We start from the raw sequence: 71,149 nt of genomic DNA, 5'->3' as shown, positions 1-71,149 counted from the left end.
CCTTTCCTAAAGGGGGCAAAGCATTTACATCCCCCGATCAGGCACCCTTGTCCTTCTTGGAATCTGAACTTGGTTCTCTCAGCTCTGTATACGGCGCCCTTTCAGCCTCTGAAAATGGCTACAATAAAGGATCTCACATTAAAGGTGATTTTCCTTATCATTATCACATCTGCTCGCAGGGTATCGGAGCTCTAGGCTCTATCCTGTAGGGAGCCGTTTCTGAGAATTATGGATTCTGGTGTGTCCTTGCGGATGGTTCTTTCCTTTCTTCCGAAGGTGTTATCTGCTTTTCACGGGAATCAGTCAGTGGAGCTTCCATTGTTTCCCGTTTTGGACCGGTCAGACCCTATGTCTAAAGACTTACGGAAGCTGGATGTTCGGGCATTGTTGCATTATCTGGAAGTTACTAACGCATTTCGTGTGACTGACCATCTTTTTGTGCTGTGGGCTGGTCTGAAATGAGGAAATATGGCATCTAAAGCTACGATTTCGCGCTGGTTGAAAGAGGCTACAGGCTCGGCATATTTGCTGCGTGGTAAGCCTGTACCATTTGGTCTTTGGGCTCATTCTACCTGTTCGCAGGCGGCTTCTTGGGCGGAGTGTCAAATGGTCTCACCGCAGGAGGATCTGCAGGGCGGCGACTTGGAGGTCTTTGCATACCTTTGCCAGACACTACAGACTGGAAGTTCAGGCACCGGGTGAAGGAGGCTTTGGAGAAGCAGTGCTTAGAGCTGGCCTCTCCAGATCCCATCCCAGGTAAGAAAGCCCTGCTACATCCCAGGAGTCTGGACTGATCCAGTATGTACAGGGAAAGGAAAATTTTTTCTTCTGAAAGGTTTTGATAAGGGGTTTTTTTTCCTGAATTTGTTCTGATGCACAAGGCCTTTCTGGCCAAGAAAGCATTGGGGGGGGGGCATGTTGACTCACGGCTTCCACCCCTGGGGGGTCCAAAGCATGAACAAAGTCTAATCCTCCTAAGAGAAAGCACGTCGAGGAAGTTAGGCCTGGTTTTGGCTGCTGGTGATCCACAGGTGATACGGATGATTCGGAGGATGTGCAGGAGGCCCTTGGCAAGGATGCACTGCAGGATATGCCAGACTTGATCTAGGATCCACAGGAATTGCCTGTGGCGGAAGGCGATGATCCCAAGATAGTTCGCCTTTTTTGCAGTGAGGAGCTTTGGCCACTGATTCCACAGGTTCTCCAGGAGCTTGAAATCAAGGTGCCACAAGAGGAATCAGACTTGGAGAGCGCAGATCCGGTTTTGGATGGCCTGAGAGGGCCCGCCAAGGCATTTACCTTTCACAAGTCTGTGAAGAAGCTGATTCAGGGAGTGGGATACGCCTGCTTTTGATCTGCGAGGCAGACACCAAGAAAGCTACTATTTTGGTAGTGGGTTCCGCCATGTTGAGGATTGTGCAGGATCGAAAATTGGAGCTCCATCTCAAGCAGATTTTTTAGGTTTCCGCTCTGGCCATCAGGGCTGCAATGTGCAGCAGTCTGGTGCAGAGAGTGTGTTTCAGGTGGGTCCAGGAGTTTTAAGAGTCACATCCTGCAGGAGCAACGGAAGCACAGCAGGCGGATCAGCTGGAAGCAGCTTTGGCATATGGAGCCGATGTCTTTTATGATTTAGTCAGGATCACTTCACAGATTATGTCATCAGCAGTGTCCTCTAGGTTTCTGCTAAGGTTGTGGAATTGGTCAGCTGATGTTTGGTCCAAGTCGCAGCTTCAGGCACTTCCTTTTAAAGGAAAGTTGTTGTTTGGAGAAGATAACACTGGTAAACAAAGTTTTTGTTTCCTTCAGGCTTTTTGGTGTTCCAAATAGATTTTTTGATGCTGATCACAGATATTACTTTGAAATTTGTACATCACGTAAGGTTTTTGAGAAACTGCCAATTTTGTGTTACAATAATTGTGAAATTTTAAACAATCTTGGGTATATATATTTTCTTGCTGGACAGTAGTTTTTATGATTTTTAAATTAATGTCGTATTTTTGACGGCCATAAGCAACGTAACATGTAACAGAGACTAAATTTTTTAAAAATACACCAATAAACTCTGCCTGATCATGCCAGAACTTGCTCGGGCAAGCCCCAGCTTGGCTGCAAGATTCCAACTTGTTTCCATGACGACGCATAAAATAAGGTGTTTTTGTTGGCCCACAAATCAGAGCTGTGATGGACAGCCACTTTGATGGTCTTCTGCAAGGTACAGAATGTGTTGCGTGGACAGCCTTCAAGAATGTCGTTTGTAACTTTCTAGGCAACTATAAGGCAGCAGACTATGTCGAACAGGTTGAAAATCTGCTTCATTCATACAAATTGATGAAGTGCAACATGTCATTGAAGATACATTTTCTTCATTCCCACTTGGACTTCTTCCCAGACAATCCTGGCGCTGTGAGTGACAAACATGGTGAAAGGTTTCATCAAGACATTGTTAAAATGGAGAAATGGTATCAAGGCAAGTGGAACTTCTCCATGCTGGGTGACTATTGTTGGACTCTCATCCGCGAAGCGTCGGACAGTGATTACAAACGAAAATCTGCGACAAAACATTTTTAGTTTTGTTTTCTGGTGCCAGCATTGCCATTATAGCTTATGCCACTACAGACATGTAACAATGCTTAATGTATATCGTACTTTTCTGGCAAATGGTACATGATACAGGCATAATAAATGCATATTTTTGTTCAGCTTGTTAAAATCTACTTGTTTCACCAAAGGTTGTGAAGGAAACAAAATGTTCCCAGAAATTTGTTTACCAGTGTAATGAAGCATCTGTGTGAATCCAAGATGCACAAGTTGCTGGAGAACAAGTCTAAGGGTAGAAAGGTGGTGCCAGCGCGGGCTAGGTTCTGAGACAGAAGGTTCCATCAGTCCAAAGGTTCTGGGAGTCCGCAGTGGCAGTATTCTGCCAGGGCTTCGACCTGGGGGGGCAGTCCTTTCGAGGGGACCAAAGGCCCACCCGGGACAATTCTAGTACTGGTTCAGGAAGCGCAAAGCCTTCACAATAATGCGAGGCTGGTCCACTCTTCGGTTCCAGTTGTCGGAGGGCATTATCACTTTTTTTTCGAGGAGTGAGTTAAGATTACCACAGACCAACATGGTAAAAGATGGCTACGCTTTAGATTTTGCTTGTTCCATCAGGGATGCCTTTGTTTCCCCTTGCGGTTCACTTGCAAAGCAGTTGGCGGTCCAAGAATCGGTGGATCACTTGAAGCTTTTGGGGACTGTAGTGCCAGTTCCCATAGGGGAAAAGAACGGGGAGGTATTCCATCTATTTCATGATACCAAAGGAAGGGTCCCTCAGGCCCATTCTGGATTTTAAAAAAGTAAGTTCGGCCCTCAGAGTTACGCAGTTTCTCATGGAGACAGTCATCACCGCGGTGCGCGCAGGAGAATACTTGGCATCTCTAGATCTGACAGAGGTTTATTTGCACATAGCCATCAGGCAGGACCATCAAAGGTTTCTGCGGTTCATGATTCTCGGGGAACATCTTCAGTTTCAAGCCTTTCCCTTTGGGCTAGTAACAGAGCCATGTACATTCACCAAGGTGCTGGTGGTGGTGGCGGCGGCATTAAGAAGGGAAGGAATGCTAGTGCATCCATATCTGGATGATTGGCTCATCAGGGAAAAGTCAGAAGATCTCTGTCAGCGGTCTGTGTGGAAGGTGCTGGACAGTTGCAGTTGCTAGGCTAAGTGGTGAATGTTCTAAAGAGCCAGCTCGTTCCCTCTCAGTCCCTGGAGTATTTAGGGGCGCAATTCGACATGAGGGAGGGGAGAGTATTCCTCATCGAGGACAGGATGCAAAAGCTTCAGGGACAGAATCGTCGCCTGCTGGGGCTTTCGACACCCAGGGTTTGGGACTATTTGCAGGTCCTAGGTTCCATGGCTTCAACCTTGGAATTGGTACCTTGGGCATTTGCACATATGCAACCTCTCCAGAGAGTTCGTCTCTCCTGATGGAATCCTTTGTCAAGAGAATTTCATATTCCTCTTCTGCTAGAAGGGGAAGGCAGGAGCAGTCTTCCCTGGTGGCTACTTCGGACCAATCTGGAGCAGGAAGTGCCACTGGAAGTTCCGGAATGGGTGGTGGTCACTACTGATACCAGTCTTTCAGGCCGAGGAGCTGTGTGCCAGGATCAGGTAGCGCAGGGCTGGTGGTCGAAGAAAAAGGCTTCTTGGTTAGAGACAAGAGCAGTACGATTTTGCATTACATGCCTTTCTTCCAAGATTACGAGGTCATTCGATGAGAGTTCTGACAGACAATGCGATGACAGTAGCTTTTCTCAACCGCCAGGAGTGGAGCAGTGGCTCAGGAGGCACAAGACTTGATCCTCTGGACAGAACAGCATTTGGAGAGGATAGCACATTGCCAGGGTGGACAATGTACAGGCAGACTTCCTGAGTCATAAGGCATTGGACCCAGAAGACTGGGAGCTGTTGGAGACAGCGATGTCTCTAATTTGCAAGGGGGGGGGTTCCATCTCATAGGGACCTAATGACAACCAGAAGAAACGCGAAAGCACCGCAGTTCTTAGGCCGAAGAATGGAGCACAGGTCTGAAGGTATCGAAGCTGAGGTCCTGTTTTGGCCTCTCAACGTGCGGTTGTATGTCTTTCCTTCTTGACCTCTGTTGGGCAAGGTGATAACGGTGGATAGAAATGCATCCGGGTGACGAGATTCTAGTGCCTCCGAAGTGGCTGCGCCGTCCTTGGTTCGTGGATCTCGACAAAATGGCCATAGACATGCCCCTGAGGTTCAGCCATCTAGAGAATCATCTTCATCAGGGCCCCATATTTTTGTAACAAGCATCACTTCTATCTCGCAGCCTGGCTTTTGAGATGACGGGGATATCCCGAAGCAGTTATTAGTACCTTGCTGCAGGCCAGGCGGACTTCCATGTCTCTTATCTTATGTGCGAGTCTGGAAGGTCTTGTACGAGTCGAGAATTGCAGTCATTGCAAGCTACAGTGTTGCAAATTTTGACCTTCCTGCAACTAAGGAAGGTTTGGTAGCAGGTTTGGCTTTTAATTCTCTAAGGGTGCAGATAGTGGCCCTCAGCTGTCTCCATGGTAAAGTACAAAGTTACTCCCTGTCCACGCAGCCAGATGTTGTACGTTTTTCTTCGTGGGCAAAGAACTTGAGACCATGGGTGAGGAAGCCATGTACGTTTTGGAATCTGAATTTGGTGCTTACACCATTATGTGCGACTCCACACCGTTATGTGCGAGTCCTTCAAAGTCGCTCTCTGAGGAGAGCGACTTTGAAGGACTCAATGCTTAAGGTAGTTTTTCTGATGACCATTTGTTCAGAGAGAAGGATTTCAGAGCTACAGGCGTTATGCCTTTGGGATCCGTTTTTGCAGATTTCGGAGGCAGGGGTGTCATTGCAAATGGTGCCCTCCTTTCTGCCAAAGGGTATCAGGGTTCCACGTTAATCAGACTCTGAAACCACTGGCCTTTCTGCATCTGAATTCCTCAGCCCCTCATGCAAGGGAACTGAGGCTTTTGGATGTCCAGCAGACATTATAATATGTGAAGGTCACTAATGAATTTTGCATGCCTGATTACCTTTTCATTCTCTGGAATGGCCCAAGGCAGGGGCGTCAAGCTTCCAAAGCTATGATTGTGCATTGGCTCAAGCAGGCAATCGGTTCAGCATACATTTCTAGGGGTCGGTCGGTTTGAGAGCTCATTTGACACGTTTGCAGACAATCTCTTGGGCTGAGGCCCAGCAGGTGTCACTGCAGGAGATCTGCAGGGCAGCAACTTGGAAGTTGCTGTGCACTTTCGCAGACACTATCAGTTGGAAGTCAAGGCTCCGCCGTGGCTGGTTTTGGTAAGAGTGTTTTGTGAGCAGGACTCCAGGTCCCAGCCAGTTTATTGGGCTTAGTTACATCCCAGGAGTCTGGACTGATCTGGGTACGTATGGGAAAGGAAAATTTGGTTCTTATTTGCTAATTTTCGTTCCTGTAGTACCAAAGATCAGTCCAGACACCCGCCCCTGGTGTGAGGGGGAAGAGAGTCTGTTTGTTTGTTTCATAATTGTCAGAGTTATTGCAGAGTTGTTAGCAGATCTCGCTACTGTTTTCACTGTACTCAAGTTTTTCATTGCATGTTACAGCATCGCCACCCTCCTGTTTGTGGTTATTTGGGTGAGCTGTTAAAATTGTTTGGTTTTGGCATCTTGGCTTGGATACAGTTCTAGACTGAGGGACTGCAGGTGCCGCACTGTTATATAGTAGTTTCAACAAAACTTTGTCTCCATCTGCTGGCAGGGGTCCAAACCCAGGAGACTGGACTGATCTGTAGTAAGATAGGAATGACAATTATTTAAGAACCAATTTTTCTTTTTGTCTTGTCCATCCTGCTGCTTTCACTAGATGTCAGTTAAGTGATGTGGATCAGATCTTCAGAGTGGACAAACTGGCCCAAGTGTGTAAAGTGGACTCTGTGTGTGCTTTAAGCACTTCATGGGGACAGGGGCTATTATAAGTAGTGCCCTGCATGGGATGGGGAGGCTGCAGAGGCAGTCTCACTCATTACACATCTGTGCTGAAGAGTCATGGTGCATGGTTACAGTGTTTTGAAAGGAGCCCTAGCCAAAGCCTTAACCGCAGTGGCTGTTATTTAAAAAAAAAAAAAAAAAAAACCTTGGGTTAGTTGTGAATGAAGGCTTAGGCTATCCTAACTGTTTCCAATTGAGCAGAGAAAAAAAAAAGAAACTTATCTGGCCTCTGGTTTGGTGTAGCGAACCCCTTGGAATTCTGCAGCACAAAACAATCTTAAAGCTACATTACCAATTCAGGTTATTTCTCCGATGTGTTGGGGCTGTTTCTAGGCCCTCTGCTCCTAGCTGCCTTTTGATTCCTTAATGGAACCCTTTCACAGAAGCTCAGGAATCTGACACATAGGTGTGTTGGTGGGGAGGGTAATGGGGGTGTCAGAAAGTCACTTAAGGAAAGTGAATTTTTGCCCCAGGCCATCCAAACATTTCTGTGGCAATAGATATAAGTCCATTGGAGATGTAATCCTACATTTTGTGTCTTAATTCTGTGCTGCTATAGATTCTGAAATTGCCTGACGAGTTTCTGAAACTTTTTTTTTTTAAGGGTGATATTTTTTTAAGCTTTTTATGCAGATTAGCTGGCTTTAAAAAGGCTTGAAATGTGTTCCCCCCACACCCTTCCTCCAGGAAGCCACCCCCCATCAGAGCACATGAAAGGGTAGGCACTGTTTCACAACAGCCATGCTTCTTCCTGGGGGGGTAGTTTGGAGTGCACACATGCTGATTTCATTTTGAAAGGGAAACCCCATGGGATGTGTTCTTTCTGAAAATGAGCTTGCAGGAAGGAGGAGCAGAGCTGCAAGATGGCCCAGGGGCCTGTACATCACCTCCTGAATGTCGTTGGAGGGTAGTTCGAGACTGAATGAATCGGCTGAGAAATTCTTTGGCTAGTCCCTCCCTCTCTAAGCATTTTGCTTATTCCTAGAACAGGTGCACGGTTTTCCAGGCAGAGTTACACTGTGCAGAGTGATATTTCTCTGTTTTATTATTTTGATTTATATTCCACCTTTCAGGCCCTGGCCTCCCAAGAGGTTGGAGAATTAAAACTCTAAAAAGGAGGTGGTTAGCACTAAAAGGGCTTAGTGGTTTTGGCAGTTATAAAACATTGTTGTAAACAAGAAATTAAGTAGTTGTGGGTACTTTTAAACAGGGAAGGCTTGGACCTAGGTACTTCAAAGTTACAAATCAAAACTTAAAACCAAGTATGGAAAACAGGATCTGGTCATTCCATGGGCAGCTGGATGGCAGAATGGGATGGGCACTGAGCGGTTAGGCATATGTTTATTGAGGGTATGCGTACACCAAATCTATAGAAGCTTTGTAATTCTGCAGTTGGGTTTGGCCAGGGGCCTGGAGATGAATACTGAAGCTGAGGCAGCTGGGAACTGGGGAATGATGGGAGTGCTCAGGCAAAAAGTCCCAGGAATGCAGGTTTCTTTGGCTTGATTAACAGAATTAAAACTTTTAATGTTTTTCCACTTCTGCCATCCTAGGTAAAAACAAAAATCCCCAAAATAATTGCACAAAAGCCATGCAGATTCCATACGATGATATTTGTTCTTAATATTCTATAAAGCTGTCTCTTCTACCATCTTCCTGAGAAGTCTTGTGCCTAAGTAAGTGTCCTCCCTGCCCCTTCCTCTACCGCCCATTGACTAAAGAAGGTACAAACAGGCCTTACAGTATGAAAATAAAAAGTCTTGGACGTAACTGGATTAGGAAGAGCCACCCAATCAAAAACAAGGTACAGAGAAGGGCTACCAAAATGATAAGGGGAATGGAACAGCTCCCCTATGAGGAAAGACTAAAGAGGTTAGGACTTTTCAGCTTGGAGAAGAGACGAGTGAGGGGGGGGGGGGGGGTATGATAGAGATGTTTAAAATCATGAGAGGTCTAGAACGGGTCGATGTGAATCGGTTATTTACTCTTTCGGATAGTAGAAAGACTAGGGGGCACTCCATGAAGTTAGCATGGGGCACATTTAAAACTAATCGGAGAAAGTTCTTTTTTACTCAGCGCACAAACTCTGGAATTTGTTGCCAGAGGATGTGGTTAGTGCAGTTAATATAGCTGTGTTTAAAAAAGGATTGGATAAGTTCTTGGAGGAGAAGTCCATTACCTGCTATTAATTAAGATGACTTAGAAAATAGCAACTGCTATTACTAGCAATGTTAATATGGAATAGACTTAGTTTTTGGGTACTTGCCAGGTACTTGAGGCCTGGATTGGCCACCGCTGGGAACAGGATGCTGGGCTTGATGGACCCTTGGTCTGACCCAGTATGGCCCCATTTTCTTATGTTCTTAACCTAAGTACAGAGCTTCCTCCAATATGGAAAATCCATCTTGATGCCATCAGAAGATCAGCAAAACTCCCAGCACTGCATGGTTTGCCTGGATATAACTACAGATTAGTGGATATAACTACAGCAGGAGAGAAGTGGCAAGTGGCCACACAGTCAAGAGGTTAAAGTGACTGGTGTCATTTTATGCCAAGGCTGCTGCTGTTTACCCTGGAAGAAAGTTGGCAACAGGCTGTGGACGTTGGATGGAGCTTTAATGGGAAGCCACAGTTTGCTTCATGGCACTGAAGAACTATAAATGCAATAAAAACAATGCAGAAGTGGGAGCCATGAGCCCATCAGAGGACAGCGGTAAAAGAATGCTTTTCACACAGATTTACTTCGGGGGAAGAGGACGCGTCGAGGCCGGAGCCCGTTCCGGGTCCCTCGGAAGTGCCCGGGAATCCTGGGAAGGGAATCTGAGGCTCTGTGAAATGTTATTGCCACTGGGCTGCTTACTTTGGATTTAACTTGGATACACAGCTACAGTAATCTCATCTCTGCCACAATTGTGGTATTCTACATGTGGCAGGGGCTTACATTAAAGAATTTGATAGATGGGGAGAAATGCACTAACATCTCATAATACACACCTTGGAGTATGTTCTTACTTATAAGATTAAAGCAACCTTGATTTGCTTAAAATGTTTTATTTTTACTATTCAAATGTTTCAGTGAGACTGCAGCAGACTGGGATGGTATCGGTCATTAATTAAGTTTCTTTCCCCATTAGTGCTTCAACCCTTCACTATATATCAAAGGACCTCATGATGCCATTTGTCAAATATCTACCCAGTTTTATCAAATAGTTAAATAAACCTTGAATGTCTTTTGCAAGGCCAACCTGACAATAGGAGCCAAGAAATACAAGTTAAACACATGCAGGTACTATGTGAAAAATATATTTCACAAACATTTTTTGGTCTTTCCTCTATTTCTCTACAGAGTGAATAAGATAAATAGTAAATGTTTCTCACTCCTCTTTCATGTCTCATTTACCAGAAGGAAAAGTTCTAAGGTTATAATCATGGTGGATAAATAAGTGGAAATTCTCCAAAGTCCAAAAGAATCAACGCTGCTATGATCCATCTCAGTCATGCAAATGGATTGTGTGGAATAAGTGAGCTAAATAAACTCCCCACCCCCATTCTTCTGTCTTTCCTTTTCTTACAACTTCACCTTCCTTCTGCTTGTTGTGGAAGTTGCGTTCAAGGTTCTTAGTGTGGATGTCATCTGGGCTTGGGCACAGGTCAATACTGAGGGACTGCAGGTGGCACTCTGGTTATGTAGCAGTGTCGGTAAAACTTTCTCTGTCTCCATCTGCTGGCAGGGAGGCAAAACCCAGGAATCTGAACTAATCTGTGGGATTACAGGAATGAAAAGTACAGGTAAGAAGCAATTTTCCTGTAAACCACATTGTTCCCAGTTCGCCCAAGTAATGGATAGGACTTCCTAAACCCTCCCCCCCCCCCACCCCTATTTAAATAGCCTTTCTTTTCCCCGACCCTTAAAACCTTGCCGACATGCCTTGCTGCTATGGATGGCGTGTAAAGTTTCGTGGTACGGGATCCCGGCACACGCTTGTGCATGTACGTTTTTACGCGATGGTTTCATTCATAAATCCAGGAATGTTCGTTCCCTGCCCCTTTTTTGGACTTTTTAATTTCTGCGCTTACCAGGAGATACATGCATGCTCTGGTGGCTTTTAAGATCTGCTCGGTGCGTGCCAGCACGACGGCTTTTAAAATCAGTTATGGCACGTGTTGGGCTCTTAAAATTCGCCTGATTTTGCTTATATTACTTGCAATAATAGTAATATTTTGCATGTTATTTTATTTTGCCTGCTCCAGCCTCTCCTCCCCCAACCCTGGGCAGACCTTTCATTGTATGGACGTGTTGCACATGCCCATTCTAAGTCACGCCGCTGAGAAGTGGAGTTATTTATGTGGCCGCCTCCTATATGTGTGAGGTTTACATACGTAAATGTATACATTTTGTCACCAGAGTCCTGGAGGGAGGAGAGCTGATCCTTTTCCCTCTAGGCTCAGTAATCGGGCTTAGGTTGCAGACTCCTACCTGGGGAGATCATCAAGAATGGGGAAAGGAAATTGCAGCAGGGGAAAATGATTCTTTCTTTGAATGATGTGAGAAGCCTTTTCCCTTCCCTTTTGGTGAGGGGCTGGTGCCTGCAGTGATCTCAGGTGTATGTTGGGCCCTACAGCCAATGTAGGACTGGAGCAGGAGAGGAAGAGGCATGCATGTTCCACTTTGCATTGCTGGAGTTTGTGGTATCTGCTAAGCACAGAAAGGAAGTGTTTTTGTTTTCTTAGTTGTAAGACATTCGCTTTTTTTGGCCCGCTTTTGCAATACGTTTCCCATGCAGAACTATTGTGTTTACTTGTAAGTAATTTGAACTCTTTCCAAAGGTGGGTGGGCCCTGTGATCTGAAAGGACTCATGAAAACCCTTTCTATTTGTAAGGACAAGGTTTAGAAGACATAAAACTTTTATGAACAGCTGGATTGGTGAAGATGAAGGAGCAGACTCAGAGGGAACAGGTCTAAGATTCCCCTTTCTTCCTCTTCCCCACAGAGAGGGGAGATGTTAAAGATCCCGGGACCCTTGGCAGTGCACCAGCAGCTGCGCACCTCAAGCCTTCACTCTTTATAGACAAGATAGGCACCACTTATAATGATGTCAGACACCTGCTTTGGGACCAAATCGGAGATCCACTAACCATGGGAACACTGTCTTGCACATTCCCTGCCCTTTTTCTCTAAACATAAGGTTAGTCCAAAACCATTTGCGGTACATGCGAAAATGAAGATGCAGATACGATCAAAGGTGAAGAACGTGCTGCCACAGCTGGTTGAAAAGCAGCTACAATCAGATGGGAGTAAAAATGCATCCACAGGTATGGAAAACAGAATGCAGCACGAGATGTAAAGACAGTGATCCTGGGCGGATGCAGCTGGAGGTGCTTGGAGGGAATGCAGCGAGGATGCAGCCAGATGTGTTTAACGGTGGCAAACAGCAAAGCGTGCCCCTGGGGTAGACCACGGCGAGGAGACAATCTAGGACTGGGCATGAACAACACCTACTAACCAGAGTGCATGTTAGCTCTGGCCTGCATACTAATGAAGTAGTGCGAGCACAGCTATTAGCAATCAATTACACTAAATCACCAGCCATAAAGGCAATTAAGTTTCCAAAAAGTAATTATGTATGTTTCAGTCCAGTAAGCTTTTTTATTTTAATTGTAATTAACTAGCAAAGAGGTTTTGGTGACCCGCTGTGCTTGGCCTCCAGTATCTGAGGCATCATCTGTGCTAAGAAGACAGACCATGGCCATCTGAATTATCCTGGTCTCCTGGAATATCCCAAAGAAATTCTATTGGACATGTGGGGAAAAGGACTGACCAACAGCACACATCTGTGGTACTGCACTCCACCAAGAAACTACAGTGCAGGCTCGGCCGGAGAACCGCAGAGGAAGCAGTTACCGTTTTCCCCACAAAGTATTGTGATTTAAAGCAGCACTAAGAATCCAAGTAGCCATCAGAACAAAAAAAAAAAGTCAGGTTAGTGCTTGTCTTGTTAGCTTTGTTTCCTGCAGAGAACTTGGCATTTTAAGTTCAACACGTCAGTCCGTCTATGCCCTCTAGAACGGTTTGAACTGTTCACCAAGTTCATTCAAATTTCTGCCAGATAGCAGAGCACCCACTGCCACACCCGTTCTGCCCACGTCATATGGCATCTGTGAACCCTGACACTTAGAATCCCTTTCTCCCCCCCCCCCCGTACGTACCCAGATCAGTCCAGACTCCTGGGTTTTGTACTCCTGCCAGCAGATGGAGACAGAGAAAGCTTTACTGACACTGCTATATAACATAGCGTGCCACCTGCAGTCCCTCGGTATTTTCTGTCTCCAGCAGACGGTGCAACACCTGCCGTCTGAGTAAAAAAAAAAAAAAAAAAGATTTGGAGAAATTTTGAAAGCAGCCTCCCAGGGAGTGGTGAAGTCCTGGTGGGGCTATCTTCCCTGCTAAAGGCGGACGAGCAGGGGGGGTGGTGACCCTTCTTTAGCTCGCTCCTGTTACGTATGCCTGACTTCTGGTGGTCCAGATCCCTCAGCTCTCACGAGGCAGCGCTGTGACTCGCTGGTGGTGATCCTGTCCAACTCCATCAAGGACGCAGGGAAGTATTTTATTTATTTATTTTATTTATTTATTTATTTATTTATTGTTTTTGTTATACCGAGTTTCATGACTGGCATCACATCAACCCGGTTTACAATTAACAATGTGTGAAAAGCATAAGGTAACGTGATAACAATATTCCCAATAGAACTGTGAACTTTAAATACAGAGAATCAATTGAAGGGTGTGAGAAAGTTACAATAAAACAATAAAACAGGGAAAAATAACTTGGAGCTGGAAGAGGGGAATGCAATATTTACATTTCAGCCAATTAGTGTAGTAGTATAGCAGAGTGAATAAATAAGCCTATGTGAATAAATGAGACGGTACATAAATATGAAACGGTAAAATAAGTAACCAAGAGAAAAAATATTTCTTTTGCTTCCCTTAGTTTACTGGTAAAGTTTTCTTAAAAAAAAAAAAGTGAAACATTTTGTTTCCTACGGCTGTGTTGCTGCTTAGTTCGGAGAGGACAGTGACTAAGGGGATGCAGTGCAACAGCCAAGTTTTCCCAGCGTCTGTTTTTCGTCGGTGCTGTGAGGGGCTGGTTTCAGGCACTAGGCATGCGTTCTTGGTCACGCCGCATGCTTCTCTTGGCCTGGCTTGCGGGGAGTCACGTCCGCGCCTCAATTGTTCCAGCCTATGTGCCGGGTGGGGGAAGGCGCGTCGGCAGGGCCCTCCCGTCGCGTTTGGTTGCATCTTCAGCACGGGACACCAGAGTTTCCTCCGGGGCCTGTCTCCAGCCAGGGGGCAGGGGACGGGACACGTAGCCATTTTGGATGCTGCCACGCAGGCGGCTGTGCAGTCTCCCGCAGTTTTGGGGGAGCCCGGGCCTTCTCCACGTCTTCGTCTTGGGTGGGTCTGGAAAGTCTGCCAGTACTAGTGTATGCGGCGAGATGTGCGGCATTACAAACCACAGTGGTGCACATTTTGACAAATCCTGTAGGAGGATTTGGTAAAAGGTTTGGCCTTTAATTCTGAGGGTACAGGAAGCGGCAGTCGGTTGTCTTTGTGGTAAAGTGCAAGGTTAATACCCTGTCCACGCATCTGGATGTTGTACATTTTCTTCGTGGGGGGCGAAGGACTTCCGACCGCCCGTGAGGAAGCTGTGTATGTCTTGGAATCTGAATGTGGCGCTGACCTCTTTATGTGCGGCTCCTTTTGAACCTCTAAGGCGAGCGACTCTGAAGGACTTAACGCTTAAGGTGCTTCTTTTTTTTTCTGGTGGCCATTTGTTCAGCAAGGAGGGTTTCGGAACTTCAGGCTTTATCCTGCCGGGATCCATTTTTTGCAGATTTTGGAGGCAGGGGTGGTGTTATGCACAGTTCTGCCTAAAGTAGCCTTGGCCTTCCATGTTAATCAGACGGTAGAACTTCCGGCCTCTCTCAGCCCCTTATGCAAAGGAAGCTGAGACTTGTGGACAGCCGCCGGGCACTGTTACAATAGCTGAAGGTCACTAATGATTTCCGTACATCGGATCACCTTTTCGTTCTATGGAATGGCCCAAGGAAGGGGCATCAAGCTTCCAAAGCTATGATTGCATACATTTCTAGGGGTCGGGCGGCGCCTGAAGGTTTGAGGGCTCACCCGACGTGTTCGCAGGCAGCCTCTTGGGCTGAGGCCCAGCAGATGTCGCTGCAGGAAGTATTGCTGCACAATTTCTCCAGACGCTATCGGTTGGATGTCGGGGCTCTGACTTTGGCTGGTTTTGGTGAGAGTTCTGCGAAAGGGACTCTCCGGGTCCCACCCAGTTTAGTGGGTTTAGGTACATCCCAGGAATCTGGACTGATCTGGGTACGTACAGGGAAAGGAAGATTGGTTCTTACCTGCTGATCTTTGTTCCAGTAGTACCACAGATCAGTTCAGACAACCGCCTGTGGTAGAAGGGGGGAGTCGTCTGCTCGTGTTCATGGTTTATGTCTGTGTTACTCAACATTGTTAGCAAGTCACTGAGCTGTTTTTGTTTTTTTACTTTCCTCTGGTTCTTCTTTAGCGTGGTATAGTGTCACCACCCTCTTCTCGTGGGAATTAGGGAGGGCTGTTAAAATTGTTTGTTTTAGTTTTTGGCATCTTGGCTTGGATACAGTTCCATACTGAGGAACTACAAGCAGCACTGTAGGTTATAGGCAGTTTCAATAAAACTTTATCTGTCTCCATCTGCTGGCAGACGTACAAAGCTCAGGAGTCTGGACCGAGCTGTAGAACTATAGGAACGAAAATTATCAGTTAAGAACCAATTTTCCTTTCTTTATTCCTTAGGGAAATGGGCCAGTTCAGTTCAGCCGTAGGGGTGGGGATGCTGGATTAAGTAGATGATCTTATCTAGCCAGGAGGATACGGGGTCAGTTTTTCCATTAGTCAACTAGGCAGTCACCTGGCGTGCCAACATTTTGGGGCGTCAAAATCCTGCCAGCGTCAAGGGGTGCTGTGTCATATCGAAATACGGTCCAAGAAGAGAGCACGTTGCTGGAGTGACTGCCACCAGGAGGAGGGAGCACTGTGCTGGAGCTGCTGCCAATGGATAGATGGGGAAGGGGGGGGGGGGGGGGTGTAGGACTGAAGGTTTGCTTCACGTGCCAATTACTCTTGCTCCAGCCCTGGGAGGATAAAGAACCAATAAGGAAGCAAACAAATATCCTACAAGCAGTCAAGCTTCAATGGCTGCCAGCTGGGCTGCATCCTTTGCAATGTAGACCGGATGGGCCTCTGTCCCCTGCTGCCACCCTGTACGATGTTATTTCGAATAAGCTCAAGCTCAGAGTACACTGTGATGTCACTAAGAAATTTTGAAAGTTGCTCTGCCATTGGTTAGTAGCCAACACTTATGTACATTTCTGCACCAAAGAAGGAAGTGAGGCCTCAAGCAATAAGAATGTTCACATATCTTTTATTTCATTTTCAGGTTTTAATTCAGCTCTTCAGAGAAATGTATGTTAAAGAGATGTTTGGGCTTAAAAAAAAATTTTTTTTTTTTTTTGTTAAAGCACCGCCTGCTCAGGAGTTCCCACCACCAATTAGAAATAAGGTGCTGCTGTGCTGATTATCATCCTCAAAAATCTCCAATGCAGCTCGAAACCAAGATTGTCCCAGATGGAGTGGAGTCAGGGGGTGATCCTACAAGCATTACTTTGATGCATCTCACACACAACTACAGCCGAATGTGGGCTGACAGCAGAAAAGTTCTGACACATTTCAGAGAAGTTGGAAGGATGCTGTTTATTTACAGTTCTTCACTTATCCACAATTCACACTTCTCATATAGACATTAAAAAAAAAAGAAACACATTCAGAACACTTTCTGGAACAAATCCCCCCTCCCCCAAAATCAATAACTACCAATACTTCCTTTTAAAAAGGAGATTACAAAGGCACACACAAAGAAATCAGAACCAAGGAGCCGGAGGGGAAGTGCGTAACTCCAGGAACGGGGGTGAGAAGACGAGTATCGGGGCTGGCCAGCACTTTGGCATCTTTTCTCTTTAAAAAGCTTGATGAAATACGTTTCAAGGCGACTCCGTGGCGCCTGGACTGGTCCTATGGCATGCAGAGCAGGGTGATTCCCAATCCTTGCCCAAGGTGACATGGAGTGACCGAAATCTTGCATGAGTTGTGTTCTGTTTGACTCCTTGGTCCTGGGGGTCAGGGTTTTCAGACTGGGAAATGTCCCAGAAGCGTAACGTTCAACCTTTCCCATTCTGGGAGTCTCACAAAGAGTTACATTCAAATGCTCTCCTCCTGTTGAAATTGTAGGTTATTTATTTTCTGTGCTATAGGAAAGTCACAATGGCACCTGAGTTATCACTGGACTAGAAGTAAGGACAGGAGATTGGGACCCACAGGCACCGATGAGTTATGTCAAACCTCAGGGAGACCCTTGAACTCCAATGGGCACAGCCCATAATTGCACGTGGACCACTGCAAGTTGCAAATACTTGGCACTAAAAATGTTAATAGTTTAAAAGCCGTGAATTAAAAATAAATGAAATGACAGAGGAAGTGTGGTCCCGCTATGACAGCAGGTCCCAACCGGGCCCTGAAAGCCCGCCGAGCCAGTCCCTTTCAGAACATCCTCGAGGGCCAGGCTGGGACCCAGTGCTTGAGGAAACGGACGAGCCCTTCCGTCCACTCCCAGGCATGGGAGAAGGGGGCAGAGGGGCCTGCTCTCCTGCCCCTCACTGGAACAAGGAGGAGAACAGAGACAGGGTCACTCTTATGATCAGAATGCAGACCTCGGGATGGAAGTGCCCTGCAAGGTCAAAATAAAATCTAAAAAAAAAAAAAAAGAGCCAGTGCAGATTTCTGGATCAATAATATACACTGAAGAGAGATGTCCAGAAATAATCACAGCTCTGAGGGAGTCACCCTGTCGGGTAAAAGTCATGGTGAGATTCCCCCCCCACCACACCACCCCCACTCCTCTGTCAGGGCAACCGCTCATAGGAGTCCGAAATTTACAAAGGAAAAAGTTCCTGACCTCGAATGTCCTAGTGCAGGATGAACCAGGGAGACCAAATCTTTGCCCTAGAAAGAGGAACACACCTTATAAATATAAAACAAAAGATCACCTACAAACAGAAGAGCTTCTAGGGTAACCACAAATATCCCACAATATACAGAGAATGCCTTTAAGGAGTGTGGCTATGGAGAAGGGATTCGCAGTGGCCCGGTTCCTTCCGAGTCCAGGAGGGGGTCGGCGCCCCCTGCCACCTCTCGACAGCGCCGAGGCTGGACGAGGTTCACAGCTTTGTCCTGTTAGGAGCTGGTCAGGGCGAACAGGGTGACAGACATATGTACAAGAGCACACAGAAGCACACGTTACACAGTCCATACTCACGCTGTGAAATCTGATTCAAGAAAGATTCTGTCTTAAAAAAAAACCTTCACAGCAGCGCGCGTCATCTCCAGCTCACTGCTGGGCCAACACCTTCCTCCCTTTTTACAGTCAGATCGCAGTATCTAGTTCCTCTATTCTGGTTTACTGACTGCTGCAAAAAAAGGTTTCTGCGGCCTTCAACGTGACACTGGAGGATCCTGTAGCAAGGGAACCCCCAGCACTGCCTGAAGGTAACTGTGCTGAATGACCGAGGTCTGCTTTTAACCAAACTACTGACTGCATTTCACTCTTGCACACACCCTCCACCAATGCATGGCACACAGGCATCATCAGCCGTGCAAATGCACACAGCATACATGTACAAACCGATGTTTTCACATCCCCGTGCACACATGCACTTCTGGCTCCTGGTCCCCTCTGCACATCCCTGCCAGTCTACCACAGCCTCCTGCGTGTACACTACTGACAGCGCCAGTAGAATTAAGTGCCTTGAAAAATGTGTTCTTCCTGCTGCTTTCAGGTTTCTATCCTAAGCAGGAAGAGTCTGATGCTCGTCATCGCACACCGGGACTAGATCCAGTAGTGAGCCGAGTGAGGAGGGGGCTCACTGGTCAGGAAGGCCACGGGATGGCTGACAGCCAGAGCATTTCACTGCAACTTCTGAAGTTAGCGTCCGCCTGCGTGGCTGAAGATTGCTAGAGGGTCCCCCATCCCTTCCGCCTGAGGATGGGCTCCCAGCACAGAAGGGAATACTGATGATACGGCCCATGCTGACAGGCACACGCCAATTTAAGACAAAAGCATCTGTGAACTTCTTTTTTTTTTTTTAGCTTTGTACAGCAAGAGTGGTTCTGAGCAAGTGCCTGCCACAGCAGCTTGTCTGCCACACGTTCCATGCCCTGTGGAGGGCACTTATCGCCGGTAATGGTTAGGCGCATCAGCGAACATGTATTTCAGTCTGTAAGCCTCGGCCAGGAGAAGCCCAATCTCTTCATTGCCCCAGTGTATTGTGGGTAGATTCTGTAACAACATCAGGAGGCCCTGCAGAGCAGAAAATGGAGCAATTACTCTTTCTGAGAAAGGGCACACACTGCATACAAACCGGAGCACGCCAGAGTACACGATTCAGGTGGGGGCGAGGAGAGAACACGCCTGCACGACACGTGTGCAAACAGCAGCTGATGTGTGTATAGACCAGGTGCGCACACAGCACATGGAAAGAAACCAGCGAGGGGTCATATGCAAAGTGCTACCAGACATGGGAGAAATACATACAGCAAATCCGTGCGCTCAAATACACGGAGCAGGAACATGCACCCAGTAATCATGGATGCAGATGCTGTGCTTAAAGCACACGCACAAATTATGTACACACACAGGCAGAATACAGCAACGCACACAGAGCCACGTGGACGAGGACACAGCAGACAGCATACACACCTGCATTTACTCCAGCGTGCAGGCTGAGATTCCCCACAATGATAAAAACTAAAGAATTCCCCTCCACAGCATCTCCCCCGGAAGAGGCTGAGCTGAGGGAAGTACCTGAAAGTCCTCTTCATCCAGAATCTCCTTCCGCCACTTAATGAGGAAGGCAGCGCAGACGTACAGGTGGAAGTGCGAGAAGCCCTCGGACTCAGCCTGCAACAGGAAGAGGCCGATCAGACGCTAACCCAAAGCACCCGGATTGGCAGCGGCATTAACAAAGCCCGAGCATGAGTGCGCGTCTGAAGTGAATACAGGAAGGCCGCGTGCGGGAAGGGAGCTTGGCCACTACCAGAGCATCTCCAGAAGTCGATCCTTCCATGGGAATGTTCTTCAGCGGTGCATCCGTCTTTGGGTGGAGTTTTCGATTTCTCACTTGTGTGTGTCAAACCTGAGCCCCCCGCCCTCCGTACCTGGTAGGTGTCCCATAGCCGGATAGTGCAGCGCAAGGGAAGTTCCCTCATCAGTAGGTTGTTCATCCAACGGAAGGCGAACTGCAGGTATTCTACCTCGTACCTCCGAAAGTGGTTATGCACCTGATCTAAAACAGAACAAACTCTCCTTAGACGTCTGAATGCAGGTGTATGAGGAAGGGCTGCACATACACACCTGGATGGGAACAGTGGAATAACCACAGGGACCCCCCTCAGTATTTTTACTCCTTGAGTTCCACCCCCCCTGCTATTTGTTCCCTAGCCCGGATACGCACCATCTATTCGGCTCACTAGCTCCTCCAGTGCTTTGACCTTCTTCTGGATCCCAGGTTGTGCAAATGTGTAATTATCCTGGACAAGGAAAGAGACACACAGGATTAATTTGAGAGAGCAGGTTCAGCTGCCACCAGATGTGCATGTACCCAGGATGAACCTGGGATCGATGCCACCAGAAAGCATATAAGCACTGTATGTTTAATGTCATTCCTGGTGCAATGCCATCAACTGCAGTTGATCTGTTATTATTTGTGCTTATCTCAGGCTTTCTTGATTTCTGTTATCATTGTTGTCTCTACCATATTCCCTGGGAGTCCAATCCATATATCCACCACTCTTTCAGTGAATTAGCTCTTCCCTGATAATTTCCTTTTCTTGAGTCAGACAAACCAGACCAGTCCAGTCCAGATGAGTGGATTATGCTTACCGACCAGCAGATGGAGACAGAGATCAACAGGTTCACTCACAACACCCATTATATGCTGACCTCAGCTTGCCAGTATTACCTGTAACAAGCTAACTGTGGACAACGTCTATTCAAACCAATCAGCATTATCTTTTCATTTAACAATTATTTAATCACATTTTCTTTTTGTAACCTACTAAAGGATTTTCTGAAGAACAAGTAAGCAAAAGAAATAGAGAGATGCACAAACTGGAAAGCACTCCAGTATGTTTATCTACTTAGACGCAGGAAAAACAAATGTCCACTCCCTTAATGATCACCAAAGATTGCGATGGATGAGCTAACATAATTTTGGCAGCACAGGTAGGGTCCCGGATTGGTCTGACTGGACTAAAGGAAAGGAAATCATCAAGTAACTCATTTCATCTCTCTCTTCATCCAATCCAAATCCTTTCCTAATACGCTGGAGGTGAGGACAACCTTTTCCGTGACACTGACATCCAAGTGATAATGCCTACAAAAAACAGTGCGGTAGGACCAAGCTGCTGCCTTACTAATCCCACAAAGGTGATAGCAACTCAGTTCTGCCCAAGAAGAAGCTTGAACTGTCACGGAAAGATCCCTCACCTTCTTAGATTAGGGACTATCATAAACCACCTTGGCTCCCACGACAATCTTTTCAATCCAACATGCTCCTGAAGCTACAGAAGCCATTTCACCTTTTCTCACACAATTATTCAGAACTAAATCAATGAAACAGATCTCCCAAAGGCATTAGAGACCTTAAGAAACATCAGAGGGACTCCCCATGCATGCAAGGCGTGTAGCAGCCCATATTCAGCCAAGTCTGCATGATTGCTCTTTGGAAGAGCTCTCCAAACTCCACAATCTATCGGGCTGAACAAAAGCCACTAAAAAAATACATTTGCCAACAAGGTAGCAATATCGAAAGGTCCCAAGATGGAACAGGAACCTCAGCAAAAGGCGAATTTATTATTTTTTTTTACAAAGTGGCATGCGAAAACAAGAGACTTCAATATACATCCCCTGAAGGAAAGACGCTGCGACCTGCACCGTTAAGAATAAGCAGCAAACGTCCCATAACAAATCCAGAATCCTCGGCATCAAGCTTAAATAGAAGTACCTGGCTCTCCTGTTTTAGAATATCCTCTCTTACCAAACGGGCAGAAATGTAGGACAAAATCGATGCGAGCCTCTGAGCAGGCCCGGAGCCAATAAACACAGCACCTTGGGGGAGAGAAGACACAGGACCGTCCCTGTTTCAAATGCCTGCTTACCAAGGACACTGTGGCCAAGCCGGAGCCACCAGAAACCCCCCCAAGCCTGGATGCCCCCTAACACGGATTATGGAAGAATCGGCCAGGACTGAATCAGGCATTGCTTGCTGGAGAAACATTCCCTCTCTCCCGGCTGAAAGTTTGCCGTACCTTCGTCTTCTTGAAGTCTGCAGTAGGGCCAATACCCCATGTGACCATCAATTTAAATGAAGGCGGCTTGAGACAGGCACCGTCCCCCTGGATCGACCACAATGCGACAGTCAGCCTGCCTGAACACTGCCCACACCTGCCATGTGCGATGCGGATAAAGCCTGCAAATGCCTTTTTGTCTCAGTGAGAAGCAATACAGCTGCGTCGATACCCGAGGACTACTGTCACTTCCCTGACAATTTATATATATACTATTGCCATGGTGTATATATATATTATCCTGACTGTCTGAACCATCAGCTGAACTTCCTCAGGCTCCTGCTGTCCCGGACCCAGAGCGCTCCCCAGACTGATAGACTGGCATATGCCATCTCTGTCAGGCAGACCGGGGTGCTCAGACCCACTCCCAGCTCCAAGGTTTGCAAAATTCAATCACCACTACCAGCTTATCCTGACAGATTCATGTCCCGGTAATCCTACAGAACAGCCCTGAGATTAGGAGCCATATTTGGAGAGCAAATATCTGAAATGGTGCCCTTACATGGTCTTGCCCAGGGTATCAGATCCAACGCCGCTGCCACTGTGCCGAAAAGGTGAAGATAAAACCATATTGTTGGACTGCTTGTGGAGAGAGAAATTTCACAGGATCTCTGGATAGGTATCTGTCTCAGATAAGAAGCAAGTCGCATGCACTAACAAAATTACTTAGCTAGGGCCACGCAAGCCATGGAGGGGGCATCCAGGAGATGAAGAGAAGAGTAACGAAGGCATTGGACAACCTTTGCTGAGCCATGACAGCAGCCCAGGGGAGCAGTGACATGGCCACATTGAGTTCCCTGATGTCAGGGTCTGCAGGGACTGAACCCATGACCGTGGACCTTCCAGGCTCTGAACCTGCCGCCAGGCCGCTGGAAAGAAAACGGATTCACCCCCAGAAAAGTGAACTAGGCTCTGCCCTGCTGACTTTAAAGGTGCCCCTCTGTGTCTTGCACCCATCCGAAGCAGATTTCATGCTTGCCCGCAGGTGGCAAGGCTGCTGCTAATTGGTCTGCAGGCTCCGTTTCACTATTTTATTTTGCTGGCGGGGCAGAAGGGAATAAACATCACAGCCCTGGGGAATATCTATATATCTATCTATATAGATATATATATATCTATATAGATATATCTATCTATATAGATATATATATAGATATATCTATATATATATATAGATATATATAGATATATATAGATATATATATAGATATATATATAGATATATATAGATATATATATATAGATATATATAGATATATATATATAGATATATATATAGATATATATATAGATATATATATAGATATATATATAGATATATATATATATATATAGATATATATATATAGATATATAGATACATATATAGATATATAGATATATATATAGATATAGATACATATATAGATATATATATATATATATATATAGATATCTATATAGATATATATAGATATATCTATATATATATAGATATATAGATATATAGATATATATAGATATATCTATATAGATATATCTATATATATATATCTATATATATATCTATATATAGATATCTATATATATATCTATATATAGATATCTATATATATATATATAATATATCTATATATATATATATAGATATCTATATATATAGATATAGATATCTATATATATATATATAGATATAGATATCTATCTATATATCTATATCTATATCTATATCTATATCTATATCTATATATCTTTATATATATATCTATATATATATATATATATAGATCTATATAGATATATAGATATATAGATCTATATATATATCTATATATATATATATATCTATATATATATATATATCTATATATATATAGATATATATATCTATATATATAGATATATATATATAGATATATATCTATATATATCTATAGATCTATATATCTATATATCTATAGATATATATATCTATATATATCTATAGATATATATATCTATATATATCTATAGATATATATATCTATATATATCTATAGATATATATATCTATATATATATATATATATATATATATATATATAGATATATATATATTTTATTTATTTTTAAACAAACTTTAAGGCACATACAGAAAGGGCTCCCCTGCTTCCTTTTTTTTTTTTTTTTTTATAAGGAAACAAGGGGAGAGCTAGATGGGAAAGAAGTGAGGAAGGGAAGGGGGAAGCGAGTCGTGGAAGGCTGGTGTCCCCCTGGCCCGGAGCCTGCTCATCTCAGGAGCTGCCAGGATACAAATGTTTCTGATCAGACCTTAGCCCTCAGCACAGGATGCTCGCCTGCCGTCTGCTGGAGGGAGAAGACTGGCAGGCTGAGGGCAGCATAGAGGGGCGTTGACCTCTGTCTCTTACCAGCTGACTGGTGAGCGTAACCTACCCGTCTGGACTGGTGGAAGAGGAAGAAACATTTTCTGATACTGCTCCTGAATCTACTTCCCTGGCGCTTCAGACCCCCACCCTCTTGAGTGTTTATACCTTTGAATGGAGTGGTTAGAGCAGCAGGGTGCGAACTGACCCTCATTGTGACCTTGGGCAAGTCTCGTCCCCTCCACTGTCTCAGAGAGAAACTTAGGGCCCTGTTTAATAAACGTTTTCCCCATCGGCACAAGGGAGAAAACCTTTAATAAATTCACCCCTTAGATTGTGAGAGGGGAATACCCACAGTACCTGAATGCAATCTGCTTTGGAGTGGCTGACCAGGCACAAAAGGCAAAATATAAATCAAAGGAAATGTCTCACCCACAACCAGCACGCTTCTCCCCTCTTCTGGGCAGGACATCAGTCTCTCATCGTATACGGCTTTTGGCACAGACCCCACAGCAATTTGGTCACCTCTAGCTTGCCTGTATCTTTGCAGTGCCGCAGCCCCTGAACTGGACACCATATTCCAGGCGGCCTGCACGCACCCGGGGTTAACCTTAGCCAGCTGCCCACAGTAGGTACCTGGATTCCGTCCAGTAGTTTGCTCATACACCAAAAGCTGTCAGCTTCGATGCTTCGCAGGACATCTGCACTCAAGCTCTGCACGGCAAAGTTCTCAACGTCCTCGTCTGCAAGAAAGGAAAGGAGGCCTCAGGCCAGGTCCACAGACAGAAAGGAAGGAAGGAGACGCCAGGACAGGCCGAGAGTGTGCCAGGCAACAGGATGGCGTCTCGGTCTGGCCCTGGAGCAATGGCAAGGATTTCTGGCCACCCAGGTCACCTCGTTAACTGTTCCTGAAACAATTTCAGCGCTTACCCTTCCTTAATAAACAGAGCAGCTTGTGCTACCTATTCCTCTGAAGATTTCCCTTGATTGCGATGGGGGGGGGGGGGGGAGGGGCAGCTTGCACCAAGTCTCCCGAGGTCCAGATGCTGGACCGAGAACGGATTTCAGAAATGCTTCAGAAGGCATGAATTCACGTGAGACCAAAGACAAATATGTAGTCTGTATACTCTTGAGGTGCGGTCAGCACACAATGGCAACGCCTACCGGCTGGATTTATGGCCCAAGGCTGCAGGGTTCCAAAGGAGCCCTGGTACGTGACCCCCACCCCCTGACCCAAGGACCATCACCGCAATGGCTAATATAAGCTGGGAGACAATATAAAAAAAAAAAAAAACCAAAGAGAAGAAAAATCCCCAGGCTCGTAGCAGCACATTCCAGCCCTGGTCTGACCGAGCTGGAAGCCTGACGGAGCAGGTACAAAATGCCAGCCCCCCCCCCAAAAAAGAAAAAGAACGGAGTTAGGCATCAGACGGGGAGTCTTCCCTAGCTCACTGCCCCTGTGCTGACTGGAAAGCCGTCCTCTCATTGTCAGGCTGTCGGGATACCGAGTCCCACTAACCTTGCTCCAGGGCTTGGCTCTGAGTGCAAACGCATCCACCATAACCAGCACAGAAAGAGGAAATGCCGGGAAACAGTCCAGAATGAATTCAGATGGTGGGAAGAGCTTCCAGTGCATACAGCCCTTCCATCCAGGTTACCCCGCATAGACCACCCCCCCCCTCCCCGTTTGTCTGTGCTTTTCATGCACGGGAGATACCGACAGCTGAAGGGATGTGCACTGGGTTTGTGCCAACCCAGACCTCATCTACAAACTGCAGATCAGCTCAGAAAGCCCCCAGAAAAGGTTTCGGTCGCATGAGCTTCTGCTCAGAACCAGCCAGGGCAGGACTGGTCTTCCTCAATATCAGCACAAGGTGCGGCCTTAGGCTACAGAATTCATCTGCCAAATCTATCCTGCTTCCAGCAGTCCTGCGGTCAATATTCAGAGGGCGGGAAAGCTTTATCCAGATATCTGGCAGGACTTCCCCGCGTGGCTCATTTTTCCCCAACCAGCCTTAGGCACCCATCTTTGCTTGGACAGCAGGTGGTATCTGGCACCCCAAAGAGCCGCATGCACACGCTTGGCAGGGAGAAATATTCACATCTGGGTCTTTGTTCAGCGAACTCCAAAAACCTTTCAATCTCCACCTCACCAGAACGCACAGAGAGCACCTTCAGTGTGTCCATGTACAGTTAGGAGGGGGTTGCCAGATTTTTCTACAAGCAAACAGCTCTCGCCAAAAGAGAAGCAAGGAAGTGATATTCTAAAGATGTTCGGCAGGAGTCTGCCGGGATAATAAAGTCGGAGGCTGATATTCGGTGACCCTGCAGCCGTTGACAGGTTTCCTTACCCACGTGTTCGGAGAGGAAGACGACAAAAAAGGGTGTGACCAGGTCATTTATTCCTTGCACGTAGCCACTCGCTGGATGTCGGATTGCCCAGATGAACAGGATTCTTTCAAAGATCTAAAAAAATAAATAAAATAAATAAATTGTTTAAAACACAGGCGAACGAAGGAGTCATGTGTTATCCAACCACAGGATCTGCAGGCGTTGCGCATCAGACGGCCTCCAAATGGACAGAACCACCACCGGGCCTTCAGGTAGAGGGACCCCTCCAGCCTACACACGTCCCAGCTTCAGAGCCACAGCAGAGTCCACTGCAGCTCAAGCCAAGAGATCAAGTCGGAAGCCGGCCTCTGCGGAGCAGTCCGAGTCGCCCCTTTTTACTGTGAGCTTACCCGCACAAGTATACCTAGGGCATCTTGTTACTTGATGCCACACTCATGGAAAACCAAACACAGCTCAAAGCGCTGAACCTTAGAACTTTCCGTGCAGGTGACAGATCGAGAGAGGGTAGGCCGGGGTCAGAAGAGGAATGCATGCTGTCCAGACCCCTGTCGCCAGAATGAAGCAGCGTCTTGCGCTCTAGGATAGTGCCCCCCCCACAACTACCTGGATTAGGGTGCTACGTCCTCTCACCGAGGTCACTCACCTCCTGCACTAAAGGCTGCTGAAAGAGAGGGATGAGGGGATTCGTTCGTGGAATGTCAATGTGTATCTGAAAAATAAATGGCAGATGAGATCACACGCCTGGACTGCAGGCTCTCACAGAAAGACCTCACGCACACGCTCACACACACACACACCCCCCCCCCCCCCACCCCCACACAACCGCTACACATCCTGACCGGATTATATCCTGTGTGGGAGAGAAGAAAAAGGAAAGCAAGAGAGATCAAAAGGGAAAAGAACTGAACCAGAGAGCAGGGAGGGGTCAGAGGCGAGGCAGAGCGGAGCACGGCGGGATTAAGGGGTTCACACTCAGCCGCTGTGTGGCTCAGCTAGCAAGCTGGATAATATCAGAAGTAACTGGACAAGACGTTATTCGGCTAGAACCTGCATGATCCGGCTAAGTGCTTGCGAATATGGACATCACTGTGCACGAGGATGGGGCAGGGACCCAGTAACATGGAGCCTACCTGCCTGTAGGTGTCTTGGTGGTGCTCGTCATTCCTGGAGTCATAATACTGCTCAATGAAGCCAAAGTACTCCTCCCGCTTCCTCTGCAGCGTCAGCTTCCGTCTCTCCATGTTGGCAGGAAGGTAACCCTACAGCCAAAATAAACACACAGCAGCAATCCTCAGTGCAGCCAGGAAGCAAAATCTAATTACTGTGATGGCAACTACTGAGCACACCGTGCATGCAAATGTACAGCTCCTGCCCTGCTGAGCACACGCAATAACACGTGTGTGCATTATTCTGCACACCGATGGAAGGTATCTCTTTCCACGCACCGAGAGAAGTCTCCAGGTAACAGGTCGCACCTCTCTTGGGACACCCGGCCAGCTACACTTCCTCAGCTCGTCTACAAAGGCAAAAGATTTTTCCCTAGATTAGAGACAGAGTTGCTGATCAGTGCTCAGCACGGAAGCTGAGCGAACGCCAGTCACCCACCCCCCCCCCCCCCCCCACCCCTTACCACCGCTCAGGCTCACCCAGGTCTGTATTGTTGCTGGACAGCAACTGTTTGAATTTTTCCAGTCGCGTTTTCTCCCGGACGGTCATCGGGGGCATCCCAGAAGCATTCTGATCAGAAATCCTAGCCACCAGTGGGATGATGGGTCGGAGTGGGAGTGACTGCTGTTTCTGGAGTGGATTCCTTGCCAAGGCGTCATCTAGGAGAAGGTGGAAAGGAGAAAAAGAAGCAGGTCTCAAGAGAAGGAGCGTAGACTGGCCCCAGTCCTCCCGGAAGCCACTTCACTTTGGGATTCTCAGACTGCAGCTGCTTGAATCTTTCAGTCCCGAGCATAAGCTGGACCCAAGAAAACCTCCTCTACCACCATCTTTCTGGAAGGGGTGTGGGAAGAATTCTTTTTCTAAGTTACTGCCCCTGGAAGGGGAAGCTACGTCTGCCACTTGGGCATTGCTCCTCCGAAGACGAACGCGTCGCAGCGTGCCCAGACCTCACTAACCTTTGTACCCAAACCGGCAGGTCAAGGCGCCAGACCGCGTCATCCCTTGTGGGGCTCTCCACCCCCCCCCCCCCCCCCCCGAGTACAACCCCCTGCATGGTGTGGGATCTTGCTGAGGGCAACCCCTGAGCACAGTGCCCCCTAAGCTGAGCGCGTGAGGGAATCGCTCGCACGCTTCCGAACGTTTCTTTGTGCTACGCACAGAAACACGGCGCTAATACCGGTGCTCAAACATTGTCGGTTTAAAGAACGTTGCACGCACCCGGCCGCTCCTTGCAGGGCGCATTGCCCATGAGCAGTAAAATGTGATCAACAGTGGAAAGAAATGCGACTTTGGTGGATGGGCCACAAGAAGACCACCCCCCCCCCCCCCCAAAGGGGGGAGAACAGTTAGGGCTCGCCGTGAACGTCCGAATTTTGGCTTGGGAAGACGGCCCGGGAGTCTGATGAGCGTCTGAGAAATCTGCTGCTATTAAATGACCTCTAAGCACACAAATCACCGGCGGGGGGTCGACTGCCCCCACCGCTGAGCACAGGCAGGGCCGCGTGCTCCCGCCCGGACCCCGATGCTTACTGGATGCTCTGGAGATGTGCACCTCGCTGCTGGACTTGGTGACCTTGCAGTTGCTGGGCACGTCCTCCGAGGCGGACTGAGAGCGCTCTGGCCTCTCTCGCTGCCTGCTGTGGTTTTCAAGCACTTGGGCCGCCGTGGCTCGAGCCACCTTGGAGTTCAGGGCCTGAAAGGGCGCAGGCGAGACGTCCTCCTCCTCCTCCTCGTCGTCGCCAATTTCCCAGGCATCGCTGGTGCTGCGCGCAAATTCGTGGAAGCTGGAGGCTTTCTTCCCCTTCACGGTCAGGGCGTTCGCCTTCGAGCGGTCTTTGATGAAGCTTGCAAAGGAGAAGAAACAGCCCTTAAATTATGAACTTATCCCCCCCGCCCCCCCCACACACACTACTAACCCCCAGAACCTTCTCCAAAAGGGGCATAAAGCTAAGCAGGAGATTTTCAGTAACGTGCACACAGATTGATTGGGCACTCAAGTGCCAAAAGCAAATGCAGAACACAGGTGCTGAAAGTGCCAGAGAGGAGAGAATGTGGATGCCACAGCAAAGCCCACTCACCGCCCCTCCAATCCTCCTCCACACAGAAGGAAAAGGTTCTTCAGCCGCTAGCAGAGCAACATCGGAGGTATCGAAGCATGCAAAGAGTTCAGCTGAACTCGGACAGCACGACAACAATGCTGAAACTCAGTAAAACGGCGCCCACAAAAGTGCCAGTCAAAGTTTTCACTCACTTCTTGGTCAACCGCGGATCCAGAGGAGGGTGCTGGGCTCCGTAGACCGGCTGTATGCTGTGAAAGACACTCAAGTCGTAAGTACTCACTCACTAATGAGAACGTGCATTTACAGAGCACCTTTTATGCAAACAGACGTCTACATGCAGCAGCACCCAACATCATCTCCCATGCATGCAAAATTCACACGCAGTCTACGTGGACATCTTAACAAGCAGAGCTGTTGGGTGAGGCTCCGGGCCGTGTCACTTTAAAAGAAGGGACATGGAGCAGGTGAGCTGGCACTTCCACCAAATGGCAATTATCACAGGCAAGAAGGAACTTTATTCCTGTTATTGTTATCTGGAACTGCGGGCAGGTTCATTAACCATCAGAAAGATCAAGAGATTTGCCCAAGGTCGTACAAGGAGAACACAGCAAAGCTGAGCTTAGACGTCATAAAAAAAAAAAAGAGAGAGAGAGAGAAATCCTATTCACATTTTGTAGAGGTTTATTTCAAAACAAATAATGCACTTGTCTGCATTATTTTATCCACACTGCTTTGATGAGGTTATGATCAGGATCATCAAAAGAAAATTTAATACAATCTAGGAACATAAGACTTTTGAAGTCAAAATGATCAGACACTTTGTAACTAACAAAAAAGGCTCAACAAAGATCCAGTTTCTTATCCCATTACAAGCCATAAAATTAGCCTTTCTGATCACCCTCCGAACCCCCTCGCCCTATCACGGGAAGGCCTTTTAGGATTCACTACTTTATATTTCCTGATAATGTCACTCTTTGCTCATTTGAATTCTGACCTGAAGAAGAGAACATTAGCTCTTGAAAGCTAGTCAATAAAAAGGTATTACCTGATACTTTTTTTGGTTAAACTATTTCTGAAATAAATAAAAAAGCAAAAAGTTCCACAAATGTTAGTGAGACCATCAATTCTGCCCTTGGCATGCAAACTTATTATGACGTGGCAACTCCTATAGGAGGAGAGAGGGCTTCAGGTGCCAGGTAATGAAGACAATGGAAGAGACGATGCCTTCCTAACACGCCATAAAGACCACGTGTGCAATGGAGCAAAGCGGATGGAAGCAAGTATAAATGTAAAAAAATATAATGTGCATCCTCTCTGAACCGGCACACAGGCAGCGAAACGGCTACAAATCACTGTCTGATGCACAAATACAGAGTTTAACGCGTAAACCCCAATTCATCAGCACAAAGCATTCGTGTTTCACGTTGGATCCAGCTATCAGAGAAGGAGCAAAGGCCTTCGGTAAATAAATACATAAATAAAGGGCTTGACTTACTAAGGCTTTTCTTTCATTTGGTGTCTATGGGGTAAATCAGGCCCCGTGTCAGCTGGCATACAGCACGACAGTGGTGCTGCTGGAAAGCACTCTGCTAGCAGACTGTTTCTGTCCAGTCTATGGGACCGATGCAATAAAGTCTGCCCAGCCTAGCGCACATCTTAATGAACGGCTGGACGCGCATCCATAACCCCCCATGCAGTAAGGGGATCAGCGCCTCCAAAATGTGCATCCAAACTCGCGCGAGGCTAACAGCGCTCCTCACAAGTAAATGTAGATGTAGATGAGGCTATTACTTATTTCCCCACAATGCAAAAAATCACTGCATGCCCAAGGCGCACTTCTTAACCCCTCGAATTTTATGCCTGCCCCGAAGCAGGCGTAAAGTCTTGCCGCGCGTCAAGGGTCTACTTTAAAACAAAAAATATCGCGACGATACTAGGTAGGAGAACCACAGAAAAGCAGCATCAGAAATAATAAAAATGGCTTGACAGAAAACCAAATATTTCTGAGCACACAATATACACGCTCCAGGCTGTGTACATTTGCTGCCACGGGATAAAATGGACACTCGTCTTGAGCGTCTGTTTTGTTAACCCACACACAACCAAGTCTCCAGGGCGCCCGAAGCCAAGGACACACTATTTCCCCTAGTGCATCCTTTCTAATGTGGCTATTCATTTGCATACTGCATCTTGCGCCCAGGAGAGGTGGACGGGTATGCGTTAGGGAAACTGATCCCTAGTCTGGGTGCCCGTTTTAGCGCGTTCATATTGCTTCGGCCTGTAAGTGTTTTAAAAAGATTATAAAGCTAAATGTGACATGAGATGTGCAAATCCAACCACATACCACGAAAGTGCTTTATATGTAGTTAGTATAGTGCAACAAGAGGTGTCTTAAGTTAGACTGCCACAGTCCTTTAACCCGATGTAACACAGCTAGAGACATCTCTCACTGTTTCTACTGACCTTTGATAGAAGGAAAAGCAAGTGATCTGAAGGAGCATAAAGTCCATTGTTCAGGCAGTTGGGCTGGTCAAGCCCTCAGGGAAAGCTCAAATTAAATAAAACTTGAAAAAAAAAATCTTTCACAGCCGTTTCACTAATCCTTTTCCAAAAAAAACAAGGTGGCATGCAAAGCAGTGTACAATGATTAGTACAATTGCTTCTCGAGCAATAGAAGGCACACAGAACAAGACACCAAATGCACAGTAGTTAAAGCACTGACTAATCCAGTAGGTTATCGTGAATGCTGTTACTTCTGCCTCTCCTGCTATATTGGTAAAATGAAACAAGTTATGTTCAACAGAGATTCTGAATGGGCATTACAAATATTTATTTTATTTTTATTTTATTTATATTCCACTTTTGAGCACTTCAAAGCGGATTATATTCAGGTACTGTAGTTAAAGTTAAAATCTTAAGAAAATGAGACTACACAGCAGAAAATATTTCCTATTAAAGTTAAATCTGAGATTTGACAGAGGTGTCACTTTCACAACTTGGGACCAGTATCTTCCAGAGAGTAGAGTCTCAGTTGCTGTTGTGAGTCCTCTACCCATTGATTCCATTCCAGATTCTGGAAACTGAGCCTGGCAGCTATGAACACAAGCTTTGGTCCCCTGCTCATTAATCTAAAATTGGGTTCCAGGAGGCTCTAATGTGCCATGGGGCAGCCAGGCCATGCAAGCTCTACCCATGCCCAACGTGGTGCACCAGCTCAGTGGAAGAGGGTTTAATGACAGGAGGGGATCCAAGAGACTTCACTCTGGCCCAGTGAGCCTTGACTGGTCCCAGGACCTATTCCCATGCCCTGTTCGATCTCACACTGGGTCAGACCAAAGAGTCACTTAGGCCTGTGACCTGCCTCAGAGAGAGAGAGAGGGAGAGGCCGAGCATAGGCTTTCCACCTCACCACCAAGTCAACCGCACCGGCTGATCCAGGCCTGGTTTTGCCCTCGCAGCATGCGTGGATTTGTAGTTCTGATGTTCTTAGGGACGTCAACGTGAAAATGGGAACTACAAATCCATGCATGTCAGGGGTCAAACCCCGGCGTGCGATCAGTCACCCTCTTCGGCTGAGCCGGGGTGAGACAGCAACCCTAGCCGCGCATGAGTGTGTGGAAGGTGCGAGCTGCCTACGGACCAGGCCGTAAGAGCTCTCGATCGAGACCCGGCCGGGCCCGGGAGGCGGCTGCTCAGCGCACGGAGAGACGCGCAGCGGCAACTCGTTATCAGCATCCCCCCGGGCCGAGCTCTTCACTCACCTCCCCGGAAGCTTGGCGCTCCTTTTCCAAAACTGCTTGCTGTGCTCCGCGGCCATATCGGGGCGGAGAGGGGGAAGGGGGGGGCGTCCGGGCGGGGGTGCCCAGCGCACCTCCCCGGACGCCAGGGTCAGGAAGGCCGCCGCCTCACTCGGGACACCCGCTCTCAGCTACCGGGGCATCCATCTTGGATGCGGGCACGCAGCGCTCTGCCATTGGTCGAGGAGGCGGACGACACGCGAGCGGCCAATCAGGGGCCCTGACACTGCAGAGTGAAAGCGCGAAGGTGACGCCAGAGGCCTGGCAAGCCGGTGAGGGAGGTGGCTTCTTGTGACAGGTGCTCATGTGATAAAGACACTTTCTCCCGGGAGTTGTGGTGCTGCATCCTGCCCAGAGCCTGCGGCGTCCCCACTCTGTGTGCGATGGGACTGGGTAAGAGAGTGCATCCTTCCCAGGGCTTGTGGAGTGTAAGAGCGTATCCGTGGCTGTGACACAGTAAATGATTGGAATCAGAACTGTGCACGGTGGAGCACTGCTCAGTTGACGTGCGACTTGCTGGTTAGGCACTGGGGACTAAGGGGGTTGCCTGCTTGGCAAAGGCAGACAAGGATTGAACGTTTACGCTATTACAATGCACCTAACCTGCTGGGTTTCCCATTGGGGGGTGAGTTTTGTTATGATAGAGCAACCCATAGGAAGGCATTTGTCTCGTGTGCCTGTTTCGAGAAGTTCCTAAGATTTGCCATACTCTGACTAAAGGTCCATCATGCTTAGTATCCTGTTTCCAGCAGTGGCCAGTTCGGGTTGCAAGTACCTGGCAGGATCCCAGAAGATTCCACGCTGCTTATCCCAGGGATAAACAGTGGATTTCCCTTAATAAGGGATCACCTTAATAATGGTTTATAGACGTTTCCTCTAGGAGCTTGTCCAAACCATATTTTTAAACTCAGATAAACTAACAGCTTTCACCACATCCTCTGGCAGCAAATTCAAGAGCTTAATTATACATTGAGTAAAACTTCATTACATGTCCCCCTAGTGTTTGTACCTGTACTTTTGTGTTTAATTGTTCCATTTTCCCCTCCGGTTAGAGCTCTAATCTCTACCCTTTCCTTTTAGGAAGCATTTCATCTTTCTTTCTTTTTTTTTATCATTTTAGTTGCACTTCTCTGTACCTTTCCTAATTCTGCTATATCTTTTTGAGATATAGTGACCAGAACTGTACACAATAACACCGGCTTATTAGGAGTGAAACTACTACAACCTTATAATTCTCAACCAACACTAAGATCTCAAAATAAAGGACTATTGACTATTCCCACAATACAGAGCACACATCTGATGCAAATAGAGATTGGTTGTTTTTCATAGCAGGTCCAATGCTCTGGAATTCTCTGCCTGAGACGTTATGTATTTTACCAGATAGAGAGTTAAAAACATGGTTATTCAAAATGCATATAATTTAACTTAAAACATCAGAATATACAGAGCCACAAAATCAAGAAAGACAAAAGATAGTAATTGAATCATGAAGAATAAAGCAAACGAGAGAATGTAAGATTCTCAAAACAACCCACTGAATAAGATGTGAAAATTAAGAACATAAGAAATTGCCATGCTGGGTCAGACCAAGGGTCCATCAAGCCCAGCATCTCGTTTCCAACAGAGGCCAAACCAGGCTACAAGAACCTGGCAATTACCCAAACACCAAGAAGATCCCATGCTACTGATGCAATTAATAGCAGTAGCTATTCCCTAAGTAAACTTGATTAATAGCCATTAATGGACTTCTCCTCCAAGAACTTATCCAAACCTTTTTTGAACCCAGCTACACTAACTGCACTAACCACATCCTCTGGCAACAAATTCCAGAGCTTTAATTTTTCTGTACTACCTGCCTTATGTACTAGATCAATTATAAATATGTACTAGAAAATTTAACCTGATATTAATGCCTGTCTAGGAATACCACCCTGTAACCAATCTTTGTTTGTTTGTTAAGTTATAACTATGAATGTCACTTTGTAAACGATTGTAAACTTTGTAAACGATTGTAAACTTTGTAAACGACGGTATATAAAAAATCTAAATAAATAATGTGATTGCACCTGCAGCGATACAGAGGCAATATTGAGAAGAGGCCGGTGGCACCTTATAGACTAACCAATTTATTGAGGCAAGAGCTTTCAAGGACAGACTCCACTTCATCAGAGGCAATATTTATTTAAAAGTTTTTGTATACTGACCCTACTGCAGTAATGATCGGGGTGGTTTACAGTATTACATTCATAATCTAATAAAATAAACAAAAACAGTTGTTGCATTTACAAGAATGAAAAATATAGTAAAACTGCATTCATAAGCAAATTCCATAGTGGTGCTTCAGCATACAAGTACATTTGGAAGGTAATTCCTAGCTTTGTTTGCTTTCTTGGCTGCTGCCATACACTGAGCAAAGGGTTTCAACATATCCACTATGATGCCTCAGTCCTTTTCTTGAGTGGTGACTCCTAATGTGGAACCTTGCTCTTCCCTAAATATATGGTGATATAAAGCCAGGACTGGCAATGGAGGGTAAAGTGGCTTGCCCAAGGTTACAAGGAGCAACAGCAGGACTTGAACGCTGGTCTCCTGGTTCATAGTCCACTGCTCTAACCACTAGGCTACTCCTCCACTTGAGGATCAGCGTATCCTGAAAATATGGAATCAGTTCATAAACCTAGCACTGGGACATGGGCTCCCTGTATCTTGGAGGCTGTTTTTCCTGACCAGTTCTAATAACCAAGGGTAAAATAGCATCTCTTTCTCTCTTTGTCAGTGTGATTAGATACTTATAGCTAGGAGGCATCCTTCCTTAGGATATGCTAGGAGGCAGACAGCAACTCCTCCCCACTAGAATTTTATGGAACTGGAAGGGAAGAGCTCGTGCACGTTTCTGAGCAGGGATGCAGTCGCCCGTCCGTACTAATGAGAGAAACACAATTCTTCTGCCTCCCACAGTAGAGCAGTATTGTGCTGCACTCTGCAGTTCAAATATATCAGCTCAGAATATCATAGGAAACTTGCTGGGCAGGCCGAATCTTTTTCTGCCATCATTACTGTGTTACTATGTAAGGAAACTCTAGGGACAAGACCATTTGTACATGTGGAGCCAAAGTCATACATGAAATAGTTTAGTAATAAAGGTAAAGATTAGATTCAAAGGTACAGAGGCCTTATTTTGGAGCTATTCAATATTGTCTCTGGTCATATCTGGACCAAGTGCCACTAGGCTGCCTGGTCTTCTGTAGCCACAGAGCTTTAAGTGAATGTTCACAAAATCATTTATTTTTGAAAATTCCCTTCCATTTTAGATGTAATTACTTTCCAAATGTAAACTCAAAGCAGGTTACTAATTCAGGTAGAAGAAGGTATTTCCCTGCCTCAGTTTGTACCTGAAGCAGTGGAGAGTGACAAGACTTGCTCAAGGTCATAAGGAGCATCCTTGGGAGGGGCAGGATTTGAATCTGTTGCTCTAACTCCTAGGCAGCTTCCAGGTCTGGATTTCCTAACAGGTGCACTAGGCTTGTGCCTAGGGTGCCTCAATTAATTTGGTTTTTTTTTGGGGGGGGGGGGCGTGCAGGGCTGGGTAGCACAATTCCTTCTCCGTGGACCTCTCATCCAGTCACTGTTTCTTCTCTTTCCTCAAGGCTTATACAGCAATTGTCCTCATTTTTTTGTGGAAAGTGTTAATTTCTCTGTCAGCTTCAGGCAATCTATCAGGCCGATACAGTAAAATCAGCAGGAAAGCCGAGGCGAGCGCCCGCTCTCCCAACGCGCGCCCAGGCCATTCTCCTGGGCGCGCGATCCAGTATTTAAATGAGGGCCCGCGGTAAAAGGAGGCGCTAGGGACACTAGTGCGTCCCTAGCGCCTCCTTTTTGACAGGAGCGGCGGCTGTCAGTGGGTTTGACAGCCAACGCTCAATTTTGCCGGCGTTGGTTCTCAAACCCGCTGACAGCCACGGGCTCGGAAAATGGACGCCGGCATAATTGAGCATCCATCTTCCGACCTGCGGGCCGCGGGCCAATTTTTTTTTTTTTTTTAAATTTTGGGGCCTCCGACTTAATATCGCTATGATATTAAGTCGGAGGGTGTACAGAAAAGCAGTTTTTTTCTGCTTTTCTGTACACTTTTCCGGTGCCGGCAACAATTAACACCGGCCTTTGGGCAGGCGTTAATTTCTGAAACTAAAATGTGCAGCCTGTTTATGTCTTCTGTCTTGGTATTTTGCAATGCAGTCTTACTTCCCCGACCCTGAATAGAGTAGTGAGGTGACTGCTGGTCCACTCAAGTACCTGGCAGTAAAGGTTTATCTCTTCCTTACCCTCCCTAAATCTATTACAAAGCTAAACAAACAGGTGAAATGGCTGAGAGACACTCGGGCACATCCCCTCCCCTCACCCCCTCTCCTTTCACTTCACAGAGCTGAAAACAAACAGCAATGGAATTGACTTGTGTGCTGGTTCCCACCTCATCCTTTGCTCAGTTTGCACAGAGCGGGTGGATAGCAGCCTGCTGCTTGACCTTTAGATATCTGAGCCCACTCAGATGTTACCTGCACTCGTATTTTCTTGGAAGGCAGAGGCAGCTTTATTCTGTACTTCTTTACAGCACTGAAAGAACAATGTTCTGCCAGAGACTCCCGTCAGAAGCCCAAGGTCATTGCCTGCTGCCTGTGTTGTCCAGTATTTAGCCATGGGCGATTTGTTCATTTTTCTGTTTGAACTTAAGAACATAAGAAGATGCCATACTGGGTCAGACCAAGGGTCCATCAAGCCCAGCATCCTGTTTCCAACAGAGGCCAAAACCAGGTCACAAGTCCCTGGCAATTACCCAAACACTAAGTCTATTCCATGTTACTCATGCTAGTAATAGCAGTGGCTATGTGAGAGGGAATGACATATACAGGGCTGGCGGAAGCACTAGGCAAACTGGGCGAGGACCTAGGGTGCCAGGGTCCCAGGAGCGGCAGCAAGAGGGAGGAGACAGCCGCTGCCGCGGTGGCGGTAATGGAAGCCATTTGTATCCTGCCAGCTGGTGCCAAGTTGCCATTACTGCCACCATGGCAGCAGCTGTCTCATCTCTCTTGCTACCGACTGACGAGCGACCCGCCCGTCCTCCTCACCTAACCCAACTTGCACCACCCTCACCCCTCCGTCGTCCTGCCGTTAGGGAGCAGGGCCACGGGGTTGTGGGGGTGCAAGGCAGAGGTTTGCCTCGGGTGCCTAATACCCTTGCACTGGCCCTGGTCATACATTCGTATGTATGCATTTGTGTATTGCTGATATTCTGTGCATGTGACCAGGATAATTATAGTGTGACATAAGAGAAAGGGAGATCATCCTCAAAAGAGAAACTGGAATTAAAATTGAAGAATAAGGACAGGGGCAAAGTAAGACTAGAAAGCCAGAGAGAGAGAGAGAGAGAAGAAGCGTGCGTGCGCTTGGATAAATATGTCCATGGTTTACAATCGAATATCTAGCTCCAGATTTCTAAGAACTAGTGCGCAGGATGTTTCTGCAAACCCTGATTATCAGCAAAAGCCATCAGCCTGCTGAGTGAGCTAAGTTGCCGCATCCTGCCTGCCGGGTGTGTAGCGTCCCACTGAAGGATTTTACTGTGCACACATGCGGGATGCAGCCTTCCTCCTCGCTGTCCTGCAGGGGGGCTCGGGGTCTCCACCCCCCATCCTTGCTGAACCAAAGCTTGGTATCGGGGAAATTTAAAAATTGAACCCTTTCCTGGGCCTTCCCCCTTCCAGATGCCTCTTGCCCCTTCCATGGGGTATGAAGTCGAAAGAGAGCAGGAGCATATCCCCAGTCCTTCCTGCTGTGCACTGCTGGCTCCTGATGCGAGCCAGCAGCATTGCGTTATGAAACCATACGGCCTGCAGCACCAGCAGGACAGGAACGAGTGAGGATTGCTCCTGCTTCATTTGGACTTTGGAGACCCCAAGGAAGGGGTGGGAGGTTTCAGTTTTTAGTGGCAGGAGACCTGGCCGCCTGCTGTTTTTGAAACGAAACGAAAACCCAGCAAATGTCGTTAGGGTTTTTGTTTTGTTTCAGTTTGAAACAACATGTAACAAAGTAGGCTGATTTGTTGCCTCACTCATGTCATTTCCAAAAGATTGCACACCCCTGTGTTAAACTGCTAAGTCCTTGGAGGTGATGGTCTTTCAGCAGCACTCCTGACCTTCCCCTGCATCCCTGAGAGCCAACACAAAGAACTCCATAGATCATCACAAAGAATTCCCCAAAGAATTCTTCAACTTTAACTCCTTGGCAGCCCAAAAGTACAAAATGCAATTCCCAACCTCCTGACAGTCTTAAAAGCTATAATCAACCCCACACAGAAGTTATCTGCCTCTGCCTATATTAGGCTATGTATATTGTATTTCTTTGTTTAACCCCATATATTCATTCCAAGTTATTCTTCCTGTTCTCTGTAAGACATTTGCTTGTCACTGTTATTGTTCAAAATGTAAACCGAATTGATCAATAATTCTGTTATTGGAAAGTCGGTATAGAAAAAACTTTAAATAAATAAATAAATAAAGTAGTGTGCTTGCCATGTTAGTCCATTTGAATGCATAGAAATAAAGTTGAATAAATGAAATAACACTAGGCGCTGTCTCTTTAGTGGATTAACGATGTTTCTTGAGTAGCTTTTGGGCCCTGCATTCCCTTCATCAAGTTAAAGTCATTGATGATGATATCTACATTATGATGGTGGTGGGAAAAGGGAGGAGGTCCGCCCTATTAACTAACCTCTGACACCATGAGCTGATTTTGGCCCCAGCCTGAGGATTGTTTTCTGCTGTTTTATATCCCTGCTCAACTTACTGTAGTCCTTAGCCTGAGGCCGCGCACCTCTGCTTCTTTCAGGACTCTAAATCCAACCGCTAGGGGTGACTTTTGCATAATCAGGCCGATGCAATACCGTGCGCTCAGGCTAGCGCACAGATTAACCCGTGGCTGGACGCACGTCCATAACCCCTTATGCAGTAAGGCAAATAGCGCTTCCAAAACGCGCATCCAAACCAGCGCAGAGCTAATAGCACTCATCGCATGCCGTTTATTTATTTATTTAGTGCTTTTCTATACCGACATTCATGATACAGATCAGATCATATCGGTTTACAAGGAACAGGGGGTTATAATATTAACATAGAGGAAAAGGCAAAAGTTACAATAAAACAAGGGTACTGGAACTGGGGAGAGGAGAAGCCAGTAGCAGAAGGTAACTCGGTAACTATAACAAATCATTTACAATGTCTGAATGGAGTGCATTGAATAGAAGGCATTAGTATATGAACTGTGGCATAGCTGGGACGGGCCTGGGTTAGGGGAAGGCTTGTTGAAACAGCCAGGTCTTGAGTTTTGCCCTGAACGTCAACAGGCAGGGTTCCTGCCTGAGATCCGGGGGAATAGCATTCCAGGTGGCTGAATGATGGGTGGATTTGGTTGGAGGGGCGTGCAGAGATCCTTTGTAAGCTTCTCTGATAGGTCTTGAAGAGGTGTGGAGTCTGAGTGGGAATCGCAGGTCGATGGGGACCTGGTTGTGAATGGTTTTGTGAATGATGGTGAGGAACTTGTGTAGGATTCTGAAGCTTACAGGTAGCCAGTGCAGATTTCTGAGGATGGGCGTGATGTGGTCTCTTCTGTTGGTATTTGTTAGGATTCTAGCGGCCGCGTTTTGAATCATCTGAAGAGGTTTGGTGGATGAGGCGGGGAGGCCTAGCAGAATAGAGCTGCAATAGTTTATCTTGGAGAATACAATGGCCTGGAGGACAGTTCTGAAGTCATGAAAGTGCAAGTTGATGAGTTCTTTTTTACTCAACGCACAATTAAACTCTGGAATTTGTTGCCAGAGAATGTGGTTCGTGCAGGTAGTATAGCTGTGTTTAAAAAAGGATTGGATAAGTTCTTGGAGGAGAAGTCCATTACCTGCTATTAGGTTCACTTAGAGAATAGCCACTGCCATTAGCAATGGTTACATGGAATAGACTTAGTTTTTGGGTACTTGCCAGGTTCTTATGGCCTGGATTGGCCACTGTTGGAAACAGGATGCTGGGCTTGATGGACCCTTGGTCTGACCCAGTATGGCATTTTCTTATGTTCTTATGTTCTTATGTTCTATCAGCTATTCCCCCCATTATGTAAAAAATAACCGTGCACTCGATGCGCACATTTTTACTCTCAGAAATTAAGGCCGGCCCTGAAGCTGTCATCAAGGAGCCCCAACAGTTAATAGAAAAGCAGAACATGCTGCTTTTTTGTAGTTCCTCTGACTTAATATCATGCAGGAACTGAAAAAAAAAAGTAACATAAAAAATATTTTTTTAAAATGTCTTGCCAGCAGTCAGGTTAGGAAAACAGAGGCTCAATTAACGAGCGTCCATTTTCCTAACTCACGCGCACAGCCACCTCTCCCGGGCGCCCAATGCTGAGGAGGGGCTGGGGGCGTACAATTTCCCCCATGAAGTTAGTAAGCAGCACATTTAAAACAAATCAGAGAAAATTATTTTTCATTCAACCCATAATTAAGCTCTGGAATTCTTTGCCAGAGGATGTGATTAAGGCAGCTAGCTGGGTTTAAAAGAAGGTTTGGATAACTTCCCGGAGAAGTCCATAAACTGCTATTAAACTGCTCTCCCTTCTCTCCCCACCTCCCCTCAGGAGGTGCTGTGAATTTTGCTTCCAGTCCCAGCTGCTCTGGGATGCAGAAGAACTAAACCTGGAACCCACCTGCCCCAGACCCTCCACGTGGCAGGGTGCAGCACAGACACTGACGGGCCGATGCAATAAGACGCACATTAAAATGGGCACTCGTGATTCTGCTCCAGGCAAGCACTAAAGAAGTCCCAGAACTTATTACGTATGTGCGATATGGCTGGAGAAATATGAGAAGGGTTATTGTCGTCCTCTTAGAAGCTGTCTCCCTGGCTGCCTAAATGCGGTGACCCTTGGTTCAAACTGTGAAATTCGAACACATTTTTCACTCAAATAACTCAGGCTGACTATAACATATTCGGTATTTTTATTGATTATCAAAATAAGCGGATGTTTTCGTTTCAGTATTGTGAAGATCACTTTAATTTTAAGGTAGCAGATTTTTTTACACTGTCTTCAATTAGGTAGCTTTATTGCTTAAGAACTGAAAACCAATACGATGACCCACTTGACCGGACCGTTTCAAAGAATGTGGCAGCTGTTTTCAGGGAGGAAGCAGTCATTGGCGAGCTTATATACGTTTCTTAATTCAGTCACTTTGTATTTGTTGTTCTAGCAGAATTTAGATGATGATGATGATGATGCTGTCTCTGGTATTCATGGGGTTTCTGCCAATAGCTCTTCGATAATATTAAGAGAACAATATCTTCGAATTGCTCATAGATGAATCATTTTCCCCTTACAGGTGCATCAGTTGAAACTGGGTCTGAAATGTGCCGAACCAGAAGCTACACTGTGCCATGGGCTGTGGGATTGCCCCCTTATTCGTGAATTTTGGGGAAAAATTTAAGCAAGCTATGTGGGAAATGGGGATTTAGGTGCCAAATCAAGCAGCTTTTTGTTTCTTAGGCCCTCCCCCCCGATGATAGTGAATGCAACAGATTCGAGAACATGTTTTTTTGTTAACGGGGATCTGCTTTGCAAGGAAGTGTGTCATGGCCATGTTTGCTCCTCCGAACTGTTGGATCTCTTGACGTTAGGATGCAGGGCCTGGTCCGTTTTCCTTAGAGTATGGGGTGCATGCAGGAAGAGGCTGCCTGTTCAGTGCTCGTGTCTGTGAATTAGATGAACGCCAGCACTTGACATGTGCTGCTGCTGTTGCGCTATGTTTATGTCACTGCCATTGTATAGCGCTCCGCTGTGAAGGAACCTAGGGAGGAGGGTTATGTGGGGACGTTGGCATTATTGCTGGCTGTATTCATTGCTGGAGTTAACAGTGTTTTGTACGATATGAAAGGAAGAAAAGATATTTGGGGGAAGAAAAGGGCGCACGTATTGAGAGCCCGTTTTCCCTAACACTCGCACAGCCACGTCTCCTGGGCGTCCGATGCAATATTTTAACGAGCTACTGTGTTAAAAAGGACGTGCCAGGGAAGAATTGTGCATCCCGAGTGCTTAAATGCATCGGGCGCCCAGGAGACGTGGCTGTGCTCCCTCGATAACAACGGGCGCTCAATACGAGCGTCCGTTTTATCCTGCTTCAGGTCGATTTCGCCCAATAGACATGCCCAGTAGCAAGGGGCAAAGTCGACCTGAAGTGTGTATAATGGGCGTCCAGAATTTATTTATTTTTTTTTACATCAAACCTTTATTCTTAAACACCGCAAGCAGTAGATTTAATTATCGCAACAATGCTAAGTAAGAGGAACCACAGAGAAACATAGAAGTGATGGCAGAAAAGGACCAAATGGTCCATCCAGTCTTCCCAGCAAGCTTATGGTAGCATCTGCCACGCTGTGCAGGTTACCCCCATGCTTATCAGTTTCCCACACTGGAAAAGTCAGGGGCCTTGTTGGTTGCTGACTGAATCTAATTCCCCTTTTCCTCTTTTCCCCTTTCCGTTGAAGCAGAGAGCAATGATGGAGTTGCATCAACAGTATGAAGGCTTATTGGTTAAGGGTAGTAACTGCCCCACCAGCAAGTTACCCCCTCTGGTCTTTAGGGATCCACAGTGTTTATCCCATGCCTCTTTGAATTCCTTCACTGTTCTCTTCTTCACAACCTTCTCTGGAAGGGCATCCACCACCCTCTCCATGAATAAATATTTCCTGACGTTGGTTCTGAGTCGTCCTCCCTGGGGTTTCTTTTCGTGACCCCTAGTTCTACTGATTTCTTTCCCATTAATTTGTAATGAACCCTTGACTCGCACACTGACTTAACACCAGCTCCGGGGCTGGAGTTAATTTTGCCGCATTAAATCCATCGATTTTCTGCATTGGGGAGGGGGGGAGGTAATAGTTAATCGCCTCATCTACGTGGAAGTTACATGTGATGACCACTATCGGCTACGTGTTTGGGCGGGCGTTTTGGGGCTCCATGATCTCCTTATTGCATCGGGTGCTAGTCTAGCGTGTCCAAAATGCACGTCCAACCGTGTGTAAACCCGAGCGCTAGGTTGGGCGTGCTTCCTTGCGTCGGCCTTTCTGACCCTTTTCTAAACACGGCTCTTTCCTGAGGAACCAGGGAGGGCAGCGAAATATAAAGCAGAGCAGCAGCAATGCCTCTCGGACTTGGTTGTCGTTTGGCCCAGCTGCCGATGAAAAAGGATTGCCCCACCTGGGGTGGCTTTAGGAGAGTGCGGGCTCCAGGGCAAACCGAGCACAGCTTTGTACAATTGCCAGTCTCGTATGCTGTCCTCTGCCCGCCTTATTGCAAATCCTGGAGTTTTGTGAGAATTCTGATTGCAAGGAGCTCTTGATAAAAGAGCTCCTTGCTCCCGGTGACTGTAAGGACGGCCTTCCATCTCCCTGGGCCCTAGTTCTGGAGCAGCCTTCCTGGGTTTGTTGCGGCATGGTCTGTCCGTGCGCGCCCACATCCCCACGCTCAAGTCCCACCTAAAGATCCATCCTGGTAAGGTTGCTTGCAAATCTTAAAACCTTGGTCCTTTCAACAAGCCTGTGGTCCTTAATTTTAATTTTACACATATCCATGCTTTTTTTTTGTAATATTGTATTCCATTTTATTTATCGCTGTCTGTTTTTTTGTTTGTTGGGGTTTTTTTTTGGCTTTCTGTCCAGATTCAATTATTTTAATTCTGCAAGAGTTATAAACGATTTTTGATAAAGTACATTATTACTTGATAAAGGCTTTGTGCGTGTCTACATTTTCTATATGTGCATTCAGTGGCTGATTCTTGCTTTAAAATTTAGACTGTGTTTCCTGCTTGGGAAATTCAAAGTTAAAAAAAAAACTATATATATATATATATATATTTAATTTATATATATATATATATATATATATATATATATATATATAGTCTTCGGCCTACAGACTGTCCTCGCCCTCCACTAACCTCAAAAAGAAATGTCTCTGTCACCTTCAAATAGTCTAAGAACCCACCAAGGCAGCAGATATGAACTCCCTTCACCCCTCCTCTCTCTGCCCAACCCCACCACCCTTTTCCCGTACGCGCCGGGGAGCGACTCTTATAATGATCGGAAACCCCACCGCAGTGGCTCAAGCAAGACCATGTCTCAAGTCACACAGGAACCGGTGGCGTCACTTCCCACCCCACGCTGGCTAATCAGGGGAGGAGTACTCTGAAGTGGAATACTTAGAAAAGGTTGCTACACCTCGGTCCCCAACCACACTATTTCTACACACACACACTCACTGCTTCTCAGAGAGAGTGCTCCTGTCCCACCGCCTAGCATTTCTGTAGGGCTTCTGCCAGATGCAAAAAGGAGAGAGGCCCTGCCCTGTGGAGCTTACCCAGGGGGGGACAGCAAAGAGGTTTCAGGAAATGTATTTATTACTGGTCAAAGTCCAGAAGGCAATGAACAGGAAGAACCAATTTTTTCCTCGAGGGTTGAAGCATCAAATACACCTTTTGTAAGGCAGGCTTCTCTGAGAAAAAAATCTCAATGGAAGAGAATTTTATCAGAACAGAACAAAGCATGTAAAGGTCCCCACACCAAGACCCATCCGGTCTAGCCTCTTTCATGCAGGCCTTTTTACTAAGCATGTTTCCCATGAAAACACAGAATGGGAGAAAAGCTTTAGTAACTAGTCTCCTAAGAGCCTTACGCTTTGGCCACTAGTGAAATGATAGCCAATGCCTTCAAGAGGAGTAATAATATCTCTACACCCACAGCCTAACAACGGCTGGATGGCAACCTTCTGAAGCAGCTGGCGTCAGCATCCAGTTGCATCCGGTAATACCAACAAATAAGGCATTGCAGTCATCCGGGAAGTAACCAAGACGGGAATAACAGTAGCCAAATCTGACAAATTCAATTGTCAGACAAGCCAAAATTGTGCAAAGGCAGCCCATAACAACAAACGATATGCCATATTGGATCAGACCAAGCCCAGTATTCTGTCTCCAAGTCACAAGTAACCTGGCAAGTACCCAAACATTAAATAGATCCCATACTACTAATGTCAGCAACAAGCAATGGCAATTCTCTATTGATTAATAGCAGTTTATGGACTTCGCCAGGAAGTTATCCAAACTTTTTTTTAAAACCCAGCTACACTAAAAGCCTTAATCATATCCTCTAGCAAAGAATTCCAGAGCTTATTTATGGGTTGAATGAAAAATAATTTTCTCCAATTAGTTTTAAATGTGCTACATGCTAACTTCATGGAGTGCCCCCTAGTCCTTACCGATTCACATTTACCCATTCAAGTCCTTTCATGATTTTGAAGACCTCTGTCATATCCCCCCCTCAGCCATCTCTTCTCCAAGCTGAACAGCCATAACCTCTTTAGCCTTTCCTTATAGGGGAGTTATTTGGTCACCCTTCTCTGTACTTTCTCCAGTGCAACTATATCTTTTTTGACATGCGGCAACCAGAATTGCATACAGTACACAAGGCATAGACTAACCATTGAGCAATACAGAGGCATTATGTTTTATTTTTTTAACTATTTTTCTCATTTTATCAAAGTTTTCCTTTTGAAGGTTTAGTGCTAGGGACGTGGATTTACTTATTTCCCCCATGCCAGTCATTAATTCAAATTTGATCATTTTATGATCACTATTGCCAAGTGACTCCACCATCATTACTTTTCTCACCAAATCCTGTGCTCCACTGGGCATTAGATTGCAAATTGCTTCCTCTCTTTTCAGTTCCTGAACCAATTGCTCCATAAAGCTATCATTTGTTCCATCCAGGAACTTTATCTCTCTAGCATGTCCCAATGAAACATTTACCCAGTCAGTATTGGGGTAATTGAAGTCTCCCATTATTACCGCACTACCAATTTGGTTAGCTTCCCTAATTTCTCTTAGCATTTCACTGTCCATCTCACCATCTTGACCAGGTGGACGGTAGTATACCCCTATCACTATAATCTTCCCCGACACACAAGGGATTTCTACCCATAAAGATTCAAGTGTGCATTTAGTCTCATGCAGGATGTTTATCCTGTTGGACTCTATGCCATCCCGGACATAAAGCGCCACACCTCCTCCCGGGTGCTCCTCTCTGTCACTGCGATATAATTTGTATCCCGGTATAGCACTGTCCCATTGGTTATCCTCCTTCCACCATGTCTCTGAGATGCCAATTAAGTCTATGTCATCAATCACTGCTATACATTCTAATTCTCCCATCTTACTTCTTAGACTTCTGGCATTAGCATACAAACATTTCAAAGTGTGTTTTTTGTTTGTATTAACAGCCTGTTTTTCAGTTGTCAGGGATAATTTGGAATCTTTTAGCTCAGGTGATTCTTTACTTATAGGCACATGGGCTACTTTTGCTTTTATTGGAACCTCTCTGTTGGGCTGCCTTAACTCTCCTGCTTCGTTAGGATCCCTTGAAGATACCTCCCTCCTTGGGCTGCTGAGCAACTGTCAGCTTTCCTGTTAGAGCAGCTTTTAAACTAGAACAATCTGCTAGTGCGCATGGAAATATGACTCCATATTCAAATTCAAGTCCAATGTGAGACCAAGATTAGGGAGCTTTGCTTTTAAAGAGCGATCCATTTCGTCATTCAGCATGTGAGCCCCTCCCCCTGCCTTCTGTGTTTGTTTTGCCCGCTTGAAGTACTTCTGGGTTTTTGGTTTGTTTTTTTTAGGATTTAACTTTTATTTACAGTCCTCCACTGCAAGATGTTATTTAAACATGGGTTTAATAAATTAGGAAAACAGGAAATTTTCCAGTCCCCTTGCCCAGTGTTTTGATGTAAACATTAAAGGGGAGAGAACAGAGCCCTGTAGCACCCAACATATCAGAGGCCATGGAGACGAGCAGGATTCACAACCTGCTGGGATTTTCTTTTCAGAAAAGACAAAGCTGCTTAAAGACCAAACTCCTGCCTCATCCCTTCTTCCCCAACCCTGATCCTGCTCGCTGCTCTAACAAAATATTATGGTCGAAGGTCAGCAGTCTGATATTCATCTTTAATAGAAGGGGACAGGGACGTTTCTAATACCCAATGCACTCCCATCTAACAAAGCCACCGTTTCTGCATGGCCAGAGCTACGAGATTGTAAAAAAAAAAAATCATCCCACATCTTCTGTGGGATTTGTAATCACTCATTCAGTCACCTTTGTAAAAATGGGGTGTTAAACACAGGCCTAATGTTGTCTAAATTGTTTCAAGCCAAGTGAAGGATTTAAGGATGAACAGCCACCTTCTTTAAGGAACCAGTGGATCAAAATGTTCTTTTTGCAGTTATAAGGATTCAAAAACATGCAGGCAGAGATGGGACAGGGGGATAAGGAAGTTTTTCTAGTGCAAAGAAAACACTATTTGACATCTTCTGAAGAGGTGTGAGTGGGGGGGGGGACAGAAACGATGGCATTACTGCTGACCTCTAGGGACGGCAATGTTGCTTACCTGTTCTAGGTGTTCTCCGTAGATAGTGGGACGTCATCCAACGGCACCAAGGTAGAACTCAGAAAAACTGAGGTGAAGTTTCTCTATGGCAAGCTAATCTTTCACTGTGAAGGGAGGTGGCTGAGATTGTGGGGCCGATTTGTCCTGCATTCTGCAGAGAACACCTGTCACAGGTAAGCAACATTGCGGATAATCTGTCTCCAAGGGTTGCATGTACGTAATGCTACAGTAACGTGCTTTGAAGTGCCTGAAAAGTGGAATATTCATTGTGGATATCCTGAAAACCTGACTGTCCCCAGGACAGGTTTGGGAACCACTGATCTACTCCAATTGTTTAACTTATACCATTTTTTTTTTTTTTTTTTTTTTTTTAGGAGTGGGGACTACTCTGCCATTTTCCATCTTCTATGTAATTGCTACAATTTTAAATTTCATGCTGACTTGACTTGTCCCTCCCACTGCAGCCGACATGGCAAAACAATGGTGTCAGGGGACCACAAACTGTTTTGTAGTTCTGCACTGGATTTATATTAAAGAATAATTTTAGTTGCTTTGTGAGTGGCTATTCATCCGCTCCAGTGTGTGTGAGACCCACTTAGATAAGCCATTTGGGACAAAAATGTAGGATACTTGTACACAGTATAGTATTCAGCATATGTAATCAGTGCTAGATAAATGCTCTAATATGAGCCTCTAGACCAGGAGTGGGCAAGTCCGGTCCTAGAGGGCTGCAAACCAGTCGGGTTTTCAGGATACCCCTAATGAATATGCATGAAATAGATTTGCATACAACTGAGGCAGTGTGTGTATGCAGGTCTCTCTTATGCATATTCATTAAGGATATCCTGAAAACCCGACTGGTTTGCAGCCCTCGAGGACCAGAATTGCCCACCCCTGCTCTAGACTGTAGCCTAGTGGTAACTTACCTATGCTGTTAGAAAAATGGTACTGGGCACATGCTCGCCCATTAATTACAATATAATGCAGGTGTTAAGTGCTCAACTCCATGGCAAGGCACTCAGCATAGCTCTCTGCTTCAACGGAGGTGGGGGGGGTGAAATGAAGAAGAGAGGATTTATATTCAGACAACAACCAACAATGACTGAATTGCACAGGCTGGGTAAACAAATAAGCGTGGGAGTAGCTTGCTTATTGAGGCAGTTACTACCCCTAACCAGTTAAGCAAGATACTTCACTTAGATGCAGCTCCAGCACTGCTCTCTACATTAATGGCAGGGGGGTGGAAGGGAATTGGAACCAAAAGGTTACTAAGGGCCAAAGAGTAAGTTAAGTATGAGAAAAAAACAAGTGTGAAAGCTTGCTGGGCAGACTGGTCTTCTGCTGCCGTCATGTCTATGTTTCTATATAACACAGAGCAAGATCAAATGGCAGGGCGACAAGGTTGATATTATCTGCCATTGAATTTGGTGGCTCGCTTATCAGCGAGGATTGGAAGATAGTGGATGTAATCTATAACCACTCCAGCACTGGTGTTTAACATGATAAAGGAAAACTCAAGACAACTTCTGTTCACTCCCTGGCCAAAATGAATGGGCAGCCTTTGGAGAGGGCGGAAAGTCCTTCACCCCTTGCCAGCTTGACCAGTAACCCAAAGTGGGCTGGTATCATTTTAATTTTTCATATAGCTTGGAAGCCCAGCCCCCATCCAAAGCTAAGTGAATAGGAAAGTCCCTCCACTTTTAAAGTATATTCCCAGAGAATAGCATCAGACAACAGGCAAATTGATTTAAACAAAACAAATTTTATTTAAACATGTACAGTATAAAAATAAGGCCTTTCCATTTACAATTTAACTGGAATAAAATTTTGGGGCTGTACAGAATACAGCCCCAGACACTGAGAGAATACCAACATATCTCCTACAATTATATACAGACGAACTGGCCAGACGTTTCTGACCACCACGCAATCCATGTGCACACTGGCACATGTGTCAAAAAAAAAAAAAAAAAAAAAAAAAAAACGCCAAAGGCTGGGCACGGTATTTACACGTATTAAAAAGTTTCTGCCGCTCAGCCTGGGAAGAACTGAAAGCAGTGAAAGATGGAATAGCAGAGTAGGTCCCAGATAGGGCTAGGCAGCTTCTGCAATGCCATTCAGGATGCTTCATAAATAAATAAATAAGTTCTCCCTCACGTGAAAAATAAATTACAACCTCCCCACCACAAAAAAAAAAAAAAACCAAAAAACAAAAACCAACCAAAAAAACCCCCCAACAAAATAAATACAAAATAAAATTCAAACCATGACCAGTATTTACAACTTGCAGTCTATAACCAACTATACAGTCTGTACAACCAACCTACTATACAATTTAAACATATTTACATGTTTTATATTGTTTTATTCTTCTGTAGGAGCTGCATTGTTTGTGCGTTTGCAGTGGCACCTTAGCTGCAACTGTGAGAAGCAACAAAGCAAGCTAAATTCTGACCAGATCTTTGTCTTCTCTCCCAAGTACAAATATCAAAAGATTCAAACCCAGCCTTCTCTCTTCCCTCTAACCCCACTTCCTTCATCCTATTCCCCCTTAAAATAAACGTGAGGATATGCAGGGTCAGTCTCTTGGAACAAGAAACAACAGCACAGGAAGGTTCAAGTATTTCTCAGTACAGCCTAGGTCACAGCAGAAAGGCACGCCGAAGATGGAATAGGATTATGCAATAATAATTGGGGTTTTTTTGTTTACAGGCATCCTAATCTAGCCCCTCTCCCACCCTGCCCAAGAAATTTGACTAAATGATGAATACGGTTCAGTCAGTCTGTCTTCCACAATAATAAAGCAGAATTCTGCAGTTTGTTATAAGGGGCTGTGCAGAATGGCACATGCTAGGCCACCCTCTCTCCTCCCACTCCCCAGAGCCCTCAGGACGAAGGCTTGCTGGCAATATACAGAGGTGCCCTAATTGCTCGATTCCAGGGACAGGCTGTGCAGGTGGATCTCTGTCATCTGTTGTGGGAGGATGAGCTCTTCCATCCATGAGTGGTTCAGAATATCTTCAAAGGATGGTCTGTCTGAAGGTCGCTGGGCTAAACACCATTTAATAAGGTCCTGGCACTCTGTATGGGAGAGGACAATATTAAAGGTAAGATTAACACGTCAAAACAAAGATTACTAGAGAAAACCCAACTACAAAGCATCTCTCCTCACTCTCTACAAGACAAATTAAACTTTACTCTTCTCCCATGTTGCTAAATATGGATTATGCACACCAAACCCTCCATATACTTCTCCCCCCCCCCCCCCAAAACCTGGCACAGTTTCAGGTAATCTTATTCCATCTGCTGGATCTGTTCCAAGCCCCCTACCAATACATGAAGTGCCGCAGCTCCCTTTGGAAGGTGACCTTGGTTTGTAGGCCACATGATATACTATATTCAAATGTTCTATGTAATCCTGTTATTTCTGTTATAATTCGTTATATTTATTACAATGTTATAATGTAAAATAGGGCTATTTCTACCCTATTCTTTTAGTTATCTGGAAACCGATGTGATATCTCGATCGAACGTCGGTATATTAAATAAATAAATAAATAAATAAATAAATAAATAAATAAATGATGCAAGGACCTGGCGAGCTGCTGTTTCTCACTGACCATCTCAACTACAAACCAAGAAGCTACGAATGGGGGTGGACGGACCCCACCATTCCTCCTCTCACTGGCTAGGGCTTAGCACATTTCCAAATGCATTAAGAGAGGCAAAAAGGTCAAACTAAATGTCTGGTGTATGCTGTGGGTGTGGAGTAAAAAACAAACAAGAGTTGAATGTTTTTTGCAAATGGCTATAATGCATGGATAATAATGTACTGTGCAAGAGAAGGTAAGTTACAAGCTCTCAGAGAATTATTTAAAAAAAAGGAACCGGTGTACTAATAAGGAGAAATTGCCTACCTGAGGAGACCCTCTGCCTGAACAACACTGGGCCCTTGATGATTTCGTCATCATGCTCGAAAGGGATGTCTCCGCAGACCATGTCGTAGAGCAGTACGCCCAAGGACCAGACCGTGGCTGATCGGCCATGGTATCTGTGATATCGTATCCACTCTGGAGGGCTGTAAACTCTGGTGCCTGAAAAGAAAGATCCTGCCGGTTAGCAAGCAAGTATTAAAAAAAAACAAAACAACCCACTACTAATATTAATGGGGGTCTGGCTATCAGAGAGCTGGGTCACAGCATCTGCCAACTTATGTCAAAGCTCCTCTCATCAAAACAAAAGAAAACCCCAACAAGAGCAGGCAAGTGTGAAAAGTATTCATGTTTAAAATAACTATGACAAACAGAAAAAAAAATAAAAAAAGTTAGATCATGTTAAAAGAACTAAATAGATGTTAAAGTGGGATGTAAAATATACCTTTACATCAAAATGTCTCTTGATAAGGCAAACTATACGCATATATCCTTTAAAAAGAGAGTTGATATCCTGCTTTAACATTGTTAAAATATCTAGGGTGACAAATGCACTCAATCATCCTCAAGCTTTTTGTAAACTTTCCAAAAAAAAAAGTTTGCATCTGCGCTGACAAGATAACCCAAGCTGGTTTCCCCTGTCCCGGTGAAGCACGTTTCCCCGGGCTCTGCACCCAGCACGCCCCTTTTCCGGTAACCTTGTGCGGCGCCTGTTTTGGCAGGAAGGGAGGTCACAGCCGCTTTCCAGCCATGTGACTCTTGTTTACAAACTTTGGGTTGTAAAAAGGGAGCCGGTGGCCCAGCAGAGGGCACCAGCAGCTCACGGGCTGCCTGCGGGGGAGGGCGCCACCAGCCCTTTACAATAAAAACAAAAAACGCACCGCACGCCATTGAAAACACAACCAAACCGCAGCAGCAACTGCTGCCAACTTTCAAAAAAGCAGCTGTAGCCCAATCAGGGTGCCGCTCGCAATCGGTTTGCTCTGTAATAATGCTTTTTTTTTTTTTTTTTTAGAGAAATGAAATCGCCTCCAATTTGTAAACACAGACTCGGGAAAAAAAAAAAAAAAGCCTCTTTGCCTTACGCACATCGTTTTCCCTCCTGAAAGCCCCCCGGCTCTGTGGAAACTCCGGCTCGTGAAATCCCCCGCTCCCACCCTCCCGGCGTGAGCTAAAAGCCTTAATTGATCCCCGAGCAATGGAAAGTGAAAAAGGAGGAAGCTGCCTGTAACCAGAAACCACCCGCAGATACCATTTCACAACATTCATTCCGTGACGAACAACTTTCCAGACAAATGAATAATTAAAGAGAAATACGGAGAACAACACGGTCGCATCTCCCTCCTCTGGATCAGAGGCACTGGTTTATTAATTACATCCATTTCCTACTTGAAAAAATGAATAATGCATGGCGTCAGCCGACAAGATAAAAGCGCAGACTTGCTTACAGTCCCCTGCCCAGGGAGCCAGAGGCAGTTAAGTGAAAACCAGGGTTGCACTTTTAGAGTAGACCAGCAAAACGCTGCCAAGTCCCTGGATTTAAGTTATACCCTGACCACTATTTTCGGTAAGCTACAGTCAGCTTTGAAAATAGAACAGATTTTTTTTTTAATGCCCCACCCCCTCGAAAAAAATAAATAAATAGATTTCCAACTGTGTGATCTACATTTTCACAACAATGCACCAGATTAAATAATTAAAAAAAAAAAAAAAAAAACAATCCACAGAAAACACACTCTTGCCATTGTTTCTGGATCACAGATTCCACCTAGCGCCGGTGTTTTACGCTTATAAACAGAGATGCAAGCCGAGTAAAGCCTTGGAGGGGCAGCCTAGTGGTGCAAACTTAAGACCCAGAAACTGCCCCCAGCACCTGAACCCAATCCGCCCGGGAAGGCGGCGGAACGCAAGTCAAAGGGGACGAGACGGGCGGCGGCGGCGGCACTCACCGTCGAACTCCGTGTAGACGGTGTCCTTCAGCGGGGCTCCGGAGCCGAAGTCGATCAGCTTCAGCTCCGCCGTGCGGAGGTTGATCAGGATGTTCTCGTCCTTGATGTCGCGGTGCACCACGCCGCAGCCGTGGCAGTGCCGCACCGCCTCCAGCACCTGGCGGAAGAAGCCGCGCGCCAGCTCCTCGGGCAGGGCCCCCCGCTCCGTGATGAAGTCGAAGAGGTCCTGCGCCGGCTCCGGCCGCTCCATCACCAGCACGAAGCTGTCGGGCCGCTCGAACCAGTCCAGCAGGCGGATGACGCCTCGGAAGCCGGCACCGGCGCAGACCTTCTTCAGGAGCAGGATCTCCATGGGGACTCGCGTGCCGCTGGGCTAGGGAGGGGGGGGAAAAAAAAATAATGCATCAAGGGCAGGAAAGAGAGCATCCTCGCCATAACAATGCAGCTAAATGTTTCTCCTCCATGACAATGGAGGAAGCAGCCGGGGGGGGGGGGGGGGGGTTACCGCAGCCGCACAGGGCCAGGACTCAGATCCCACCTTGCCACTTGGCTCTCAAGTTACAAACTTAAGCTGGCAGATCCTCTGGGGCAGGGAAAGACCCACTGCAGACCTGGATGTAACGCACCTTGTGCTGCTGATGCGATGGGGAAGGGCTAAACCTAATAAACAACAACAAAGGGCGCGTGGAGAAAGAGGAGCGATGGGAAGATGCGATTTGGTACTTACAAGCTCTCCCCAGTCCACAACCCGGTCCCGGGACACATGCTTGATGGCCACCTGTGTTTTAAACAAACAAACAAACAAATACGTATGTAGGAGGAGAGAGATCGGAAACACACAGAGATGCCGGTCATTAAAATTTGGGCTTCCAACTCCTACAACCTGAAAGGATGTCACAGGGAAGGGGGGCGCATGGGGACCGGGACGCGTCCTGCCGATGGCGTATTGACCGAGATGCAACATTTGGAGGTGGTAGGGGGCCCCCTACAAGCAGCACCGGGGAAAGGGACCACAAACAAGGCGAGCGCAAGAAGGAGCGGGGACGAGGCTCACTTACCGGCGCATTGTCCGACAACCGGACCCCCGAGTAGACGGAGCCGAAGCCGCCGCTGCCCAGCAATGGCCCGACCTGGTACAGCTTCTCCAGGGGCTCCTTCTCCTTCCCTAGGAGGGAACAAAGCGGGGCTCAGTCACGGGGCACTTCCCCCCCCCCGCCCCGCACCCTTCACCCCTCGCCCCGCCGGTGCCGTGCCGGCTCGCGCTCTCTCTCACCTGTGGTCAGCTGCAGCTTCGCCGGCAGCTCCCCCGCGGGACTGGAGCACAGGTGCGCCAGCGAGTTAATCTTCGACAGCAGCATGTCGTCTCCCAGCCCCCCGGCGACCGGGACGGGGAAAGGTTCCGCCGCTCCCCGGCTCCCCCTTATTATTTCACGTTCTTAGGACTCCGCTCCCCGTCTCCGCCTCCTCCCCCCTCGCCAGCACGCGCTCTCCCCTCAGGCTCTGCTCGGTGTCTGCCGCGCCGGGAGCCGCTCGCGCCGCCTCTACTATGCGAGGGATGGAGAGGGGTGGGGGGAAGGGACTGCGGACTGGGCGGGACCTGGCGGGAAAAGAGCCGCCCCACCAGGAGCCACCCGGCCTTCCCCCTCCCCGCCCCTCCCTCCCAGCAGGGCAGCGTCGCGTCGCGAGGCGCAGGGCCGCGGGCCAATCACGGTCTGGCTGTGGGCTAAGAAAAGGGCACGCGCGCCCCTGCCACCTCCTCCTCCTCCTCCCAGTCAGAATGGAGCTTGAGCGGGTCGCGAGAGGGAGGAGGCGGGGGGCGGGACGTGCGTGTGTGTGTTGGTGTGGCGGGAAGGTGGAGGGGAAGGGAAAAAGGCGCCAACTGGGGGTTAGTGGAGACGGGACGGTGCAACTATGACGGCAGTCAAGGCGAAATAGCGTTAGTGGTGGGAGAGGAGGGGGTACACGAGACATTGTGGTGAGGGAGAGCGCTGTGGAAAAAAAAATCATTAACAGCGAAAAAAAGCCCTCTCTATAGCATATCTTGGTGTGTGGAGCAGCGCTGCTGCGTAACGTAGCCACACAAAGCCGGCGGGGGGAGACCTGCTATGAAAGCCTTATTCAAACTGGGGGCGGAGCATGAAGGGAGCGCGGGAGAGGGATAAAGCCCGCGCCTTGCTATCCCCGGGAGGGAGGAGGGGCTCCCCCTAGAATCCGCTCCGCCCCCCCGCATCCTCTTCCCCCTGCCTGGGTGGGCGGTGCGCGGGCACTGTGGGCGGGAGAGCAACGTTTGAATTTTTAAACCGAAACAACAATAAGAAAGAAGAATATATTTAAAAAACATACACGTACAAAATAACAAGGAGAAAGCCCGCCAAAAAAAACGCCCCCAAAATAGGGGAGGGGAGGCTGGAGATGCCGGCCTGGGTTTTGTTTTGTTTTCATGGACTGTTCCTGTAAAAGGCTGCAGGAGCTCGGGGAAGGCGAGGTTTTCCAGGGAAGAGATAACTAAACGTGACTCATATTCCCAGTTATTTGCTAATGTGTGTGTGGTTTTTCTGTTTTAAAGGGAATAAAAGTGAAACACCAGTAAACAAGCTCTTTGCAACTGCTTGCTTTCCAACGTTTTGTTAGACTTAAACACGTTAATTTGCCAGCAACTTTTTTTTTTTTCTTTTTTTTAATAAAAATGACTTGTCTCAGCAGCTGTGACTGAGGACGGGAAATAAGCGCCGGCATTTCTTTTTTAGTGAAAAACAACTTTGGTCCTTGTTCGGTTGAATGAAAGGCAGCATTTCAGTAATGGGGTGGGGGACTGTCTCTCATGCGTTTCTGCATAGGTCTAGTAACACCGTACAAATGATGAACATTAAGTATAGAAAAAGGAACTGGTATTTACCAAACTTGATTGCTGTAATGCCCTACATTTTGGGATTATCTGTAATTGCAACCTGCCCACTAGCTGGTTCAGAACTCAGCTGCCCCCATCCTAACAAATGCTAGGTATAGGGATCACCTGGCTCCTGCTCAGGCCTCACTTCATTGACTACCAATATTTTTCTGCATTCAATATTAACAACAGTATTCAAATTAATTCATGACTCAGAGAAGGGTGACCAAAATGATAAAGGGGATGGAACAGCTCCCCTATGAGGAAAGGCTAAAGAGGTTAGGGCTGTTAAGCTTGGAGGAGAGATGGCTGAGGGGGAATAAGCTTATGGCAGTATCTGTCGCACCATCCAGGTTACCCCCATGCTTATCAGTTTCCCAAACCATAACAGTCAGTGCCCTTGTTGGTTACTGTCTGAATCCAATTCCCTGTTACTCCCTGCCGTTGAAGCAGAGCGCAATGATAGAGTTGTATCAACAGCATGTAGGCTTATCGGTTAAGGGTAGAAACCGCCACACCAGCAAGTTACGCCCATGCACTCTTTTCCTCATTTCCATCCTCTAGTTTTTAGGGATCCACAGTGTTTATCCCTTAGAAATCTTTCACTGTTTTCGTTTTCACCGCCTCCTCCGAAAGGGTATTCCAGGCATCCCCCACCCTCTCCGTGAAGAAATATTTTCTGACGTTGGTTCTGAGTCGTCCTCCCTGGAGTTTCATTTTGTGACCCCTTAGTTCATCCCGCACAGGTCAAGTCATCAAGAGGGGAGAATCTATGCAGTCTGGCCCTTTTAGTGATTTGAAATGTTGTGGAAGGGGAAAGAAGGGGTCAGAGTTCCCAGAGGAGTGGCAGAGAGTGATGATGCTTCTAGGAAGTTGACAAACCCTCCATACTCCCGGGAACCCTAAGACCTACCTCCCACCTTTCCCCAGCATTTTCCCCCTGGAGACGTGGGAGAGGGGTGAACGGTGGTGAGGTGGAGCCACCCCTGGGCTGAAGGATCTGAATATGTGTACCCTGGAAGAGAGGAGGCATGACACAGACCTTCAGATACCTGAAAGGTTTTAATGATGCACAATCGTCAAACCTTTTCCATTGGAAAGAAATCACTTAGCCGCAGTTTTCTTTACATTTAAACACAAAAGATTTTCCTCTATCCGAGGATTGATCATCGATATATAAAAAAGACACCCTATCCAGAATTACACACAATGAGTCTGTAACACATCTGCAGGTCATCAGTATACACTCTAAATTTGACTCCTAATTCTCGTTAAACAAGAGCAGCTGATAAAATGGAACCTCTACAAAAAGTGAACCAATCAGAGTGATACCCTGGAAAGGAAACTTCTCGTTTCCCCTCAGCTAGAAGAGATTCAAACCATTGAACAACAAGTCCATTCGTACCCACGTCCCTCAAGCACTGTAATAAAACTGAATGGGAAATAGGATCATAAGCTGTAATAATATCTAAATATATATATAGCTGTAATTGCAGAATTCCTATCCAGTTGATGGAGTATAAAATCCTGAATGGAAACCGATAAGGTTTCAGTGCTGTGTTTCTGACGGAAACCGCTTTGATACGGATGTAAAATAAGCTATTTCTGCTTCAAAGACCGCTGATAAACTTTGTCTCCCTGAGGTGGGGGTGCATGACCAGATGTAGCCATACTGCATGGGGAAGAACTGGGTTCCCCTCCTGCTTTCAGTCCAGGCTTGGGGGTGCGCGTTTAGCGGGTTCCATAGAAACACAATGTGATGACAGGCAAGAAGCTTAAGGCCCATTTAGTCTGCCCGCTTTACTCCATGATGCAACACCATAGACCCCAGCTGATATCTGTCTCTAACCATACAGTAGGGCACCTTATATATCCCAAAAGGGTTAGGACCCTTGTTGTTCCAGATAGTGGACCTAGATGTTAGATCTTTTGGCCCCTTTTCTGCTGGCATTACTACCACCAGAATGGGTTGAAAGATGTGTAGGAACAATGCCGCTGATCAGCCATGGCTGAGTATGCAAATGACTGATTTGTAAGCAAGGCAAAATGCAAGAGAGGTCCTGGGTGTGACAACTACTGTGCACCAGATCTTGGACAATAGATGTGGGTTGTTTTTTTTCTAGATAATGAATAGGGACCTTCGTTTTTATTGCACGCTCCAGGGAATTTATCAGTGTTTGTTACAACAGAACAAAAACTGGGAGAAATCAGTGGAAAAAAAAAAAGACTTGTCATTTTTCCAGGTAAATACAATTTTTGTTCTTATTGCAATAAACACTGAAAAATTCCCAGGAAAAATAAAGTAAAAACTGAAAAGGAAGTTCCCTAATAATGGAGCACGAGACAAATCCCATGATTTCTTTCATATAGCGGGATAAAAGAACTTCAAAAAGAAGGTGTGTTGGACTTTTGTACTGCAGAGGAAGTCCTGCTGTCACTTGTTATAGACCTGAACAGGACAGAAGCGCCTGTGCATCCTGAGCTGCAGAGCATTATTCTTCAAGATTTATCTTCGTTGCATATAGTTGCATATAGTTGCATATAGTTCTAGTTCAAGATTTATCTTCGTTGCATATAGTTCTAGTTATAATTATTATAATCAGCATCTCCCCATTGATGCTTGTTATAGCTAAGGGCTCCTCCCGAAGATTATCTATATGTTACTGAGTTCACCATCTTTATTTGTTATATGTAAGGGCAATGCCCAAAGTTTTATGTTCACTGTGAACCGATACGATGTGCGAACGGATATTGGTATATAAGAAATGTTAAATAAATAAATAAATAAATAAATATATTCTGCATTTCCCTGGAGTTTGAAACGAATATACTGGGGGTCAGCGAAAGAATCTCCGGCATTGATCCCCAGCCCCCAAACAGGAATTCTCCATCCCAGAGTTACCTTTTGTGCAATAGTTTTAGAATTTCGATGAAGATACACACTTGGCCCATGGACCCAGAATACATCTTCAATCTCTAAGTGAAATAAAGGGATTTTAAGGGGGGGTGGGGAAGGGGGTGAGCAAGCATTTATATGATAACCTAACCAGAATATATTACAGCACAAAAATAATAATAGTAAGTTAATACAATTATTGGGAGGATGAAGGGTCACAATTAGTAGCACTTACGATGGTGTTTATTTTTACATTTTTTTGTTTTTTTTTTTGTTTTAGTGATCCGGACAAGCGTCCATTGGGAACTGAACCGAGGCCACCAACTCGTGTCATATATGCTACCCGGCCTGTCTCAGATGGCGATAGCTTTCCCCGCTGGGTAAGAACTGGCAAGCTAGAAGGTGAGGGCTTGCCCATCCATGCCTGTGTCTGTCTGTCCAGCGGCTGTCTTGTGGAAGGGCTAGTGCGGAGGAACTCTGAGTGGTGTCTCTGTGAGGACCTGTCTTTTGCTTCTGATAATCGCAAAGCGAGTAACCTTGGCCGGTTGCATACTTCCATAGCCACTTTTGTTTCTGTTCAAGATCCGGTTGAGGCCAGTTACACATTTAATCAGACTTTGCTACACACTGCAGGTGGCAATTCTGTGTATAGGACTGAGCCGGTCCCAGCCTGCTGCAGTGCAAGACAGACCCTCCTCTACAAGCAAGCCGGTATTCCTGGGCCTGGGGGTTTTTTTTTCAGCATTATTTCGCAGGGCCACTTAAAACAACTCGCAAAGCTTTCTATCCTGTTCCAGGGAAAAGAGTAAAAATTCCAGTAGGAGGGGGCGAATGGTGCCAAGCACAGAATCAAAACTTGTTCCCCCAAAGCATCAGTCCCTCCCTGGGATGCTGCTTGCTGTTTTCCAGAGATTAGATAAATAATTTACAGGAAGCCCAAGCTTCCGATTACTCACTGGCTTAGCAATTTCAGTAACAAGCTACAGCCATTGGGATATGAATGATTCTGACAGCTCGGCTCTCATGCCTGCTCCTGGGCGGGGAAGGCGAGCTCCTAGTATCTTGCACATATTTTGGCCATGAATTGCTCAGAATTAGTTGGGTTTTACTGGAAGTTCTGGTCAACACTATGTGATAGGGATAGGGTCGCTGTAAAAAAAACAAACAAACAAAAAAAGAAGCCAAATCAAACCAAATAGCTGTGGGATTATTGCTGATTAAAACCAAAAGCTAAAGATTCATTTGAAAAGATCTCTCAAGCAGGATGAAATAGGTGTAAACACTAATTACTGTACATTGTGTTTGCTCTGTGATGGAGGCTGGTTTATAGAAACAGTGTTAATACCGAGAGTGAATAGTTTTATTATTATTATTTCACATTTATGGAGCACCCTAGACCAGGACTCCTTACAATAAATTGCATAAACGTACAGTAAGTCTCTGCCAGAGAGCTTACAATCTAAGTCAGTGGTTTCCAACCCTGTCCTGAGGAACGCCCCCCTCCCCCCCCCCCCCCCCCCACCCAGTCGGGTTTTCAGGATATCCACAAGGAATATGGTCCAGTGGCCAATCTGGCTCATTAGGGAGTACCTGGCAGATCCCAGTTTGGGGTTACAAAGAATATATTCAGACAACTGAATTAGAACTGCAAGAGACGTGGTAACGTCTTACAACTGTGAGTTAAAGAAGAAGCCACAAGAATGGCCTGGGGAGCAGGGAAAACCTGGAATTGTACTTGGAACGGTGTCTGAGTATCAGGGAATATCCATTCTCCCAAGCTGAAGCATTTTCTATGGATTCGCACTGAAGGGCTGCCAGCCCTGTCAGTCACTGCCCCTGTGGAGTTTCCAAGCTAAGGAAATTCTGAATATGGCGTGAAATTCACCGCAAAAGTCATTATCTTTATGGCAAATAAAGACCCACCTTCATGAGGCATGGCGGACCTTTTAAAGATAGATACTAGGATTATTATGTGTGTGTATCCATCGCCATAGTTTATAAAATAATTTTATCTTCTGAACCTGTCTAAGGGCTGGCTTAAGTATTGGTTTTGTAAACAGCCAATTTGAGGATGGTAAGACCTGAAATGGTTTTCTAGCAGAGGTAGTGGAGGCCACCATAGTGATGGATTTTGGACCTGATTGGGGCAGAGGAGGTGAACGGGTGTAAAGGACCCGTGAAAGACATGGAGAAGAAGGAAAAATGGTGTTCGGTTGCCTCTGGGAGTTTATATGTGCATCTATCCAGAGTGGAAGAATCTCAACAAAGGGGACTACACAGTCATGATGTAGCCATTAGCCACTCACTTTTTTACTTTGGAATGAATTCCTATAAAACACGCAAAAAAAAAAACAACAAACCAAACCAAAACCTTTTTTATCTGATGATATTTCTGAAAATTAAATGTGAAAAAAAATATATCCTTGCTTAGTGGGCCTCTGGATGGACGAACTGAACTGGGCCTAAGGCTTCTTTTTTTAAACATAAACACACACACTCACCCTTTATATTACTCCTCCTGGGGGAATTCTGCATTGAGCATTTTTTTTGTAGAATTTGCGCAAAATTCCCCTCCTGTGTACAGTTCTGCAATTGCCCCATAGAATAAGACACAGGGACCAGGAAGCAGTATCAGCAGTGGCAGTGGTGGTCCACGCGGGGCCAGAAGGGAGGAAGAAATAGCACAGCTGTCAGTTGGACGTGAGAAAGGAGCAGCAGTGGGCTGGCCTAGGTAGTCGTCGGCCCACGCAAGCCGGAAGAGATGAGCCTGCATCGGCTCTGGCCGGCGTGGACCGAGCACAGGAGGGGAGCAGTGGGGATACGGTCATGCCTGAGCGAGGGAGGTAGATAGCAAACTTGGGGGAAGGAAGGAGAAAGCTGAGGGTCTTACTGAAGAGGGGATGGCAGACAGAGAGAAAGCTAGGGGATCTTGGGGAAGGGGGCATTTCCCCAAAAGTTGGGCCTGGAAGGGGAAGAACGAGAGAAAGCTGGGGATCTTGCTAAAGCAGGGGGAGGAGAATAGGCAGTTTAGGGGGGGTCATGCTGGTGTGAGGGGAGAGGACGGGGGATGAGCAAAGAGAGAGCTGGCGAGGGGTTCAAGCCTTGTGGGGGGCTTGAGCCTGGAGAGGCAGAGAGAGAGACATCTGGTGAGGGAAAAGGGTTGGGAGAGAGAGGGGGAAGATAGTGGGTGAACTGGGCAATTGACCCAAAGGGGAGACGAGATCAAGCATGGGGAAGGGGGACAGCAGTCTGGAGGGGCAAGCCTTATGATGGGATATAAAAAAATAAAAATGTTGCATCGTAAGAGTACAAACTTGCTTAGTATTGCATAATAAAAACTATTCCTCAAAGACAAGTATTATATTGTGTTATCTAAACAAATAAAGCTTGCAGAATTTTGCATGCAGAATTTGAACATTTTTTGCACAGAAATTGTAATTTTTTTGTGCAGAATTCCCACAGGAGTACGTCAAATGGAACAGAAAAAGAAAGCTGGTGGAACTGGGCAAAGTCTTCAGTGCTGGGTTTTTTCCGGGCCACTGACCTGGAACTTTTATGTACTATTGGCAGATTGCTTCCTTTTCCCCTCTGCAACCAGAATGGAAAGTAGAGGCCACTGCTAGTCCAGACCTGATACTTTTTCTCTAAAAAACAAACAAACAAAAAAAAAAACTACTGGCCATCCCATTATGAAAATCTGACCAGTCTGGGACTCCAGGTAAACTTGGAGAGGGCCAAATAAATTTTCTGCAGGCAAGTGAATCGCTGATCACACATGAGTGATGTCATCACAACTGGGTTCTTCCCCTGAGAGCTTGCAATCAGTCCATGCTTGAAATCACTCAGTCTGATTGGCTGATTCAGACTGTACATAGAAATATTTTGGTGAATATGGCCTTAAAGTTTAGCATAGGGATTGTTTTCAATGCCCCAGAAAGGGTGGTGAAATTGAACTAGATTTCAGAGCTCTAGGCTCTTAACAGCTAGGCTGCCCTTTCCAATGCTGTACAAGTAAGAAGCTAATTAGCTTGCTGTTGAGCCAGAATCCATTCCTCCCGCCAAGCAGCAGGTGTCTATTCGTGTTGGTGGGAGCGGAATGGGAGAGAGATAGGAGCCAATGCGTTTCTCCTTCCAAACAAACAAAAGGAAGTGTGCCGGTGTATTCTTTCACAGTGCATAGAAGAGAATCTTCTTCTCCGAGTTTATAAATAGCTCTGACCCTGGGAATTCCCTAATCAAGGTAGTTTGTAGTATGTGCTGTCTGGCAGCTTATTTTCACTGGAGAGTCTCATTGCCTGCTTCCAAGTTCCTCTCACTGTCTGAGAAAGACACTTGAACTGCCTAGCTGTGCCGAAAGCAGTGGCCAGATGGTTATGTGAGGACAGTTCCTAGGACCCCAGGGTGCAGTTGGCTACACCACCCATTGCCTATCTCCCACATTATGTTACCCTGTGTCTCTCCCCTGCTCTCTCTATCAGCTTCACTTTAACATTGTTTCTCCTTTTTTTTCTGCAATAGACTGCAATAACATTTTATTTTTTTTAAATTTCATACAGCCTTGGTAGCAGTTTTTGTTGCTTGTTTGAATGAGCACAAAGAGCTCCCCTGCAGACATCAAAAGATCCGCTAACAATCCATTTCCCCTGCAGCCTCCAGCTTCAAATTCCAGACTAAACCTGAGAGGAGGAAAGAGGAGGGGCCTGCACCAGAGTCAGACCTAATAACAGCTTAATCTGCCATGGGGCCTTCTCAGATGCACTGCGCCCCTTCTCTGCTCCATGCCTTTTCCTTAGATTTAACGATTTCAGTTAGCAAGTCAAGAAGAGTAGATTTATTTTTTTTTTATGTTCTTGTCATATTTATACACATTAAAATCGCTGAATAATTTGTCACGGCTTCGTCTACTAATTTTGATCACCATGACCAAAGTTATTTCCCCTTGAGTGCTGCACATGAAATGGGTCGGCTTGAGGTTATTTGTTAGTAGAAGTAGCCTCAGGAGGGAAATCGCTTTCAAACTGCCCTGGCATTGGCAGGCTCAGCAGAGAGGCCCGGCCCTGAAAGCAAGGGAGCTGCATCCTGCTTTCTCAATAAAGAGGCGATAGTGTGGAGCATGGCCTAGTCGCAGGGCCAAAAACCCTGAAAATACCGGAGACCGTACCTGATCATTTCTCCAAGAGCTAAACTAGAAGGAGGTAGGTGAACAAATCAAAAGGTAGCTCACAAAGGCCCAATAATCAATGCACGCGTCCTCTTATGGTTGCCCGTGTTTTAATTCCTCCTTTGTCAGAGCTGGTCCTGGAATTGGGTTCCTTTCTTTCCTGGTTCATAAGAGCTCCTTCCCTGATTTCCACATCAGAGATCTGAGCATGATCCGCCCTGACCCCTGGAGGTCAGCCAGGAACTTGGGATGGGACTGAAAGGGGCCAGACAAGCTCATTTGATTATTATCCCGCAGGCCCATTCACCAGGGGCACTGCACACAGGATGGCGAAACCTAAAATCCTGGCTGTTTAAAAGAGCCACATCTCGCCCTGGGGGGGGGGGGGGGGGGGGGGCCTGTGCAAGGCAGCCTGAGGACCTTGGTGGCTCTGCCTATGGGATGCACATTCCAGGCATTCTTTGCTCTGGGTGGGCTCTTTCTTCAGACTCTCAGGATGTGGGAAATGGAACTTGAAAGGGAGGGGAGGGGGGGGGGAGAAGGCTGCATTTCCAGGCTATCGGATTACAAAGTACAAAGCAGAGGGAGAAAGACTGGGAGTGGAAGGCAGTTTTGGGAACAGGCACAGAGCAAATTAGCCGGGGCTGGCAGATCAGGTTTCACATCACATCAGTGCTGTGGTATTTCTCCCTTCCAGGGGGGCCTAAGGGATGGAGTTCCAGGATGATGATGATGATGATGACAAACAACCCAAAGACAAGGATTAATGGGGAATGTAACCTAAGCGAACACGGGTTCTCAGGACAGCCAGCCCTGTGCAGTCTGAGAGGGAGGAAGGGCGAGACGTAGCAGCCTGGCATGGCTCATAGGGTCCTGTGACCATGAATACTTCTGTCTTGAACAGTTTTATTTTCATCTGCTGATTTCTGTACTTCTAAAGGGTTACTAGTTTGTTTGGGGTTTGTTTTTTTTGTGGCTCTCTGGAGCTCCCACTCTAACACCAAGGAATTTCGGATCCCTGACCATAAATACCTACGGTATGTCAGTGTACACACAGCACTGAATGCACGTGGTTGCAAAGTTTCCTTTTAAAATCATTTACAAGGAGATTAAATGACTGTGTTAAGGGCCTTGGTGCTCCAGCCACCCATAAAGTGACACAACTTTTTTTTCAGGTATGTCAGGGAAAAGGGGAAGGACAGAAGTAAGACTGTAAGACTGAGAGGAGACAAGGAGAAGTATGTGGTCTGGGAAAAGGAAAGAGTAGAAACGTCACACACATATGTACTCTGTCGGTATTCACCGAAGAAGGGACTGGAGGAAGACCGCCTAATATTAGCAGATGCACATACGCCAAAGCAAGGGAAACGAAAGTGGAGAAAGCTATGACATCCTAGAATATCAAGGGGGGTCAGAGAGCTCCTGGCAGATTCACTTGAGGACCTGCTCAGAGATCCCTGGAGGTGGGCGTGCAGAAGAATGGTCCTCGGTCCCTCTCGGATAAAGTGAACATTACAGGCTAAATCTGACTTCAGTGGTGGGTAAATTAATGGAGACTCTTTTGAAGGACAAGAAACTTCTTAAATGCAGTGGGTTGCAGGATCCAGAGCAGCAGAGGAAGATTGTGACAGGACAAACCTGATTATTTCTCACTTAGATTGGGGGTTGGCACTTGTAAGGATGCTTTGAGGAGGTTTTCACAACTCAATGGTTATGGTATATTTGGATTTCAGCAAAGCTTTTGATACTGTCCCACATAGGAAGCTCATAAATAAACTGAGCAGCCCAGATGTGCAACTTATTTGGTGGCCCGGATTAAAAACTGGTTGAGGGATAGATGGCAGAGCGTGGTATTAAACAGAGTTCACTCTGAGGAAAGAAAGATGGTTAGCAGAGTGCCTCGGGGATCAGTTTGCGAGGTTACAGGGAAATGTTTGTCTTTTTTGCAGAGGACACTAACATTTGTAACAGCATGGACACACCTGAGGGAGTAAACAGAATGAAAACTGATCCAGGAAAACTCGAGGAATGATCAGCTGCTCAGCAGCTCACTTTCAATACTAACAAATGCTGATTTGTGCATTTGGGATGCACAAATCCAAGGGAGCAGTGCACAATGTGAGATACTGACATCCATTATCCACAAAGCAGGAAAGAGACCACAGGATGACTGGGTCTGATGATTTCAAAGTAGGGAAACAGCTCAACAAGCAGTGGCCAGAGCCCGAGGGATGCTTTGGTTCATACGCAGAGGCATAAACAAGGAGTAAAAAGGAAATGATTGTGCCATGATTCAAGTTGTTGATGAGACCTCACATGGAGTACTGTATCCGGTTATGGAGGCCATATCTCCAGAAGGGCAGAGGCAAAGCAGAGGTGGTCCAGGGAAGGGCTACCAGAATGATGTGGGGTGTGCATCAAAAGCCCTAAGAAATGAGACAAAATAACCTAAATACTTATATCCTAGAGGAGAGGCGTGACAAAGGGAAATATGATAGAGACATTCAAAGTTCTAAAAGGTATTAACAATGTACAGGAAATAAGCTTTTTCTTAATGGAAAGGATGTTCTAGAACAAGGGGAGTCATGATATTTTATTTATTTATTTAACAGTTTTTTATACCGACCTTCATAGTAAATTACCATATCGGATCGGTTTACAGTTTAACAAAGGGAAAAACTAGAGTAACAATTCACGTAAACGAAAGATAACAATAAGTAGGAATAAGTCAAAGTTACAATCAACAGGGGGAGAGAACTTGGAAGCTTGCAACAAGCTGGAAAGAAGAAAGGTCAGTAAAAGTATTGTTACCATAGAGTGAACAAGTTAAAAACTTAAGAACGGTGCTTTAACCTGAAAGTCTCAGATATGAGGTTCCAAGGGTGTAGAATCAAAAGCAATGTCAGGAAAAATGTTGTCATGGAGCAAGTGGTGGAGACTAAATGTAGGAGACCTCAAGAAAGCATGGGATAAACACAGAGGATCTTAGTTGCTAAAAAGTGAAGCGATAGTTGAAGCGCAACCTAACCTAGTGATTCTGCAGGTCAAGGGGGTTAGCTGGGTTAGTACTAGCAGTCAGACTACAATTCCCCAGAGACTGGTTGGGTTGATGCAACAGGTTGGTGATGTCGAGGCACTGCCCGAGAGCAGGAGGCTGAGCCGAAGCAGGACACGATAGGCCAGTGCAGGTTAATTTGGTTTTGATGCCAGCTCTTTGGGTTTTGGGCCAAGAAGTGAACTGAAGAAAGGAGATAGTGAGAGCACGTAGGATTAGAACCAAAAAATGTCAAAAAATGAGATGGGATCAACTTTAAATGTACATCTCATTCTGATTCACTTAGGAGACGACAACCTCGTGAACGGCAAGGGAGTTGGGTTCATAATAAGAATTAGGAAATACTTGGGTGAAAGCTCTATACCCCCAAAACAGATACCATCCTGAGCAGAAGAAATGAAATGGTCATGAAAGAGGGAGAACTGAGAAATAAACAGGAAGGTAAACCTGTTTAGGGAGATGAGCCTGGGATGTTGGAAGCAGGCTGTGATAATAGAATTAAACTATCAGTTTGGTAGGCTATAAGTACAGTAATAATCAGACGTCCTAGCGAAAATGCAGGCATTCATGTCACTGGGTTTGTCTGGCACTCTACGCTGGGACATAAGAGTCAACTTTTCAAAATGATTGGGGAGGTCCTAAACCCAGCAGAAATTACCTCGGTCTCCCCCCCTCCCTCTACTGAAAAAGAAAGAAAAAAGTAGTGGCTTGTGGATGGTGCTGGCCAGCCTGCAATCAATCATTGGGAGCGGCATAGGCAGTGCCCCCAGGGGACATGGGTGCATGGCGGAGGAGCCACTTTAAGGTTGTCAGGTGCTTAGACCTCACGCTGGGCAACACACTGCTGGCTAATGGCTAGCTGCTGGGCAATCACTGTTTCCCTGTATCCGGGGAGCTCCAAAAGGAGACGGTGCTATAACGCAGGGTTTCCCGACCTTCTCCAGGGAGGCACACCAAGCCAGGCAGCTTTTCAGGATTGCCACAGTGCATATGCATGAGACAGATTTGCATACACTGGGTCTCTAGTGTATGCAAATCTGTCCTGCAGGTTCATTAAGGATATCCTGAAAACCCGGCAGGCTAAGTTCACCCTCCATATTGCATCAGAAGAGGGATGAGAAGCGCACCGTTGCTAGGCATGATGATCCCGAGGTGGAGCACCCTAGTAGTCACCCATATAGACCTCTGGGCTCCTCTGTATTTGGGGGATATGAAGCAGTAACCAGCGAGACATTATTTCTACGCCTTTTGGCGCAGCCTCGGGCTTGCCCCAGGGCCGGGTGGATAGCTCAGCTTGGCGATATCCCCTCCTCTTGGAGAAGGGTGGGAAAGACCCTGTCACTCAGGGCCTGCTGGCGCTGGCTCCCCCTTTTCCAGGCTCATAGATAACCGTAACAACAAGGCCAGCCAAGGGTCTCCGTTCCTGTTCCGTCCGAAGGATCCACAAGTTCTGTCTTTTCCTCCACTTCCGTGGGCTCTGGTTGCTCCCAGCTCTCTCCTTCCTCCTCCGCCTGGGCCTCCCCCCCCCAATTAAGGTCACCTAGGCTGCCCCTGGGAAGCTCTGGCTCAGTCCCCTCCTGCCTGGTTGCTTCCTGTTCAGGATCCCGAGTCTCCTGGGTGGAGCCAGGCCACCTGGGAAATGTAGTCCTCAGAGGTTTTATGGGCTTCTTCATTTTTTTGTGCTCTTGCTGTACCCTCCTGGGGTTTACTGTGGGAGTCAGCTGTCTCTCAAGAGGGTACCTGCTGATCATCACACTAGGGTACGTAAGCTTGCAATGTGTGTTGTGACTGCTGAATTTAAATGAGGGTTTAGTTTGTACTCATTTGTCCAAAGCATTAGTTGGCTGGTATTATGTAAATTTTCTCCCTGCCTCTAACTGGGTAATAATCTATAGATGAAGATTTGAGACGGGGTGGGTGGGAATTGGGGATGAGTGAATGGGAAAAACAAACAAGGAAACAGCTCTTTCACCCTCTCAAACAGA

At 46.3% G+C, this 71,149-nt stretch overlaps 2 protein-coding genes and 1 long non-coding RNA gene across 3 annotated transcripts; 1 reads left to right on the top strand and 2 right to left on the bottom strand.

Moving 5' to 3' along the window:
- Positions 1 to 16,312: 16,312 nt before the first annotated feature.
- On the bottom strand, positions 16,313 to 33,909 carry TBC1D22B (TBC1 domain family member 22B). The gene is made up of 13 exons (XM_029573000.1): positions 33,721 to 33,909; positions 30,151 to 30,207; positions 29,430 to 29,743; positions 28,379 to 28,558; positions 28,178 to 28,248; positions 27,863 to 27,991; positions 27,376 to 27,441; positions 26,732 to 26,846; positions 25,017 to 25,123; positions 20,145 to 20,220; positions 19,849 to 19,976; positions 19,496 to 19,591; positions 16,313 to 18,991 (listed from the first exon to the last, which is right to left on the bottom strand). Exons 1-13 carry the CDS (start codon positions 33,774 to 33,776, stop codon positions 18,863 to 18,865), a joined length of 1,524 nt encoding a protein of 507 aa, XP_029428860.1. The 5' UTR covers positions 33,777 to 33,909; the 3' UTR covers positions 16,313 to 18,862.
- Positions 33,910 to 33,994: 85 nt separating this feature from the next.
- On the top strand, positions 33,995 to 49,835 carry LOC115073981. Its single transcript, XR_003852166.1, has 3 exons — positions 33,995 to 34,149; positions 49,294 to 49,457; positions 49,659 to 49,835. It is a non-coding gene; the product is annotated as an uncharacterized LOC115073981 (long non-coding RNA).
- A 1,191-nt stretch (positions 49,836 to 51,026) lies between these two features.
- On the bottom strand, positions 51,027 to 56,783 carry PIM1 (Pim-1 proto-oncogene, serine/threonine kinase). The gene is made up of 6 exons (XM_029573677.1): positions 56,439 to 56,783; positions 56,224 to 56,330; positions 55,893 to 55,943; positions 55,166 to 55,538; positions 53,202 to 53,378; positions 51,027 to 52,365 (listed from the first exon to the last, which is right to left on the bottom strand). Exons 1-6 carry the CDS (start codon positions 56,521 to 56,523, stop codon positions 52,208 to 52,210), a joined length of 951 nt encoding a protein of 316 aa, XP_029429537.1. The 5' UTR covers positions 56,524 to 56,783; the 3' UTR covers positions 51,027 to 52,207.
- Positions 56,784 to 71,149: the final 14,366 nt, after the last annotated feature.

Source organism: Rhinatrema bivittatum, chromosome 12, assembly GCF_901001135.1.
Source record: "Rhinatrema bivittatum chromosome 12, aRhiBiv1.1, whole genome shotgun sequence".
Lineage (NCBI taxonomy): Eukaryota > Metazoa > Chordata > Amphibia > Gymnophiona > Rhinatrematidae > Rhinatrema > Rhinatrema bivittatum.
The sequence above is the reverse complement of the archived record's forward strand: the minus strand, read 5'-3'. Positions and strand labels throughout refer to the sequence as shown.

Coding starts and splice junctions, on each gene's coding strand:
- PIM1 (XM_029573677.1), bottom strand. CDS start 56,523: ATGCTGCTGTCGAAGATTAACTCGCTGGCGCACCTGTGCTCCAGTCCC. Junction 55,539..55,892: donor TTGTGGACTGGGGAGAGCTT/GTAAGTACCAAA, acceptor CCCCCTCCCTAG/CCCAGCGGCACGCGAGTCCC. Junction 52,366..53,201: donor CAGGCAGAGGGTCTCCTCAG/GTAGGCAATTTC, acceptor TCTCCCATACAG/AGTGCCAGGACCTTATTAAA.
- TBC1D22B (XM_029573000.1), bottom strand. CDS start 33,776: ATGGCCGCGGAGCACAGCAAGCAGTTTTGGAAAAGGAGCGCCAAGCTT. Junction 28,249..28,378: donor CAGCAACAATACAGACCTGG/GTGAGCCTGAGC, acceptor TTGCCTTTGTAG/ACGAGCTGAGGAAGTGTAGC. Junction 20,221..25,016: donor AACTACTGGACGGAATCCAG/GTACCTACTGTG, acceptor TTCCTTGTCCAG/GATAATTACACATTTGCACA.